The 72,089-nt window shown below is 37.9% G+C and overlaps 2 protein-coding genes across 2 annotated transcripts; one reads left to right on the top strand and one right to left on the bottom strand.

Annotated features, from left to right (window-relative positions):
- Positions 1 to 36,336: 36,336 nt before the first annotated feature.
- LOC137024752 (gastrula zinc finger protein XlCGF57.1-like) lies at positions 36,337 to 44,256 on the top strand. The gene is made up of 3 exons (XM_067392615.1): positions 36,337 to 36,515; positions 36,797 to 36,943; positions 43,061 to 44,256. Exons 2-3 carry the CDS (start codon positions 36,859 to 36,861, stop codon positions 44,068 to 44,070), a joined length of 1,095 nt encoding a protein of 364 aa, XP_067248716.1. The 5' UTR covers positions 36,337 to 36,515; positions 36,797 to 36,858; the 3' UTR covers positions 44,071 to 44,256.
- Positions 44,257 to 51,529: 7,273 nt separating this feature from the next.
- On the bottom strand, positions 51,530 to 67,359 carry LOC137024723 (NLR family CARD domain-containing protein 3-like). Its single transcript, XM_067392574.1, has 6 exons — positions 67,101 to 67,359; positions 62,033 to 63,842; positions 60,557 to 60,730; positions 56,201 to 56,374; positions 52,399 to 52,445; positions 51,530 to 52,053 (listed from the first exon to the last, which is right to left on the bottom strand). Exons 1-6 carry the CDS (start codon positions 67,357 to 67,359, stop codon positions 51,530 to 51,532), a joined length of 2,988 nt encoding a protein of 995 aa, XP_067248675.1.
- Between the last annotated feature and the right edge of the window lie 4,730 nt (positions 67,360 to 72,089).

Genomic DNA, 72,089 nt, shown 5'->3' with positions numbered 1-72,089 from the left:
CATTTTAATGCAGTATCAGAAAGACTGAATTGTGTAAGCTTTGATAACAGAACTGCATGATTTACAGTATCAAAGGCTTTTTTGAAATCCAAAAATACTGCTGCAACCACTCCTCTCTTGTCTAATGCTGATTTAATTCTTTCTATGAGATAGCAACAAGCTGCCTCTGTCGAGTAGTTACTCCTGAACCCAAATTGCATTGGGTGCAGGAGTTTTTCACTGTTGAGATGTACCACAAGTTGTTCGGCCACTGCCTTCTCAATTACCTTCGAGGCAGCTGGCAGAATGCTTATCGACCGATAGTTGCTAATCTCTTTCTTCTCTCCACCTTTATGTATAGGTATTACTATCGCTGTTTTAAAGGCTGAGGGAAACACGCTGTCCAATAAGGATTGATTAATGATGCAAGTAATTGGATACGTGAGACAGTCCTTGTGCTGTTTTAAAAAGACTGTGTTAAGTCCCCAGTTATCCTTTGCCTTTGAATTAGACAGAGAGGAGATGATTTGATGTACTTTCAGTTCATTGATGGAATCAAATTTAAGACCTTGTTGATTATCGGCTAAGTTTTCAAGAACATCACTGACATTAAATTTTCGGCGCAGTTCTAAACATGAGTCAATAAAATAACAGTTAAAACTATTTGCTACGTCTACATTATCTTTTAGGATTTCTCCATTTATTGTTAACTCTATCTTTTCATTTTGATATTGATCTTTACCCATTAATTTATCAATTGTTTTCCACAACTTTTGAGTATTCCCATATGCTTGTCGAATATGGTCTAAAAAATAATTTGCCTTAGCCTTTCTTATCTGTGATATAACTTTATTTCTTAAGCTTTTGTGTATCAAATGGTCTGTAGTTAATTTTGATTTTATGGCTCTTTTTAATGCTGCATCCCGTTTTTTCATAAGTTCCCATAATTCATCTGTAAGCCACGGTAAACGAATTTTTCCATTCTGCCTCTTTTGTTTAATTTTTGTAAACTTATTAATTGTCTGTGTTATTGAAGTTTTAAAGTTGTCACAAGCTAGCTCTGTGTCTTTTACTAAAGTTAAATGGCTCCAGTTAATCATCTTTATTTCATTTTCCAGTTTCTCTCTATCTTGTTTCGTGATATATGTAAAATATCTTTTTATATCCAACAGCTTTTGATTTTTATATCGTTCTTTGGACAATTTTCTTGAGACTAGCGTTAAATTATGATCAGAGATTCCTGTGATTAGGTTATATATCTTCATTATACGATCGCATTTGTTAACAAAAACTAGGTCTATCAGGGTTTGAGATGATTTTGCAATTCTAGTGGGACCTTTTATTATCTGAGTCATTTGAAATTGAGTCATAATATCTTTTAATTTCTTCCTACATTGTTTGTTTAGCCAATTTATATTAAAATCTCCAAGTAATATACACTCTTTCCAAGTAATATACACTCTTTCCCATTGCAGTGTTACCCTTCATTGTCTGAGATGGTTCTCTGTGTCACATACCCATTCCCATTCTACAATTGATTACCATTTGTTCAGGATTTGATCAACGAAATGGTACATAACGAGCGTTTTGTCTAACTCAAAACTCACGTATTCGACGCCCATTTTCGTTATGATAAACGCACGTCAAAAACGCGCCAAAACGCGCGTCCTCGACGTGTGATTTGCGTTAAGAACGAGCGTTCTTAACGCGCGCTTTGGTATCATCGTTTTGTGTACCTAAACGCACGTTCTCGACGTGTGATTTGCTATTAAAACGAGCGTTCTTGACGTGCGCTTTGGAGTGACAAAAAACGCGCGTTTTTGACGTGCGTTTATCATAACGAAAATGGGCGTCGAATACGTGAGTTTTGAGTCAGACAAAACGCTCGTTATGAACGTGTAAACAGGTAAACCAAACAGACAGTGCAAACGTGTGTTTGAAGTGTCCATCAGGTGAAGAGAACGCGCTCTTTCCTTAGTGTTCTCAAAAGTGCACGTCGAAAGCGTGTGCTCTCTCTTTAGGGCTTTGAGTCTGTTATAGGTTTAGGACAGCATTATCATTAAACTCAACCAAAACAACATGGAATTATCAAGGATAAATTTGGCATATGATTATAATTGTTGAGTTATAATCCAGTATAATTAATATGAAATATGCATATGAACACGTAAAACTATTATTTAAAATAGCCGTGGGGGATGACAGGATAAATATACCTTCGATCAAGGCCAAAACTTTGTAAGTTTGTAAGGAGCCAATAAAATACTACACCACATGTATGATCATCTTGGCTATATATTACGGTGGCGTATTTGTTCCACTCAATTATGTCGTTAAGACATCTTTTTCTCATAATAACGAGATGTTATGTCCTTAAAACGACATATTTTGTAGGCATATATGACGTGAACATATAGGCTACCTTTATCTGATCTATAATAGAGAATTTATCCTAGATCAGTGCCTTTATCACACTTCCGCACTCGAAAAGCATAAGCAAATATAGTGTAAATTACATTTCGATGCCTGTATCGATGGCAATGCCCATAGAATAATGAACACAATATTATAGCCTATACAGTTTCTAGCCTAATAAAAGAGTAAAAAATAAAAATTATCATTGGTGTTTCAGTCGCATTTTATTATAGGCCTATTCAAAAATAATATAGCTAAAATACCGGTAAACAGGCCTGACACTACGGATACAACAATAATGCTATATTGTCATTGACCTATTTATCAAAATAAAACTGATAAATGAAAGTGGAGACAATAGCCTACCTCCAAAAATATCTACATTACTTTTCCAACATTTGTGTCATTATTCTTAAAAGGTTTATTGGCCTCGATGAGTCTGAGACTCCCGGTCAGAGATTGTGTCTCAGACGGCATTAAATAATTTGTGAATATTTGTAAATATTCGTGGCTCAAACAGCTGGAAAAATGACTGTGGCTATACTGCAGTTCTGTGGGTGTTTTGTCTAGGCAAGGATATTAGCCTATAGTTAACTAAAAAAAAACTATTCAAAACATTTATGCTAATCGAAATAAATCTGAAATTTAAGAAAATATAGCCTAAATATTAGTTGAAAATTTCAATATAATTTCCTTTCTCCCCCCTGAGGCGATCCTTTCATTAACCGACAAGATTATGTTAAATTAGAATTAAACGAAATTAGAATGAGGAAAAAATCCCAGGGGTTCAGTTTTAGCCTAGGCTATATAGAAGAAACAACAAAACAGGAGGATTCATTGCATCGCATGCAGCGCTTCTGTGAACGGAGAAGAAACGAGATAAAATCTTATAAAAGGAATAAATAGCTTCTTCCTATATAGCTAGGCATACACAAAATATATTAAACCTAAATAATTAACATATTAAGAAAAAAAGTACAAGTACAAAGTTTCGACAAGTAGACCATCTAATATGCTGAGTTTCCATTCATTTTTGAGAAGTTCACGGAAAGGCATTGCTTGTCATTATTTTTCAAGCAATGTTTTATTGTGTGAGTACAAATAATAGTTACAATAATAGTTATACCTACACAGATTGGAATGGTATTACTCTTATGACCATAAATGTCTGAGTATTTTAAGTTGTTTACGCTTTTATAAAAAAAAAAAATCAAGTGAACGCGCCGGCGCCATAGACTATCAGTTTTAGTAGCTAGCCAATAACTTGACCTCGCAGCCTGTTTATTGTCAAAACAAAATACAGTCAACCAAATACAGAAAAAGTTCCACTGCTCATTTTAAATATCTGTGTACAATCAGAGAGTTTAAATAATAAATAGGCTTTAGCATCTAAATACTAGTGCATATGGAAAATATATATTATATTTTTCATTATTGTTCTGTTTTTCTGAATACCATTAAATTGAAAAGATTTGTAGGGGAACTAAAAATACCTAAGTTTTTTTAAATACATTTACATAAAAAGACTGTGCAGGGAGGAGTTTTCTACAGAACCTAAACCTGTTATAACAAGGACTTGTGACATAAGAGTGTAACTACGTGGAGAATCACTGTCTGTTGTCAAAAAAAAAAAAAAAAAAAAAAAAAAAAAACACCCACGCATGACATATCTGATATTATCTGATAAATGTGCAAAATTTTTACAACAGACATAAATCTGGCACCTCTGCCCTGAGGCGATATACCTGCACACCTCTGTGGTCAAAGCAAGCTCTCATTCCCCCTTAAAGCACTGCCTGCTCACGTTAAGCAAGAAACTACAGAAAAATGTGTCGCACTTTGCTGTTGTAATGATGCGGGAGTCATGATAAGATCCATGTGCAAGCTTTTATTAAAGTAGAGTGGTCGTACAGGCAGGGTCAAAACAGGAACAAACAGGAACAGTAAGGAACAGGCAGAATCGTAGTCAGGGTGCAGGCAGTAGATCGAGGCAGGCGGATATCATACACAGAACGCTATACCAGGCAAGGGTCAGGACAGGCAGCAACGGGTCAAGAAACAGGAACAGGCAGCAACGGTAACAGACAGGAATATAAACGCTCGGAGATGATACACTGGGTAATCAAGACTTCGCGGTGAGGTGGTGTGTGTGACAGTCCTTTATAGTCCTGGTAATGAGTGGCAGCTGGGTGTGGTGATTAGTGTGGAGTGATTGTGAAGTGAGTGCACCTATGCGAAACGAATGGCTAGAATAGTTGTCTGCTGGGATGCCAGATTGAATCAATATGGACTTGAGGTGTTTCTGGAACCAGAAACGTGTGATGGGGTGGTTGGAGTCGTCTGTGAAGAGTGGGTCAGATGGGAATTTGGCCTGCAAGCTCCTGAAATGGAGGTAAGCTAAAAGGGATTGGTATGGCTGGATTGGTGATGAGAAGTTGAAAATGTAGATAAAATGGCCTTTCCTTGTTTGATCTGTCTTACTTTGATGAAATAAGAAATGGTGTCATCATCTAGCACTGATAAATCTGAAATTGTCCGTTGGACCTTTGGATTGAAGTTGGATGTGATAGTGAGCTCTGAGCATCTTAGAAACCCGAAGAAAGTTAATATGAACATTGCATCCAGTGTGCGGGCAGTATTGATAGAGTGGTAGCCTCGGCGGAGAATTGTGATACATCTGGTGAGTATGTCTAGTGTTATTGGTTGTCTGGTGTCTGGGCGGGTGGGATGGGTTTTTTGGATGCCTTTAATCAACATAGATGTCTGTGAATTGGCTATTTCTGATGAGGGTGAACCAAAAGTGAGTTTGTGAAAAAAATGAATTCTGTTTAGATAACCCTTGATGGAGCTGGCTTGGAGGTTCTTAATCCTGTTGAGACAGGATATGAATAAAGTGATAGTGAGCAGTGAAAAATCAGGAAATGGCAGGTTGTACGTGGAATGGAAAGACTTAAACATTTCCAAGCGGTTAGGTAGGATTGGAGGGTTCTGGGGGAAACGGCTTGGATAATGGAATTAAGAGAGGCGTCCAGCAGGGGTTTCAATGAGTGGTTTATGGGAACATCAGTTCTGCAAAAAGTGAGGTACTGGGGTTGGGAGTGGGTCTGCCTCTGGTGCCAGCAATCTGAATTTCTGGAAAGCAAAACGGGAGAGAGGGTCAGCTATTAGATTTTTTGACCCAGGAACATGTTTTGCAGTTATGATGAAATGATTACAAGCTGAAATCCAAATGAGGCGTCTTAGGAGAGGCATTAGTGCGGGGGAGTGAGAACGGCCTTTGTTAATGCAATGCACGGTTGCTTCATTGTCACAGTGCACTAAGATGCTGTTAGTGGACCATTCTTTCCCCCACAGAAAGGCTGCTACAACTAGTGGATACAATTCTAACAGTGCTGAGGTCGTTAATGACTGCGGTGAGTCTAATAGCTGGGGGGGCCACGTAGATGCGAACCAACGGCCTTGGTAGAATCCCCCGAAACCGACAGAGGGAGCTGCGTCAGTAAACAGTTGAATATCCATGGGGAGAGAAATGAGAGTGTTATAGAAAAAGGACAGACTGTTCCATTGTTTAAGGAAATTTATCCATAAACTGAGCTCGTTGCAACATGAATTAGTTAGAGAGATTTGGTCCTTTAGCGTGTGAACTGAAGATGCGAGGGTGAGGAGATGTGAGATGAAAGGGCGGCCTTGCTGGGTGATGCGCATTGCAAAGTTTAAGTGGCCAAGCAAAGATAGTAGCTCGCGTTTAGAACAATGTGGATTGTCTAGGAGGGTGGATGCGACCAGAATAATCCTGTCGATTTTTTCCTTGGGTAGTGAGGCTTGGAAATTAACTGTGTCCAAGTTAATGCCCAGAAATTTTATGGATGTGGCTGGACCCATGGTTTTATCCTGGGCAATTGGAATCCCGAGCTCGGAAATAACCTTTTGGACTGTGAGAAGATGAACGGCTGGGATGGAGTCGGGAGGCGAGATGATTAAGAAATCATCTAAAAGGTGAATGACATAAGGAATTGCATAGTTGTTAGAGAGAATCCAGCAAATAGCTTCTGAAAGCATGTCGAAAATCTTAGGGCTGCTTTTGCATCCAAAAGTTAGATGGACGGAAAAATAAAATTTTCCGTGCCAGCGTATGACGAATAAATGCTAGGGATGTGCACATCGATGCTGCAGTATCGATATATCGATACTCAGAACCTACTATTTTGGTATCTATATTTTCTGCAAAGTATCGATACTTAATTATAATAATAATAATAATAATAATTTCTAAGTAAAAATATGCAATTTTTGTTGTTGGTATTTTTGTTTTATTAAGATTGATGTTATTTAATCATTATTTTTATAAGAAGGCTGTTTAAACATTTTTATTTATTTGTTGTTAAAGTTGCTTTTCTAATAAATGAGTTATTAATGGCCAGAATGTGTATGTAATTTGCCTTTAAATTAGCCTTTAAATTAAAATAAAAAAATGCCCTAAAATTAACATTATTTTGAAAAAACACATACACAATTAAACTTATAAGCAGTATCGGTATCGGTATCGGTAAAATTGTAACAAAAAGTATCGGTATCGTATCGCATGAAAAAAATGTGGTATCGCCCATCCCTAATAAATGCCAAGAATCTGGGTGGATGGGCATCACTTTGAAGGCAGAAGTGATGTCGACTTTGGCCAGCCAAGCGCCGCGACCCGCGTCTTTGATCAGGGTTATAGCTTGATCAATGTTGTGGTAATGAAAAGAAAATTCTTCAAGCGGGATAAGGCTGTTTATGCTTGGAAACGGGGAGTTGTACGGTGCCGAGAGATCAATTATTAATCGTTTATTGCTTGAAAATTTCCTGATAGCCACTCCAATTGGGCTGATTCAATAACATTCAAAAGGAGGAATGTTAAACAGGCCGATCATGAAACCTGACTCGATTTCTTTTTTAATTAGAAGGTCGACTGTATCAGGCTCGGCGAGAGCAGACTGGAGATTGTTACAAATAATGTTTTGGGATGGGAGGCTTTCAACACCGGGTTTGAAACCGTGTTCGAGACCAGACAGCAAATAGTCTGTAAAGTTAGTGTCGGGGTGGTGAGACAATTCAGTAGACAAACGAGAAATATTCACAGGAGTCAACAAGTGATTTTTAGAATCTTTATTTAACCCTCTGGAGTCTGAGGCTGATTTGGGGCCTGGAGAAGTTTTGACATGCCCTGACATTTGTGCTTTTTTCAGTTGTTCATAAACATATTAATGGAAAAAGTGTCATTACACTGTATTAAGCACAAACTAGGCTACAATAATATGTGAGGAACATGTATGTACATGTTTGTGTTTTTGAAGGAATAACATTTATGCGTGGTTATTGAAAAAACAAAAAACTTAAGCCACTGAAATAAGGCCAAAAAAGTATAGTAAATCTGTGTTTACAATACTTTAGGGTATTGGAGGTTGTAGACTAGAGTTTTTGCTTCAAAATTATGTAAAAATGATGCTGCCTACTCCTTCAAATAAAACAATATATTGATTTAGTTTTTGTAAGAAACTTTTTGCCAAGAAACACAGTATGCGAGGAGGCGTGAATCACCACTGAAAATGGGCCATTCTCACCTGAGAAGACAAAAGAATTGCATAGTAATGAGCTGAAATGACTTGCATATTAATGAGGCATTTCAGTCAGGTAGGCTGTGAAAAAAACCTTCTGTGATGTCTCAAGCTCATCATGATATATGAAACATACAGAAAAATATTATTACAATATAAAGTAATGGTTTTATATTATACTTCATGTTGTGTTCGGGTCAATTTGACCCGAACACCAATTTTCTTTTTCCCGAAAATACTAGTTAATGTTATCGCTTTGGACTGAAACTTAGTGACTTTGTTCCCAAAGGGTATAACTAAATCTCAATATTTTTTTGGACATTTTCTTAATTTTTTGTGGGGGTTTTGTTACCTTGTTACACTCGTGGTGTTCCCGGTCAAAAATGACCGGCCCATAAAAAATAGCTTATAAATCACTCATTATACCATATTTTCACCCAATCTTGGATTCAATCTTTTTGTCAACTTGTTCTCTTTCAATTAGGACTGGTTTTATATTTCTGTTTGCATCTGATTAATCGTGGGCCTCATTTATCTGAGAGTAGGCATCTCATTTTTTGAGTAAATTTTTTAAAATTTTTGAACAATTTTGGAAATATTAAATAAAATCTGAAGAAAATTGGTATTGTTGATCACACTAGTCTACTCTAATGTTTCACCAGGAATTTTGTTTTGAAACTTTTGTTTTGTAAAAAATATGGAACATAGTCACACTTGTGGTGTTCCCGGTCAAAAATGACCGGCCTATAAAAAATAGCTTATAAATCACTCATTATACCATATTTTCACCCAATCTTGGATTCAATCTTTTTGTCAACTTGTTCTCTTTCAATTAGGACTGGTTTTATATTTCTGTTTGCATCTGATTAATCATGGGCCTCATTTATCTGAGAGTAGGCATCTCATTTTTTGAGTAAAAAACAAATAATTTGTGGGTAAATTTGGAAATATTAAAAAAAAATATGAAAAAAATGGCTACTGTTGATCACACTAGTCTACTCTAATGTTTCACCAGGAATTTTGTTTTGAAACTTTTGTTTTGTAAAAAATATGGCACATAGTCACACTTGTGGTGTTCCCGGTCAAAAATGACCGGCCTATAAAAAATAGCTTATAAATCACTCATTATAACATATTTTCACCCAATCTTGGATTCAATCTTTTTATCAGCTTGTTCTCTTTCAATTAGGACTGGTTTTATATTTCTGTTTGCATCTGATTAATCATGGGCCTCATTTATCTGAGAGTAGGCATGGTCAAAAATGGTCACAATGGCCGACCATTGAAAGTGAATGGGAGAGACTGAAAATAACAGAACAATTTAGTTTTCAGGAGCATGTTCATTATTTTCATGTACATATATGAGCATATGTGCTTGCAAACATCGAGCCCTTGGACCTGTGCATGTATCGATACATTTATACACACGCTACCCAGACACACACACGTTAAAACATACAAACTTTTTTGAGTATTACACACATTCTTTTCCACAGAGAGAAATTTGATCCTACCCTAACCTGCATCTAATATACATTTATCCATCTGACATTACCACACACACACACACACACACACACACACACACACACACACACACACACACACACACACACAAACACAAACTGGCCGTGACTGCAGTGACCCGGCTTCAAAAGAAGAAGGATTTGCTTTATAATTAAAATTTCCTGATAATTCACTCACCCCATGTCTTTCTTTCTTCAGTTGAAAGGAAAATAAGGTTGAGGAAAACTTTGCAGGATTTTTCTCCATATTGTGGACTTCACTGGAGTACAACGGGTAACTTCTTCATGAGTTTGACAACACATGTGCTGCAAAAGTTCACAACGCAACCAAATACAAAAACACGCTGCAAAAGTTCACAACGCAACCAAATACAGAAATGCGCTGCAAAAATTCACAACGCAACCAAATACAAAAACATGCTGCATAAGTTCACAACGCAACCAAATACAGAAATGCGCTGCAAAAATTCACAACGCAACCAAATACAAAAACATGCTGCATAAGTTCACAACGCAACCAAACACAGAAACGCGCTGCAAAAGTTCACAACGCAACCAAATACAAAAACATGCTGCAAAAGTTCACAACGCAACCAAACACAGAAATGCGCTGCAAAAATTCACAACGCAACCAAATACAAAAACATGCTGCATAAGTTCACAACGCAACCAAATACAGAAACGCGCTGCAAAAGTTCACAACGCAACCAAATGCAGAAACGCGCTGCAAAAGTTCACAACGCAACCAAACACAGAAACGCGCTGCAAAAGTTCACAACGCAACCAAATACAAAAACGCGCTGCAAAAATTCACAACGCAACCAAATACAAAAACGCGCTGCAAAAGTTCACAACGCAACCAAATACAAAAACGAGCTGCAAAAGTTTACATGCACAGGTCCAAGGGCTCGATGTTTGCAAGCACATATGCTCATATGTGTACATGAAAATAATGAACATGCTCCTGAAAACTAAATTGTTCTGTTATTTTCAATCTCTCCCATTCACTTTCAATGGTCGGCCATTGTGACCATTTTGACCATGCCTACTCTCAGATAAATGAGGCCCACGATTAATCAGATGCAAACAGGATATAAAACCAGTCCTAATTGAAAGAGAACAAGTTGACAAAAAGATTGAATCCAAGATTGGGTGAAAATATGGTATAATGAGTGATTTATAAGCTATTTTTTATAGGCCGGTCATTTTTGACCGGGAACACCACAAGAGTGACTATGTGCCATATTTTTTACAAAACAAAAGTTTCAAAACAAAATTCCTGGTGAAACATTAGAGTAGACTAGTGTGATCAACAGTAGCCATTTTTTTCATATTATAATATTAATATTTCCAAATTTACTCATAAATTATTTGTTTTTTACTCAAAAAATGAGATGCCTACTCTCAGATAAATGAGGCCCATGATTAATCAGATGCAAACAGAAATATAAAACCAGTCCTAATTGAAAGAGAACAAGTTGACAAAAAGATTGAATCCAAGATTGGGTGAAAATATGGTATAATGAGTGATTTATAAGCTATTTTTTATAGGCCGGTCATTTTTGACCGGGAACACCACAAGTGTGACTATGTGCCATATTTTTTTACAAAACAAAAGTTTCAAAACAAAATTCCTGGTGAAACATTAGAGTAGACTAGTGTGATCAACAATACCAATTTTCTTCAGATTTTATTTAATATTTCCAAAATTATTCAAAAATTAAAAAAAAATTACTAAAAAAATGAAATGCCTACTCTCAAATAAATGAGGCCTATGATTATTCAGATCCAAATCAAAATATAAAACCAGTCCTAATTGAAAGAGAACTTGTTGACAAAAAGATTGAATCCAAGATTGGGTGAAAATATGGTATAATGAGTGATTTATATGCTTTTTTTTATGGGCCGGTCATTTTTGACCGGGAACATCACATGTGTTATAGGGTTTTGAACACAACCTGAGGGTTAAAATATAATGTATTTCTGTGATGCAAAGAGTCTGAATATAGGCTTTTAGTTTAAAAGCATGCACATTTGGAGAAATATTGGATTCTCATATGCTTATGTCAATTTTCTATACAGAGGAGTTATATTTATTTAATATTCACTGTCCTTACTATGAGCGCTGGTGTTTTCAATTCATCCTTGAAGTCGGAGGGCGCTCTGTGCTTTTTTAGTCCACAAATTCATCTAAAAGAAGAAGAGGCTATTCCATGAATGGAGTTTCCAATTCATACAGCAGCAGGAGGGCGCTAAAGAAACAAAAACTCATCTAAAATTCATCTATAGAAGAAAAGAAAACAGGAACTAACTGCATGTCTTCTAGAGCTTGCTAACCATGACTTTTACATCCAGATAAACACTTTTCAAGACAGTAAATACACGATTGAGACTATGAATGCATGTATTGCCTCTGAATTTGCGTCTGAATAACGCTCCCTCCGTGGGCGTGGCCGCATTAGCGGATAATGAGCTGAATCACAGACTTCTGACATGGCTCTCTTTTCATACAGATTACATAAACATAGAAGGTTTGTTTTCGATTTGACTTACATGATTTTAGACATAGGTTTAATTTTTCTGTGATTAGTATTCACTAAGTTACAGTTCATTTTCTGAGAACTATCAGATTGGACTTCGTTCAGAGGGAGAGGAGAGATCACGCATCATGTTAGTTTTCTTTATTTTACAAAAAGCACAACATTGTGTTTTTACTCTGAATGTACACAAATAAAAGAAGATATTCTATAGTTTCAATTGATATATTACTTATGTCTCTATGACAAAAAATGACAGAGTATTTTAAGTCTGTTTTGCTGCAATGTGAAAAAAAACCTGCAAAACGCGCCGGCGCGTTTTCAGACCTCAGAGTGTTAATTGGAGTCAGAGAGCAGTCTTTGCGTGAGATGAGAAATGTCATGCGTCTTGTTTGGTGTCTGCTTGTTCTCCTGTTTCTTGTTCTTTGTTGCAGGATGAGTCGGTGAAAATGTCTAACGTGCCCGAGGAGCACCTCGACCTGGGTTACGATTGCGATTGGAAATCTTGAACCCTTCGAGACCCTGGTCCCACATTGCACCTGATTTCGTCACAGCCCTCCCACCATCCCAGGGCAATACAGTCATTTTGACTGTAGTGGACCGGTTCTTGAAGGTGGCTAATTTTATTCCCTTGCCCAAATTACCCTCTGCCAAGGAGACAGCGGTTACTGTCATTGAACACGTCTTTTGCATTCATGGCCTCCCGATGGATGTGGTTTCTGACAGGGGACCCCAATTTGTATCCAAATTTTAGAGAAAGTTGGGTGCGAGTGTCAGTCTGTCTTCTGGTTTTCATCCACAGAGTAATGGTCAAACTGAGCAGGCCAACCAGGACCTTGCCCAGTGGTAGTCCGCCTCAAACTTCCTCTGGCGTACAGGAGAATTCACCCCGCCTTTCATGTCTCTAAAATAAAGCTTGTTTTTCATTCTAACATTAATCCGCCTGCCCCGGTCGATGATTACAATCGACAGGTAAGTGCTCGTAGGAGGAGGGGTACTGTCACGGTTCATGGGTTCACTGACGCATTCTCGATCTGTCTATGTGTGTGTGTGTGTGTGTCTGTGTTGTGGTGCTGTCAGTGTCAGTTAGTCATTAGCGTTGCTAGGGTGATTAACTACGCTGATCAGTTGATTTTGCTGTAATCTACCAGCACAAATGGAAAAAATGTTTGCATGAGATCGCATTACAGCGGAGAATTCAAATGTCACAAAAGTGCTGTTCATTCACCTCTGCCTGCTCTAGCTGCGTTCAAACACACGAGCCGTAGGCTGTTACCCTCAGCACAGCAGCACATGAGTGTTGTTTGTATTTTGCCCACAATGTGGTCAGAACTGGAGTTTAAATACGAACACATGAAAAATACGACTGTTAAGATATAGACACGGAGCGTGCATATGATCGGTCCCAGCGGAGCTCTGCGATGAGTCTAACTCCCTCGGGTCGGCGGTCACGCCGGCGTGATCACCACGTTTTTTTTCTAACCAGTGTGAAAGAGACTCAAAATACTCTGTCAATGTTGCACATACAATTAAGAGTTATACACCATTTTAATCTGTGGAATATTTTCATTTGTGTACACTCAGAGTAAAAACAAAATGTTGTGCTTTTTGTAAAATAAAGAAAACTAACATGATGCGTGATCTCTCGTCTCCCTCTGAATGAAGTCCAATCTGATAGTTCTCAGAAAATGAACTGTAACTTAGTGAATACTAATGACAAAAAAATTAGACTTATGTCTAAAAAAACGTTGAAATGTCAGATTTTAAATCGTGTAAGTCAAATCGAGTACAAACATTCTGTGTTTATGTAATCTGTATGAAAAGAGAGCCATGTCAGAAGTCCGTGATTCAGCTCATTATCCGCTAATGCAGCCACACCCACGGAGCCAGCGCTATTCAGACGCAAATTCAGTCAATACATGCAGACATCGTCTCAATCATGTATTTATTGTCTTGAAGAGTGTTTTGAATAGCCATAGTTAGCGATCTCTGGCCTCTGTTTAGTTATTTCCTGGATTGCCTATTCTTCTTTATCATTGGCATTTGTGGACTAAAAGTGAGTCAAGTATGAATTGAAAACACAGTATCCAGCGCTCATAGTAATGACAATAAATCCTGAATAAATATTACTGTATAGAAAATTGACAATCCATCAATATTTCTCCAAATGTGCATGCTTTTAAGTTAAAAGCCTATATGAAATGCCATAGAGGTAACATAACTGTTCAGACACTTTGCATCACAGAAATACATTATATTTTAAAGAATATAATAGAATACCATTGTTTTAAATTGTAATAATATTTCACAGTATTGCTGTTTTTTCTGTATGTTTGATATACACCACATGATCACAGAGGGTTTTTTCACAGCCTACCTGTCTGAAAGTGTTCATTATTTATGCAGGTCATTAGAGCTCTTTATGCGATTCTTTTGTCTTCTCAGGTGAGAATCACCCATTATTCATGATGATTCTACAACCTCAAATACCCAGAAGTCTTGTGAACAAAGATTTTTATATATATTTTTTGGCTTTATTTCAGTGACTTAAGTTTTTGGTTTTTTCAATTACCACGCATAAACGTTATTCCTTCAAAAATACAAACATGTTCCTCACATATTATTGTAGCCTAGTTTGTGCTGAATACAGTGTAATGACACTTTTTCCATTAATATGTTTATGAACAACTGAAAAAAGCACAAATGTCAGGGCATGTCAAAACTTCTCCAGGCCCCAAATCAGCCTCAGACTCCAGGGGGTTTATGTTTGTTGCAGGAGAATGTGTGAAATTAAAACTTTAAACACGGATACTTTATTCTGTATGAGCTGATCCACTTGGCTAGTGTTGTTAACCAGCACGGTGTAGTTATGCACACATATTTCATCAAGTCTTCTTCAAATGAATTATATGTGCAAACTGGACACTGATACAGTGGTGTAGATTATTCTAATAGACAAAAGACTTTGAGACTGCAGTGCTCATAAACATAATCAAAGTAGCCTATTATTAAATATTCTTTTGCATTTCTCCCTTCTGCTTGGGAGTTTTGATGATGTTTTATTAACAAAGTTTGGGAGAAGCATGTTCTGATAATTAACCTAATTAGAACAGGTGGCGATCATTCAGTTAATCAACTCAACCAATGTCAAAAGGTATAAATTCAGCAGGCTGACTTCTGTTCATCTGAGAGTTTATCAGCATCCCTCCTCCACCCCATCTCCTCACTTCTAGTTCTATCTACTTTTACCACACCAGGGGGAGTACTCTGGGTTCGGGCCACAATTCCGAGCTCGGAGCCCTCTTCCCGGACAGCACGCCAAATATGCATAACTCTTACTGTACTTAATTATATGGATATGTGAACTCGTGAATTGTCATTTTCTCCGTGCTCATATATTAATATTCTTTACTCTGCATAATGAGTGTGTTCTATGTCTGTGCTTCATTGGCTCTTTAATTGTGCTTTCAGTATCTCTGTTGTTTGACATCACAATTATTTCAACAATGTGAAACAGTTTGTGTTTGTAGTGACAATATTCAGTTACACATTTAGACAATGATTTATTTCACAGTTCTTCATACAGATGTGGCCGTTACCATCACAGGGAAAGGGATCCCACGACCTGCTGTAGTGAAGTTCTCTGACACATGAAGTAGAATACCAGCAGGGGGCAGTTGTGTTTCATAAATTATATTGTTTATGTACAGCTCAAATAGAAATAAAATATTAATGATTCCGTTATGAATGTTTTTACATGTTTGTCATGGGCGTTTGAACATTACTGTAGAGCTTAAATTGTGACTGTTAAATTCATAGGATTATTTAAATTTTAGTCTGGTGAACACTACTAAGAACAAAAAAACAGTGTTACAATAACTTGTTTAGTGAATGTATCCCTTCACATTTTAGCAACCTTAATTAACACATTGTGGAATTATTCTGTGAGTTTAACATTATGGCCTACATGTTATCCTTTATTAAACTTTTTATCAGTAGTATTTTACATAGCCATTGTTATTATTACACATTTGACCTAGGGATGTGACGGTGAGGAAATATTTCTACCTGTTAATCGACATGTGACAATGTAGTACTTCTGAAAATAAGTATAATAAAGATGAATAAAGAAAAATAAAACAAGAGCGCTGCAGTGACGGCGTAATTATTCTGAATGAATAATAAAAGCATATGCATATTAAGCTCAGTACATTACAGTATCAACGCGACACTTTTTTTAAAATCAGGGTATATAATATAATATTCAACAGCGCTCATCGTTTACTCAACCAGTATGACTCTAGTGCTCGATCAGAAGTTCAGCTGGAGTATTAATGTAATGAAGAGACTCTAACATCTCACTGTCAGTGTCACCATTACCTGTATGTCTTCATGGACTCTTATTTTGAATTCCTTTTGCCTTGTTGTTTCTGGTTTACAGTTCCTGTGTTTCTATTGCTCTTGTTAATTCCCAAAGCAACCCTTGTTTATAACCATGACAACTCATCACCATCAGTCTCTTGTTATCTAGTTTATTTAAACCCTCAGTCATGTTCATTGTCTTGTGTTAATGTTTCCTGCTGGTGTTTATTGAATATAAGTGTTCATCGTCTTTCTGCGTCGAGCCTCTTACCTTGGATTTATGATTTATCAGTCACTGATTCATCATGAGCGCAAAGCATTATGGGTAGAATCTCTCTACAGTCTGATTCATCAACACAGTTTCACTGATGATTTATAATAAAGCCTAAACCCAGGATAGAGCGGTTGAGTGAATGTGGTCTGGACTGTGTGGATGAGGATCATTGTGTCTCCAGAGACGCTGTAGAAGGACAGAGTTCCTGCACTGTGATCCACATACACTCCTATTCTCCTGCTGCTGATGATGAACTCTACAGGGAGTTCAGTCTGTATCTTATTGTGTCTGAATGAGTAACTGGAGGAAGAGCAGTACAAACTCCAGGACTGATCATTATATCCAAACAAACACTCATCACCCCATCCCTTCCTGCTGATGCTCTTATATGACACTGATATATACACACCATCATCACCACTCCACTCAATCTCCCAGTAACAGCGTCCACACACTCTCTCTACACAACACCTGCTCATAATAATCAAATCTGTCTGGATGATCAGGATATAACTGATCTGTGTTAGTGTGTATAATCTCTGTGTTCTCCTCAGACAGATGGAGGAGTTTATTCACTGTGTTCAGATCCAGATTGAGTTGATGGGAATCTGATGGAGATAAAACATCAGAATCATTAATCAGATCTTTTTTTAATTATTTTTTTTTTTTACTAATTTGTATTACAGAAACAAATCTGAAATTGATTTAGGATTCTTATCCATTCTTACAAAATCTTATTTTATCTGAAGTTCTGAAATCTTGAGTTCAGTACTCAACTCTGTTACCAAGCAACCAACAAACATGCGAGAGAGAGAGAGTGTGTATGTGAGTGTGAGTGTGTGTGTGTTAAACCTAACCATCACAGGAAACTGTGCACACATTTACTTTCTCACAAAAACTTCTGTATGATTTATAAGCCTTTTGAAAAAGGGGGGACATGAGTAATGTCCTCATATTTCACCTCTTTTTGTAATACCCATGTCATTATACACATTTGTGTCCTGATATGTCACAAAAACAAGTACACACACACACACACACACAATCACACTTTAGTAGAAAGTGTTTCTCATCCTCACAGTGTCTACAGATCCTCTGCTCTCTCACTGTCCATGTTTGTCTATGTCTTCCTCTCTCTATTTCTAGATCATGGTCACTTAATCTAGATTTGGAAAGGATTTGTCTTTCTTTAAAGTCTGCATGAACCAGAAGTTGCAAACAACTTTTCTCCAGTGTTGTGACGTATTTCCAAGTGAAACGGAATATTGAATAGAGGGCAGAGTTTTACTTTAATGTGATTCTGCTGAGGTTTCATTGGTGAGGAGGGTTTTATATTGGACTGAATCAGGATCAGACTGATGGAGGTGATGCCAGAACTGAACACATCTCTTCTGGATCTCAATGTTCAGTGGGTACAAACCTAATTCAGCCCTGCAGGCATTGTTGAATGTGCTTCTGTGAACCCCTAAAATGTTTTTTGACCTCTTTGTGGTGTAGAGTGAGGTCAGGAACGGTAGAACGCTCCAGCACTGATGCCAGATCTTTTATGTAGATGTTAAAGAGTCTGACTGCATCCCTGCCTCACTCCACATCCCTGCCAGAAAAATGCTGTTCTGTGTTTATTGATTTTCACTGCACATTTACTGTTGGTGTTCAGGGATTGTATAGTATCAAAAGTTTTCCCACCAATGCCAATTTTGTAGGAGTTTGTACAGTAAACCGTCATGCCAAATTGAATCGAATGCTTTTTAAAATCTACAAAACATACAAATCATTTTCTTTGTCCTTGATGTTTTTGTCAATTAGAGTGTGAAGAGAATAGATGTGGTTGGATGTGTGTTGTTTTGGTAAAAATCCAGTTTGTGCTTTATTTAAAATGCTGTGTGTGACAATCCAGCTGTTTATGATGCTGCGGAACAGTTTTCCTAACGCACTGCCCACACAGATGCCACGATAATGATTGGGGTCAAATCTATCACCTTTTTTAAAGGTCCCGTTCTTCGTGATCCCATGTTTCAAACTTTAGTTAGTGTGTAATGTTGTTGTTAGAGTATAAATAAAATCAGTAAAATTTTAAAGCTCAAAGTTCAATGCCAAGCGAGATATTTTATTTAACAGAAGTTGCCTACATCGAACGGCCGGTTTGTACTACATCCCTCTACTTCCTTCTTTAATGACGTCACTAAAACAGTTTTTTGACTAACCTCCGCCCACAGGAATACACAAGAGTTGCGTTTGTAGAGTGTGTTTGTTGCCATGTCGTCGAAACGCTGTTATTTTCATCCCGCAGTCCAATCACCGGGTCTGATTCCGGCTCAAATTGATAGGGTAAAATTAAAGACATGTTTACAATAACACTGAGCGCGTGCATCTCCACGGTATGGTAAGAGGCGTGACCTTTCCGGGCACGGTGCGCTCAGAGCTGCTGTCGAATCACAACACAGGAACCGCTGGTACAATCAGAACTCGTTACATATTTCTGAAGCTGCTTCAAAACTGTGCATGAATGTATGTATTTGTTGACATGGTTTTAAAGTTATTGTTATCCAATTTGTTGTCCTTAAAACGTCTTAAAATGCACATTTGTACACCAAGGAAATCAAAATTTTGGGGGGAAGACCCACCCACATTTTTTTGCTTCCGACACCCATAATTTATTAGTTTTTGATAGAAACGTAGAAGAAGCCAGCTGCTGTCTTCTTCTACACACTGCTCTTCTTTTATGCACTGCAGGCTATGCTCTTTGTTACTTAATTATGTTGTGGATCATGTGTAGGCTAATTTTATTGTCGTACTTAAAAAGTTTCAGATTGATCCTCGTTTTTATTTATTTTTTCTATTTCGGAGCTTATTCTCTTTAATGTTGTGGATCGTTTGTAACTTCATTGCATTTTAATTCAATGTACTGTCGTTCCAATTTCCATAACCGTTGTGTTATTATGATGATGATGATGCTAGCTCCACGGTCATTTAATAGGCCTAGCCAATTGCTGCAATGTTTCTTTTACGCGGCTGAAAATAACCGTGCTTTCTGTTACTGAGCCTGTGTCTGTCACTAGTCCTCTTAAAAGTGGAAGCTTGTGCGTAGCTTTGTTGCATTATATTGAAACTTTGTTGATGTTGTTATTGTCATGCGTGTTCTGGTTATTTGCGCATGATTAAACATGAGTCTTTATATGGCGATAAAACAAAGCTTTGTTGCGTTTTTTTTTTTTTTAGTGGGGTTTGGGGGTACGCCAACCCGGTTGGGACATAGAAGGGGGTGCGCAGGAAAAAAAGTTTGGGAACCGCTGGTCTAGAGGCAGTGCCATCAGCCTGGTCTGCACCCCTTTCAGCCAAACTGTACTCAGGGTATCCGTGGGTCCTTAAAAAGTCTTAAATATATTTTTCCTAATAAAAGTCCTTAAAAAGTCTTAAAGAGATTCAGATTCGATAAGTCTTAAATATTTTTCGTTGCATTACCGCAAAAATTTCTATAGTCTGACAGACCCAGACACTGACTGATCATTGTACAGAAGATTTTTTTTCTTGCGGTAGTTATTGCGTTGCATCATCAGAGAGAATTGAGGTAGCAGCCAGGTAGCCGTAATAGGTAAGTGCAAATTTAATGATAAATGGCTTGAGAAAGATGAATTCTCCTGGTGTTTGAGGCCAGCGCTGGTAAATGTCTAAGTCTAAATGAGACATAAGTCTCATTTTTGTGTCATTAGTATTCACTAAGTTACAGTTCATTCAACTATCAGATTGGACTTCCTTCAGAGAGTGTACACAAATAAAAGATATTCCACAGATTAAAATGGTGTATAACTCTTAATTATATGTGCAACATTGACAGAGTATTTTGAGTCTCTTTCACACTGGTAAGATAAAAACCGAGGTGGTATCGACGGCGATACCTCCTACTCCAGAGCGTTAAAGGGATAGTTCACCCAAAAATGAAAATGTGATGTTTATCTGTTTATCTGTGAATGGGAACTTCTACTATAAGAGTAAATTAAACTTGCTTAGACAAATCCAAATTAAACCCTGCAGCTCGTGATGACACATTGATGTCCTAAGACACAAAACGATCAGTTTGTGCGAGAAACCGAACAGTATTTATATAATTTTTTACCTCTAATACACCACTATGTCTAACTGCGTTCAATATGCTGCTCAGCTAGATTATTTTGGTTAATCTTCCTCATGATCTCCACCATGATCTTCACAGCTTCTTCTGGTCCAAAACATGCTACCATCTTATCCACTGTGTCTAACCTATCTGTATTCTCCATATCAGAATTTGATATACACCCATGTTTTTTTAAGTGCCACTGAAACTTCTTCAGTTCAGCTTTATTCAGTTCATTCAGTGATTTCTCAAGAAGTTCTTTAACAGACGCCATCGCCCTTCAGAGATTCACAGCTGCAGGAAAAAAAGAAAAAGATCTGAAGTAGTTTCACTCTTAACATGCTAACAATGAGAACCCCAGCAACCATCCCAGAATGCCCTAGCAACAAATTAGCAACCATTTAGCAACACCCTAGCAAGTTAGCTGCTGCTCCCCACCTCCTTTTCCAGAAGTGTTTCCTCGGATACTCTGCCAAACACCTAATAAAACAATAGCTTGTATTCTTTGGAACTTAAACCTGTTACACCAAAACTTTTTTCACAAAACTAATAGAAACAGATTTCAAAAGGACTCATGACACAAGAGTGAAACTGTGGAAAATCACTGTGTTGTCAAAAGACCCACAAACAACATATCTAAATTTACAGGATATAGATTTCCATGAAATAGTTTCAAGTCCCAGAATTAACGCTGCAGATAAATTATTTGTTATTAAAGCCTCTATGTTCACAAACCACTGTCAATTTCAACATGAAAGCAAGCATTACTGTATGTGTGATTTGGCATGGCAGTCAAAACAAATAATAATTAACAACTGCCTTACCTAATGCAGCAAAATCCTGCTTTTTGACTAGGCCTGGTTGCAGAATCAAAACGGCTGCTTCTGAAATTAGTGAGGGTATTTCTCATCCTTTTCTATATGATAGAAGGAACTGTAGGTGTCCTGGTCGGGCCCGCACTGCATGGTCACTAAAGTTAATCATTGGCATGCTTTTTCAAGTCTTGCCGATTTAAACATTCAAGCGAAAGAGAACTCGCATGTGCTGTGTGATAAGTTTGTGTACACACCCGAAATGCTCACAGCTGCGGGTTTCGGACAGCTTGCAAATAATATAATTATTTATCTTTTATCTCTCCTTGTGCCTAAACAGACAAGTTCACATAAATGTATCCCCAAATGCCCGCCTTTTCTTACAGAGCAGAAACATGCACAGGGATGTTTATAGGGGTGGCAATTAGGCATGTGACGGTATCAAATTTTCATGTTGCGATTAAGTGCTTTAGCTTTTATCACGGTATACGGTATTATCACGGTATTGAAATAAGTTGCAAAAAAACGTTTTGTCATAGAATAACAGGTTTAAGAACTCTTTTTTTCTTATAACAAAAATAACTCTGAATGTTTAAATACAATAATACAATACACAACAAAAATATAAAGTCAAATTTTCAAACAGATTAAAATGCAAAAGAATTAGGCTATAAAGAACAACAGGAAACACGTCACAATATGGTCTCATTATTTTATGCATTAACTAAGATTGAGCAACAGCTACATTTGTTACAGAAAGTATTATTTTTTTGTTAATGTTAGTTAAGAAATATAACTGCTCATTGTTAGTTTTGTCTCAGCTTCATTAAATAAGTTCTTTTGATTTTAGTAGTGTTATTAAACAGTGACTGTCATTAGTTAAATCTATACTATACCTCTTGTACTCTTTCTAAATAATCTCTGAGCTGGCTAAATAAAAAATGAGACTTTATACTCTTCCCTTAGTACTGAGATTGTTCATTCAATTGCTAATTAAGAGGACTGGGATGAGGCACACCTTAGGAGCCATAATCTAACACATAACTAATATATAAATTTAATGCAAGCATAATATTTCAATCAGAATTTTATGATATTTAAGACCACTTTCACACGAAGCCAGAGCTTTCCCTATCCAAACTTGTCTCCTTGTCTCAAGGAATATCTGTGACACATGAAACCACTGAAACCGACTCAAAACGATGTAGTATACATGCCAGACCAGTATGTGGCACTGTAATTCTTACACTAAAAATGGAGAACAAGACTTGGAGCTGATCTTTAATTTGCTTTCACACCAGTATCTCTGTTGTTTGACATCACAATTATTTCAATAATTTGAAACTGTCTGTAGTGACAATATTCGGTTACACACTTTTATTTACATTTATTTCACAGTACTTCATACAGATTAAGAATGCGCATCACAGGGAAAGGGATCCCACGACCTGCCATAGTGAAGTTCTCTGACACATGAAGTAGATTACCAGCAGGGGGCAGTTGTTTTATTCTCAGTTATAGCATGTATTTAGGATTGGTCCACTTTTAAATAACATTTCCTGATAATTTACTCACCCTCATGTCATCCAAGATATTCATGTGTTTCTTTCTTCTGTTGAAAAGAAATTAAGGTTTTTGATGAAAACATTCCAGGTTTTTTCTCCTTATAGTGAACTTCAATGGAGCCCAATGTTTTAAAGGGGTGGTTAAATGCGATTTCACTTTTTTAACTTTAGTTAGTGTGTAATGTTGCTGCTTGAGCATAAACAGTATCTGCAAAGTTACAGTGCTGAAAGTTCAATGCAGACGGAGATATTGTCTTTTAAAGTTATGGCAGCTTACTGCCTACAAAAACAACCAGTTTTGGACTACAAGGGGTTAGTGACATCATAAACCCTCAAAACATGCCCCTGGGAACACGCAACAAAGTGGGCGAGGCCATGTCACGGCATGTGGAAGCGAAGAGTTGTGTACACCGGACGCGAGCGGCGCGTCAAAAGAGAAACGAACCCATTATAATCTGTGTTATTTTCTACACTGGATGCGGCGCTGAAGACAGCTACCAGAATCTACACGAGTTCAATGCTGGATGGCTATTACTGAATGCACAAAGGCTTTTACTGAAAGATGAAGCAGTTCCCACTTTAAAAGCAGAAGCTGCGGTTTATTGGCTTCAAACTGTAAGAACTGCTTCAAACAGTGACAGAATATCTAAACACTTTGACACAAATACAAAATGAAATACCATTCATAAACGTCCTTTAAAAGCCGTGATTGCGATTGACCCTCTTCATCTAGGTCTAATTCGGGCTCAATTTGATACAGCAATATAGACGCCATTATTTACATTTTGACTGAAGCAAAGGATGGTAAGGGGCGTGGCGTTTCCGGACGCTTCAGCGAATCATGATACACTGGGCCAGCTACCAACCTGCTAACCAATCTGAGCACACTGTGTATTTTGGAGGGAGCGGCTTCATAGAAGCAGGAAGTCAAACGAGCCGTTCATATGACAGTGGAAACAGAGGTGTAGAATAAAGCTAATATATATGAAAAATACAGCGTTTTCAAAAAAACGAAGCATTAAGAAATGTTAAACTGTGCCCCAAGAACACAATAAAGCGTAGAAAAAAAACACTGAACCACCCCTTTAATGTTTCCTGCTGGTGTTTATTAAATATAAGTGTTCATCGACTTTCTGCGTCGAGCCTCTTATCTTGGATCATCTAGTCAAGTCTATGATTTATCAGTCACTGATTTATCATAATCTCAAAGCATTATGGGTATAGAATCTCTCATCATTCTGTTCTTATTCATCAACACAGTTTCACTGATGATTTATAATCAACCCAAAACCCAGGATAGAGCGGTTGAGTGAATGTGGTCTGGACTGTGTGGATGAGGATCATTGTGTCTCCAGAGACGCTGTAGAAGGACAGAGTTCCTGCACTGTGATCCACATACACTCCTATTCTACTGCTGATGATGGGCTTTACATGAAGATCAGTTTGTTTGTTATTGTGACTGAATGAGTAACTGGATGAAGAGCAGAACAAACTCCAGGACTGATCATTATATCCAAACACACGCTCAATACCCCATCCCTTCCTGCTGATGCTCTTATATGACACTGATATATACACACCAAACACATCACTCAATCTCCCAGTAACAGCATCCACACACACTCTCTCCACACAACACCTGCTCCCAATGATCAAATCTGTCTGGACGATAAGGATACGGCTGGACTGTGTCAGTGTAAGTAATCACTCTGTTCCCCTCAGACAGATGGAGATGTTCATGTGCTGTGTTCAGATCCAGAGTGAACTGATGGGAATCTGATGAGGATAAAACACATCAGGATCAGGAATTATTAATCAGATTTTTTTAATGAACACTGTAAAAATAATTTTATAGAAACTTTTAGTCTTAAGTTCAGATCTGACTAGTTAATTTAGGATTTCTATTACAAAAACAAATCTGTAATTGATTTAGGATTCTTATCATATCTTACAAAATCTCATTTTATCTGTAGTTCGGAAATCTTGAGTTCGGTACTCCACTCTCTGGTCTGTTACCAAGCAACCAACAAACATGTGAGAGCGTGTGTGTGTGTTTGTGTACGTACTGCTTACAGTTTTTCTCAATTGCTAAACCAATAAAAACCCATTGGCTGAACAAAGTTCTCAGTTGCCTGAGGAGGAGGAGGAGTCAAGTCAGGTCACCTTTATTTATATAGCGCTTTTTACAATGCAGATTGTGTCAAAGCAGCTTTACATTGATAATTGGTCAATGCAGGCAGATCAAAAGCACTGTTGAATAAATGTCAAGAATACTGTTGAATATCAAATGTCAAGTCAAATTAAATTAAATTAGGGCTCCACGATTAATCGTATTTTATCATGATAACGATATCTGCTTCTCTCGATTGATTTTAAATAATCGTCACGATATTGGCCCGCTCTATGAAAATGAACATAATTTGGAAATATTGGAAGTAATATTAGGAATTTCGCTGTTTTATCTTTTAAAGTTCCTAAAGGTTTTACCAGTTTTCATAATGTTGATCAGCTAGAAATGATTTTTCTTTGCTTTACGAATTTGCCGGGCAATTTGAATCTGGTTTGTCTTATTGCAAACGAATTGTGTTGCTTTAAAATCTAATGTGAATACATATTACAAAGCGCTCACCAAAACCATGTTTTGTATTGATTTACCATCTAACGAAGTTATCATAGTTGGTTAAATTTAAGTCTTTGTGTCACCTACAGGCCTTTTGGGTGAAGTGTAGGTTTGTAAAGAACTTGCAAAATAGCCATAGTTACATTACTCTTTTGATAGAATAAACATGATTAATAATCGTGATTATAATTTTGAGGAAACTGTGGCACTGGCTGTCGTGTCGATGATGTCTTCACAATGGATGATCTAGTCGGCTGCGTTGTGGTCGTGTCAAGGCACCAGTCCTCTCTCTCATCTGGAAACGGCCCCGAATCCGGTTGACTACAGTAAACCTCGGGATAAACAGAAAGACTAATATTAGCGTAGATGCCATTCTTTTTCTGATGTAACGAGTACATCTGGTGTTATAGGAAGTGTTCCCGGTTCCGGCTGAACTAATTTATGCAGCCTAATAATCCTTTAACGGATTTGAAAATATAAATAGATAATGTGTTATGTGTATGCCAGGTTAAAGAGATGTGTTTTTAGTCTAGATTTAAACTGTCAGAGTGTGTCTGCATCCTGAACAATGCTAGGAAGATTGTTCCAGAGTTTAGGTGCCAAATAGGAGAAGGATCTACCGCCTGCAGTTGATTTTGATGTTCTAGGTATTATCAGCTGGCCTGAATTCTGAGATCGCAATAAACGTGAAGGACTATAATGCATTAAGAGCTCGCTTAGGTACTGGGGAGCTAAACCATTTAGTGCTTTGTAAGTAATTAACAAGATTTTAAAATCTATACGATGTTTAACAGGAAGCCAATGCAGTAATGATAGAACTGGGCTAATATGGTCATACTTCCTAGTTCTAGTAAGAACTCTAGCTGCTGCATTTTGTACGAGCTGTAGTTTATTTATCAAGCGGGAGGAACAACCACCCAGTAGAGCGTTACAGTAATCTAACCTTGAGGTCTGAACGCATGAACTAACTGTTCTGCATTTTTCATTGAGAGCATATGTCATAGTTTAGATATATTTTTAAGATGGAAGAAAGCGGTTTTACAGATGCTAGTAACATGGCCTTCAAATGAAAGATTGGTATCAAAGAGCACACCCAGGTTCCTAGCTGACGACGAAGACTTAACAGAGCAGCCATCAAGTGTTAGACAATATTCTAGGTTATTACGTGAAGAAGCTTTTGGTCCAAAAATTAGAATCTCTGTTTTTTCTGAATTTAGTAGTAGGAAATTACTGGTCATCCAGTTTTTTATATCAGCTATGCATTCTGTTAATTTTGTGAATTGGTAAGTTTCATCAGGGCATGAAGAAATATAGAGCTGAGTATCATCAGCGTAACAGGAGGGGAAGAAAGAGAAGGAGGAAGAAAAAAAATGCGCAACTGACACTGAGAGCTTTGAGTGACTAAATATCAGTTCAACCTGATTGAAAATATTTATGTTATCTGTGCTATATTTCATCTGCAAATACCAATCAAGGTATTGCAGTAATCTTTATAAAGATCCGATTGGCCATTAACTATTAAATGCATCATAATGCATTAATAAGAGAAGTTCTCCACATGAAAGACCTGCGACTGCAGATCAACGTGGTACTGCATTTCTCTCCAATATAGTAGGAAATTAGCTAAATGAAATGTGGAGGATGCAAGATGATTGACAGGCCAGTTTACGGTGACAGGATGTGACAAAGACGCAGTTGTATGACATGATAGTATTTCCTAAAGCTTCTCTACTCTTTTGCTACACACTCAAAAATAAGTACTTTTTGTTCACAGAAAGAGTACATACTTTACGTAGCAAGTACTTAGTAGAAGTAGGCGAATTGGGAAGCAGCAAATTACTCACTTATTAACACAATCGCTTGCCACCACCTACTGGCGGTTTAGTTTAATTTTTAAAAGGTAAAGAGAAACAGGTAATGAGCGGTAAGTGGGTAAAGTGCTGGATGACATACACCTGTGTCTCGTTGCAGTAATAGGCATGGGGAGACCGGATAAAGCCAGCTGGAAACAGGAAGCTGGGAGAGAAAGAAGCTGAAGATTTGTGTGGACATCTGTGGGAAGCTCTGAAGAGCTGGCAAGCGTTGCTGTGCAGAGAAATTGACTTTGATTTAATAGTGCTGTTAGTGTGACTTTGTTTGTGAAGAAAATACCATTAAACACATGGGTCTTAGCAAGCCGACCATGTCTCCTTCCTTATATATTATTTGAACGTTGTTACAGTGGTGCTGAAACCCGGGAAGGAAGGAGAACGCTGCCACCATCATGCAGACCCCATCAGGATCGGCGTTTGTGGACATCATCCAATTGCTCACGGGACTCCAACAGGAACAACATCAGGCGATACTGGACATGAGGGCCAATCAAGATCGGAGATTCCACGCCCTCGTTCAGACGCAGCAGGAGGATTGCAAGCTGTTCCGGAGCTTGGGACAGCTCCAAGCCCGGCCACTGCCACTCACATGGCCCTAAACAAGATGGGACCACACGACGATCTTGAGGCGTTCCTAGAATTGTTTGAGAGGACCGCGAGGCATGTGAGTGGCCACAGACCAACTGGCCAGCTGCAGTCCAGAACCTCTTGGTGTATGAAGATCTCAAGCGAGCCATACTCCAGAGGGTCGGCCTGAGCCCAGAGCAGCAGCGACAGCGCTTCTGGTCCTTGGATCTGGGAGAAAGTGGTCGACCCTTTGTAATGGCGCAGCAGCTCCGGGAAACATGCCGCAAATGGTGGTGCTGGAGCAGTTCATTGTGCGCCTGAAAACTGCACAGTGGGTCCAGTGCCACCGACCGTCGTCGCTGGATCTGGCCATCCAACTGGTGGAGGACCAGATGGTGGCGTGCCTCGGTGAACCCCTACCATCTACCTCTCTCTCTCCCCCAAACCCAGTGGTTTCTTCCTCTCTCCCTCTCTAAACCTGTCCCTTTACCCAGGTCCCGAACCAACCTGACTCCTCGAGCCCCACCCCGCTGGAGGGGGTGTCAGCCGCAGGAGCCTCATGCTTGCCAGAGGGCGGGGCAGTCCAGCCCAGGCACCACCTCAGCTTCAGTTTCCCCACACTCCCCACATCAGTTTCTTGACCCACTTCCTGCCACTAGGGTGGTGGGGAGGTCCAGGCGCTGCGGGGATCTGGGACACTTTGCGGACAGGTGTCCTGTCATGGAGGTGTCCATCCTGCAGGCCACCCCCGATAAAGCCGGGTTATACCAAATACCTGTGAGTATTAAGGGGGGTACTTATCAGGCTTTGGTGGATTCAGGTTGTAACCAGACCTCATTTCATTAAAGCCTGATACAACCGGGGAATTAGATAAGAGCCACGTGGTTAAGGTGAGGTGTGTGCATGGGGATGTTGTAGAGTATCTTTTAAGGTCTGTGACCGTACAATTTAGGGGACAAAAACAGCGTTGAGGTGGCAATTAGTCTGCACCTCAGACATCTGCTAATTTTGGGAATGAATTGGCCAGCTTTTAATCAGTTATTTTGGTGTTTATCAGCGGATGTCTCTTGGGAAAAAATAAAGCAGGGACGAGGGGTGAGCGTGCAGGTAGGGGAAGCTGATCCGGGACCAGTGGGACCTGACTCAGGGGAACCGAGTGTGCTTTGGAGGCTGGACCTCTCTAGTCGCGATGATTTTCCCCTGGAGCAGTCTCAGGATGAGTCGCTGAAAAATGCATTTGAACAGGTCCGCTCTATCAACGGGCAGCTTCTCCAACCAGCTCGATCACCTTCCTATCCTTATTTTGCCATTATAAAAGACCTGTTGTATTGAGTGACCCAAGACACTCAGACAAAACAGGATACAACCCAATTGATAGTACCAAAAAGCAAATGGAAATGCATTTCCAGGCGGCTCACTGTAATCCCATGGCTGGGCATTTAGGACAGGCAGCGTTTATGTCACAAACCTTACAAGAACTGTATGAATTATTGGGCATTAAAGCGATTCACACCAGCGTCTATCACCCACAAACAGATGATCTGGTCGAACATTTTAATCGCACTTAGAAAACCATGATTCGTAAGTTCATTCAAGAAGACGCTAAAAATTGGGATAAATGGCTGGAACACCTCTTGTTCACTGTGCGCGAGGTCCCGCAAACCTCCACGGGGTTTTCCCCCTTTGAGCTTCTTTACGGACATCAGCCCCATGGGGTGTTGGTCATTCTGAAGGAAACTTGGGAACCAAGCTGCTGAAATTTGCACCGGGAGAGAAAGTACTTGTATTACTCCCAATGTCCAGTTCTAAATGACTTGCAAAGTGGCAAGGACCCTTTGAGGTCACACGGCAAGTAGGAGATCTCAATTATAAAGTGGTTCGAACGGACAGGTGTGGGGCGCGTCAGATTTATCACCTCAACCTCCTTAAAAAATGGAGCAAGGAGGAGCCGGTGATGTTTTCTCTCCCCTTATTGTTGCAGACTGACACGTCGGACAGGGGGCTTGGGGCAGTCCCAGGAGATAGAGGGTGAGGAACGACCGATGCTGTACATTAGCCGGAAGCTCTCTAAGAAAGAGGCTAAGTACAGCACCATAGAGAAGGATTGTCTGGTGATCACTCAAGTTTACCCTCTGTTCGGACCACGCACCCCTGCAGTGGCTCCACCGCATGAAGGATACCAATTTGTGGATCACCTGTTAGTATCTGGCATTACAGCCCTTTAAATTCAAGGTGGTCCACAGGCTGGGGGCGCAGATGGCTGTGGCTGACTTTCTCTCCAGAAATGGGGAAGAGGGGCTGTAGGCCGAATGCCTCCCCGGCCTGAGTCGGGCGGTGGGGGTATGTGGCAAGGGGGGCGTGGCTCAGCAAAGTCTGCAGCGGTAGAGAAAAACAGGTAACGTGCAGTGAGTAAGTAGGTGTCAAGTGCTGGATGACATACACCTGTGTCTCGTTGCAGTAATTGGTAAAAAGTCAGCTGGAAACAGGAAGCTGGGAGAGAGAGAAGCTGAAGACTCGTGTGGACGTCTGTGGGAAGCTCTGGAGCTGGCAAGTGTTGCTGTGCAAAGAAACTGACTTTGATTTAATAGCGCTGTTAGCGTGACTTTTTGTTTGGGAGGAAAATACCATTAAACACACAAGTCTCAACAAGCCGACCGTTTCCTTCCTTCTATATACTTTGAACATTGTTACAATGAATATTCTAATTGGCATATGATGTCATCTAATGACATTTAGCGACTTATATACACTATATTGGAATAAAGTATTTGGACACCCCTCCAAATCATTGAATTCAGGTGTTCCAATCTCTTCTATGGTCATAGGTGTATAAAATCAAGCACCTAGGACAGCTTCTACAAACATTTGTGAAAGAATGGGTCGCTCTCAGGATCTCAGTGAATTCAAGCATGGTACCGTGATAGGTTGCCACCTGTGCAATAAGTCCATTCATGAAATTTCCTCACTACTAAATATTCCACGGTCAACTGTTAGTGATATCATAACAAAGTGAAAGCAATTGGGAACAACAGCAACTCAGCCATGAAGTGATAGGCCACGTAAAGTCACAGAGCGGGGTCAGCACATGCTGAGGCACACAGTGCACAGAAGTCGCCAACTTTCTGCAGAGTCAATAGCTGCAGACCTCCAAACTTCATGTGGCCTTCAGCTCAAGAACAGTGCATCCAGAGCTTCATGGAATGTGTTTCCATGGCCGAGCAGCTGCATCCAAGCCTTACATAACCAAGTGCAATGCAAAGTGTCAAATGCAGTGGTGTAAAGCACACTGGCCACTCGCCACTGGACTCTAGAGCGGTGGAGACGTGTTCTCTGGAGTGACCAATCACGTTTCTCTGTCTGGCAATCTGATGGACGAGTCTGGGTTTGGTGGTTGCCAAGAGAACGGTACTTGCCTGACTGGATTGTGCCAAGTGTAAAGTTTGGTGTCCCCTATTAATTTGGTGGGATTATGGTGTGGGGTTGTTTTTCAGGGGTTGGGCTTGGCCCCTTAGTTCCAGTGAAAGGAACTCTTAATGCTTCAGCATACCAAGACATTTTAGAAAATTTCATGCTTCATAAGAATTAGAGTGGAGAACTGTGAGCCAGGCCTTCCCGCCAATACCACTGCCTGACCTTACAAATGCGCTTCTAGAAGAATGGTCAAAAATTCCCATAAACACACTCCTAAACCTTGTGAAAAGCTTTCTCAGAAGAGTCGAAGCTGTTAGAGCTGCAAAGGATGTCATTAAAGTTCATGTGCACGTAAAGGCAGGCATCCCAAAACTTGATAAATTATTAAAATTCTTTAAATTAATATTAAAAAGGCATTAAAAAGCACTAAATTAAGTTGATGATAGCCGTAGGAACCCTAAATTTCCAAATTCGAACACTGACCATACAACTTAATAATAATGTATATCTTTCTATGAGTATATGTATTGTTGTAGTTCTGACTGTACATTGACCTTGTTTGTTTAATAGTAACAAAAAGTTTCTGTACAGCCCTAACTACAGCCTAGTGTATTATTCTGTCATGTATATTTCTATGTTGAGATCAGAAATCATTCAGTTGATTTGTGATATTCTCTGCCTTTTCCATTACAGGTGTAATAATCAAAATATAGAGGGGGAAAAATATAAATATATAGTTCTTTTATTGTATTTTACTTGCCAAAATGTTTGATGTAAACCATTTGTTATTATATTTTGATTTATATTTTGTAAAGACGAGTCCTTTCTTCAAGTTTGAGTGACAAACTGATTGTCTGTGATTGTCCAATCAGGATTCAGTCTGGTGGAAGAAGGCTGAACAGAGAAGCATGAGGGGAAGAAGAAGAAAGCAGAGAATTGTGCGGATCGAGTCTCACACGTAGGGACAAATGATATCAGAAAATAAACAGATTACCGTTGTTTAGCATGGTTAAATTGACTCTGACTGTTCCCATCTAAAAAAGAAACTGTAACACTAATAAAACTCTGGCTAGTGACGTCACTGCCATTATATGTATGAGGTGCCTCGCATGATTCAAGTTAGTCGTTGCGCTTTCTCCAATGGTAAGAGAGACAGACCCTCTTATTTCTCTATAATAAGACAATCTTTGAATTTCCTTTCTGATCTTCAGCATGAACTGCGATATCCTGCTACTGTTCCTATGTCTTTAACATTGTCATTGCAACATGGAAGTGCTCAACTATGAGGCGCCAGTCTGGACAAAAGGAAAGCGAATGCTGCGAGAGGGAGCGACAGTGTTTGAGAGAGACCGGCGGCGTTTCTCAAGAAGTGTTGTCAAAAATATTAGTATTGATATTGAAATATCTTAAATGATTCCAATACTACTTTCTGCAGTATCAATACACAGATACGGAGCTCCTCTCCAACAGCGAGTTGATATGCAGCCGCCTCCTCTCATTCAGTCGTCTCATTCACTCCGGTTAAATAGTGTTGGTGTGACCGGGTCTGAATTTCAGTGCGGGAATTAGGGCTAAACGAAGAATGAAAAAGAACTTCGTTTGAAGTATATCAGTGCCCGGTTGCATAAAGCACCTTAAGTTTTTCCCTTAAGTATGACACTTAAGGCGTGATTTCCCCTTAACTAAGGGAATGACTTAAGGGTGTTGCATATAATCTCTTAAACTGTTCTCTTAGGTAAGGGAAACCGTTAAGTGTTTAACGACAGCATCCCAGGTTTTGCCGTTAAAAAATTCTACTGTTGCCATGGACACGTTATTTGTTAATACGTATCGTGGTAAGTTTTCACAGAAAACAACATAATATGGATAAGGAAAACAAAAAAGAAAACCAAATATGAAAGAGACGAGAAACTCAAATTGATTGTTTACTCAAAATTGAGATTTCTGCCGTCATTCACTCACCCTGACGCCCTCATGTCGTTCCAAACCCATAAGACTTTCATTCATCTTTGGACAACAAATAAAGATATTTTTAATATTCTCTCATCATTTATGTCCATTTATTGAAAGACATCCATATGATTACGGCTGTGTCGGAAGCTCAAATGTGCGCGCAAGAACCAATGAGGGTTGTTTTTGCGTGTGATGCACGCACGTTTGCGCTTCCGTTTACCATATAAGATATGTTATAAGATGTTATATTTCATCAATGTTTATGTGAATAAACCGCTAAAGTACAATTTGTCTATCATATAAAGCGCCGATCGTGGCACGTTATACGACTTGGATTGAACCTGCTCACTCTGTGTAACACTTAAGGTGAAGTTTTACGAACCTTACGATATACTTAGGGAAATGAAGGTTAAGGGGCTTTATGCAACACTTACGCATTACTTAAGTGAAAAATATATACTTAAGGGAAATTCTTAAGGGTTTATGACGTTTCGCCTAAAGAAACCCTTAAGTAACACTTAACGGTTATTTTCTGCAACACCCTTAAGTTTAAGGGAAACATAAGGGCGATCTTAAGGGAAAATTACACTTAAGGTGCTTTATGCAACCGGGCACAGGGCCTTAAGTGCTTGCATAGGGACTGACTTAGCTCTAGTGTAGAGTTATACCACCCACACAGCTCTTTCAAGATGAAGAACAACTTCTGAACAATGTCAATTTGACCAAATTCAGGTAATCCTACAAAATCGACAAATAATGCCTTGCAAACTTTCATTTTCAAACCATGAGCTCCTAAATTGTATGCAGAAACAACAAATTGTCAAATGTACACTTTAGTAATTTTTCCTAGCTGTGGTAAGCAAATTCCATTTTCTTTCAAGGATTTGAGGTCTTTTAGGAGTGGTTCTAACGCTACGTATAGCCATATGTTTTAACATCATCAGTTTTACATAGTAGGGCCAAGTATATGGAGGACCATAATGAATTGGACCCAGGAGGTAGTCTTAACTCCTGTCCTGAGAAGAAGCTATTTTGCATCAAATGAAGACCATCTTTAAAAACTGATACAGACCTTTCGCCTCAGTTTCTTGTGTTTTCAGATTCTAGAAATATAACGCCTTCTGTTTTATTTTATTTTTAGAGGAAAAATAAACATTAATAATTGTCTCATTAATTTGCATCCGGTTTAAGGGTGATTTAACCCTTTAATTAACATTTTGACTAAATGATCAATTTTAGATTTTTCTAATTCCTCTAGGCAAAAATAGAACCATGCCACAAGTTGGTGCAAATGGAAACCAGTTATTTTCTTGTGTGTAGAAGTCAATTCTTGATTGTCCTGAGAAGACCAATGGGGGAATGCTGTTCTGCACTGGTAATAAATGCCAGCATTTCCTGAAAGGTTATTGTTGATTGTTTTTCTGTAAAATTAAGAAAAGAGGATGTAAAAAATGTGTTAAGAGGAAACAACCACAAAATTGTACATATTGCACATATGCATGTCATAACTATACAACAGTTGAATCAGTTAGTTGTATTGAATCTGATTTACCCTGTCAAACTAACTGGCAATATTGTGTCTAAAATTATATTTTATTGATATTTTATTGAAGCTTATTGAACTGCTGTATAAAAGGCAATATCACACAACCTTGCAGTTATTCTGAATATCAGAACAGCTGTGGCATTTTGTGCCTACAGCAGAATTAAAGCCTTGCTAATATTCAGAATAACAGCACGACAGTGAAATTGCACAACAGCATAATAATAAAATGACAACAGTAAAAATTAACCCAGTCTAATTACCCTGAATTGCATTCAGCAGGAGCTCCCAGTAGAAAAAAAGTGTCTTTCTCCATTTATCCGAGGTTGCTTCCCTCTTCACTCCAGCAAATTGTGAACAGGGCTCTGGATTCATCTCTGGTTAGTTTGTTCTGCTCATTTGTAAACGAGGGAAGGAAGAACTTACAGTTTTGTTCAACAAGTTGCCATAGGAGTTCATCACATCCTTAAATTGAGCGATCATGTCTGCTGTAATAAAATAAATGGTTTCTAAGAAATGTCTGTCACAGTCTGTTCTGTTCAGTTTCAGTTACCATAGTGTATATTATATATAATTATTAATTAAAAAAACAATATGTACTCACAATCCATATAATTTAAATATGAGCGTGTAAAAATTTTAAAAATCCTTTGACTAATTTTAATACACAGCTACACCAAATAAATATCTGGACATGAAGCACTGATTTAAGTTTAAAATTATAGAATCATCTGTTAATCTTAAATCTTATGCTAAAAAAAAAAAAGTCAAGCAAAAAGAGGAACACTGCCATAATATCACAGTAATATTAATGTTGCAGTACTCTGAGGTCATATTTAAAGCCATATTCACTAATAATGAATTGATAATTGAAACACAATTGTGGTGTGACACAAGACGTATAAAAGAAGCGCCATTTCAGTTACCCGATGAGTGGATAATAGCATCCGGCGGGGGTTTGATGGATTCACTGGTATATTTTACTGATATTAGAGAGGATTATTAGAAAAACTCACAGTCTTTAATAGTTTCCCAGTATTTTCAGTACAACATGTATTTCACCAATTCATTAAACTCTGAATTTCTCGTTTGTTATTTGTATTTATATTGTGATTGTAGACAGCAGTGTGTCAACAGGACTTTTATTTTGGTCTGGTGGTGTGACGTCATAAGTCCGCTCCTGCATCTGTTGTGATTCTGCTGAAGAGGGTTTGTGTTTTAAGTGTTTAAACAGATAGAAATTTAAGCTTTAGAATTTAAGAGATGCAGAATTAATTATTTATTATGCAACATTGCATTGCTTTATCTAACATTTATTAACGTTGCGTGAGGAAAGTAAGGAAACGTTAATGAAAACACACGAGTAACATTAAAGGTGAGTCTCATTTCGCTCCCTATATCGTGAATCAGTTGATCATAAACACGAAATAAAGAAACGGAGCTTTTGGAAACTCCGAGTCAATTGAATCAATTGCTCAGAAAATGATTCACTGATTCTTTTTCTGTCTCGATTTCTGTGATCACTAAATACCTAAAGTATAATTTGTGTACCAGTGCACTCAATAACTGAACTAGATCTGATTGAGACAAACTCAGAGACTTAGATTGCATTTATTTATTTTTTTTATTTCTGTTTATTTTTATAATCTTACACAGGACAAACACACAGAAAAACTCCTGGTGAAGCGACGTGAGATCCACGTGACACTATTATAAAGATGGAGTTTATTAAAGAGGAGATTGAAGACGTGAAGATTGAAGAAACATTCAGAGTGAAACCTGAAGAAACTGAGGAACAAACAGGTTGGTTTCATTCTCAAAGCTGAACTCAGTCATTTGATCCTCATTAAAATGTCCAACTCTACAGAAATGAATGATATTTTTGAAGATTGTCTTAAGAGTGTCCTAATTAAAGCACTGTATTTGACATGGAGCGGGTCGCCTCATGGACAGACATCCTTAAAAGTGCTGTATTAACATAAGATACCTGAACATAAACAGGTCTGTGCTGTGATTTTCATAACAAACCAAAAATATTTGAGGTCATCTTATGATAGCATCAAAATTCTTTAAAGGAACACTCCACTTTTTTTGAAAATAGGCTCATTTTCCAACTCCTCTAGAGTTAAAAACAGTTGAGTTTTACCGTTTTTGAATCCATTCAGCCGATCTCCGGGTCTGGCGGTACCACTTTTAGCATAGCTTAGCATAGTTCATTGAATCTGATTAGACCGTTAGCATCTTGCTTAAAAATGACCAAAGAGTTTCGATATTTCCCATATTTAACACTTGACTCTTCTGTAGTTAAAATGAGCCTATTTTCAAAAAAAGTGGAGTGTTCCTTTAACAGTTGTTTTGCACCATTACTTTGGCATGGTGTCTGTCAAATGGAGTAAAATCGAATGCACAATATGGTTTTTTGGCCTTATCAGATCACGACACACTGGGATTGAATTTGTTTGCGCTGCATGTTTCAAAGCGAAGCACACTCTTTGCTCTCGCGATCAGTTCATCATCCGGTGTTTTCTGCGTCTCAGTGAATGAATGCAGTGAACTCCATTGGTGCATCCCAAATTTTACAACATTTTCTAGTATAGTGTGATTACTGTGTTCACACTGAAAATTACAAACAGAAAAGGTGCACTTTAAATACCTGGATGATGCATGAACTGAAATCAAAGTGTGGAAATGTTGGACACTTAAAGGGATAGTTGACTAAAAAAATTATCATTGTTTACCATCATAGGTTATATGACTATCTTCTTTCAGATGAACACAGTCGGCTAAGCCTTGTCTGTAAATCCAGGCCTAAATGTTTTAAAAATTGGGCTAAAATGTTGTAACACGCACTGCCAAACAAGCATTCTTTTTTCAATGAATTTACAACATCAACATGAAACTAAAGAAATGAGACCTACACTTTCCCTGCCTCTCCCCACAGGCTCTCAAATAAAACCATTTTAGGATTATAATTAGATTTTACACACTTAAAACATCATATCACATTTCGAATGTCGCATTATTTAACAAGTTATCAAATTTTTCTTCAATATCATACAGCCCTAGTGTAAGAGTGCTGGTGCATTGTTTGGGACACTACTCATCTTTACCTATGCTGTGAGTTTAGTGTGCATTTGGGAATGTAGAGGACACCAGCTATGCATTATTTCCACATTTGCATAATTTCCAAAATTTTTTGGGAAGGTGATTACAGTTTTTCACTAGATTTGTAATGGGACACAAATTTAAACCTGTTTTCACAGAAACAAATTTTTCGCCATAATGAAAGCTCAAATGCAGTTTCCGTAAAAATAACAGCTATATGGCCATTCCTATCATAGGAAGAAATAATTAAACTATATTGCCAAAAGTTTTGGGACGCCTGTCTTTATGTACACATGAACTTTAATGACATCCCATTCTTAATCCGTAGGTTTAATATGGAGTTGGCCCAAGCTTTGCAACTATAACTGATTAAACTCTTCTGGGAAGGCTTTCCACAAGGTTTTGGAGCATGTTTATGGGAATTTTTGACCATTCTTCTATAAGCTCATTAGTGAGGTCAGGCAGTGATGTTGGCGAGAAGGCCTGGCTCACAGTCTCTGCTCTAATTCATCCCAAAGGTGTTCTATCGGGTTGAGGTCAGGACTCTGTGCAGGCCAGTCAAGTTCCTCCACAAAAGAAACCCACTAAGGAGATTGACAAGAGTAGTTGTTTGCAAAATAGACCATGTTATTTATTCCAAAACTCCTGAGAGAGTTGTTTGATATAATATGTAATATGTACCACACGTTTAACACTCTGGGGTCGGCGGTCAAGCCGGCGTGATCGCCGCGTTTTTTTAGTGAAAGAGACTCAAAATACTCTGTTAATGTTGTACATACAATTAAGAGTTATACACCATTTTAATCTGTGGAATATTTTCATTTGTGTACACTCAGAGTAAAAACAAAATGTTGTGCTTTTTGTAAAATAAAGAAAACTAACATGATGCGTGATCTCTCGTCTCCCTCTGAACGAAGTCCAATCTGATAGTTCTCAGAAAATGAACTGTAACTTAGTGAATACTAATCACAAAAAATTATACTTATGTCTGAAAAAAAATTGAAATGTCAGGTTTTAAATCGTGTAAGTCAAATCGAAAACAAACATTCTGTGTTTATGTAATCTGTATGAAAAGAGAGTCATGTCAGAAGTCTGTGATTCAGCTCATTATCCGCTAATGCGGCCACGCCCACGGAGTCAGCGCTATTCAGACGCAAATTCACAGGCAATACATGCATTCATCATCTCAATCGTGTATTTATTTTCTTTGTGTTTGTGTCTTACAGTGTTTTGAATAGCCATAGTTAGCGATCTCTAGCCTCTGTTAGTTCGGTTAGTTCCTGGATCGCCTATTCTTCTTTAGTGCTCAGGCATTTGTGGACAAAAGGGGCAGAGCGCCCTCCTGCTGCAAGTATGAATTGAAAACAAAGCATCCAGCACTCATAGTAATGACAATAAATCCTGAATATTACTCATCTGTATAGAAAATTGACAAACATATGAGAATCCATCAATATTTCTCCAAATGTGCATGCTTAAAAGCAGGCTAAAAGCCTATATGAAATGCCATAGAGGTAACATAATTGTTCAGACACTTTGCATCTCAGAAATACATTATATTTTAAAAAATATAATAGAATACCATTATTTTAAATTGTAATAATATTTCAGTGTTGCTGTTTTTTCTGTATGTTTGATATACACCATGAGCTTGAGACATGATCAATGTCTCACAGGTTTTTTCACAGCCTACCTGACTGAAAGAGCTCATTATTATGCAAGTCATTTCAGGTCATTATTATGTGATTCTTTTGTCTTCTCAGGTGAGAATCACCCATTATTCGTGATTATTTACACCTCCACGCATACTGTTTCTTGACCAAATATGTTTTAGAAAATGTTTTATATGAACAAGCAGGCAGCATAATTTTTACCTCATTTTGAAGCAAAAACTCTAGTCTACAACCTCAAATACCCAGAAGTCTTGTGAACACAGATTTAATATACTTTTTTTGATTTCAGTGATTTAAGTTTTTTGTTTTTTCAATAACCACGCATAAACGTTATTCCTTCAAAAACACAAACATGTACATACATGTTCCTCACATATTATTGTAGCCTCGTTTGTGCTGAATACAGTGTATTGACACTTTTTCCATTAATATGTTTATGAACAACTGAAAAAAGCACAAATGTCAGGGCATGCCAAAACTTCTCCAGGCCCCAAATCAGCCTCAGACCCCTGAGGGTTAAAAACAAAAAATGACAGCGCTGACAGCATAAAGAAAGCATCTGATCATAGCGATGTGGATACGTTTGCACCAGCTCTGTTCAGCATTTCAGTGAAGGTGCGGTTGTTTAAATAGCACTTTATACTTTAGACTGCTTTAAAGCAAGCATCTTTACAGTATTAAATATAAATATCAGTCATGAAATGGATTATGCACTGGTTGTTAAATAGTTTAGAAATTAAAAACTGCTATACTGTGAACCCATACACATAAAGAATCCTGCAGTCACTTTACTGTTTTCTCTTAGATTGCACAAAATAGTGATATAAATGAAAAAATACTGTATTGATTAAAATAAAGTTGTAAGATTTTATGCATATGGTGGTGTGTTCTTTATGGCCGTTTTTATATCGTATCACCAGATTCTTGGCAATAAACAGCCCTAGTCATGTTGGAACAGGAAGGGGCCATCCCCAAACTGTTCCCACAAAGTTGGGAGCATGAAATTGTCCAAAATGTCTTGGTATGCTGAAGCATTAAGAGTTCCTTTCACTGGAACTAAGGATTCAAGCCCAACCCCTGAAAAACAACCCCACACCATAACCCCTCTCCACCAAACTTTACACTTGGCACAATGCAGTCAGGCAAGTACTGTTCTCCTGGAAACCACCAAACCCAGACTCGTCCATCAGATTGCCAGACAGAGAAGAGTGATTGGTCACTCCAGAGAACACGTCTCCACTGCTCTAGAGTCCAATGACTGCATGCTTTACATAGGGCTGCACGATTAATCGCATGCTATTCTCACGCGCATTTCGTCAGTAAAGCCGGTTCCCTGATTACCGCTAAATCGCCATCACCTGCTTTCAAATGAAGCGGCATTTAATAGACAGAGCCGTAGATCACTGAAAAGCCACGCAATATCGCGTTCATATCGCAGATGAATCGCCTGCGATAATGAACGCGATATTGCGTGGCTTGTCTGTGAACTACGGCTCTGTCTTTTAAAAGGCGCTCCGTTTAAAAACAGGTGACTGCGATTTAGCGGTAATCAGGGAACCGGCTTTACTGACGAAATGCGCGTGAGAATAGCATGCGATTAATCGTGCAGCCCTAGCTTTACACCACTGCATCTGACACTTTGCATTGCACTTGTTGATGTAAGGCTTGGATGCAGCTGCTCGGCCATGGAAACCCATACCATTATCTCTCTACGCACTGTTCTTGAGCTAATATGAAGGTCACATGAAACTCTGTAGCTATTGAGTTATTGAGGCACTGTGTGCCTCAGCATGCGCTGACCCCGCTCTGTGATTTTATGTGGGCTGCCACTTCATGGCTGAGTTGCTGTTGTTATCAATTGCTTCCACTTTGTTATGATACCACTAACAGTTTACTGGAATATTTAGTAGTGAGGAAATTTCACAAATGGACTTATTGCACAGGTGGCAACCTATCACGGTAACATGCTTGAATTGACTGAGCTCCTGAGAGCGACCCATTCTTTCACAAATGTTTGTAGAAGCAGTCTGCATGGCTAGGTGCTTGATTTTATACACCTGTGGCCATGGAAGTGATTGGAACACCTGAATTCAATGATTTGGAGGAGTGTCCCAATACTTTTGCCAATAGTGTATATGAAGAAAATCCAGCAAAATGTTCTGGCATGTTTACCAACCCTTAGTTTCCCAAAACACTCAGGGTGTTAAGCCCAAAGTGTACTGTCAGCGATACACTACCCCCCCACGAAAAAATTCATAATCAAACTACTAAGCCATCACTGACAGAAATAACAAAATAGGTATCATTTTAAGCTAAGCTTTTTAAATGCATCCAACAGTTTTGTTCAACTCTTAATGAGAGCTGAATTATCCCGTTAAACTGGAGTGTACCGCCCTTGGCTGCCACCTAGCTAAATTTTTCAAAACTAATGTCCTGATCACCACAAAAAAGGTTTCATTTGAAAGCTTAGAGTATAAACTTTACAAAGAATGTAGCCAATTTGATAAACTCCTAAGTAGTGCTGAGTTATTTGCTTAAAAAAAAATGAAACATGGTCCAATTGTGGAAATTTGCACATCGTTTGCAGCAGATTCTCACGATTAAAGAGTCCAACATCAACATAATCCCTTGCGTCGATCACAAGATATTCCTCGTGAAGGAACAATTTTAAAATTTGATGTAATTTTTTAGCATTTTCTCAGCGCGAGAATGTCCACATTTATTTAATTTTTATTTTAAAATTAAAGTTTTCTTTCAAACAATACCAACCTTTTGACTCTAGCTATAATTTTGCTCTTTAATTTTTTGTATATCGCTCAGAAAAAAACAACTCTGAAAATGTCTTTAGGGCTTAAGGGGTAAATAAATATAAACCGGGACTGTCATATTACATAACATAATAATGAAAACACTATTGTATTAAAACATTTTGAATTCTTAGGTTAGCTGTCGTTTTTCAGCGTGCTGTTACACAAAGACCGCGTCCACGACAGTTACACATCCTGACTAGCAGTCAAGTTCCCTTGTGCATCATTTTATGCTGAAATAAGTTATATGCTTGTTGGATAAATATCAAAACATTTTTGATGTCTGCTGCTTTGTGGCACAAAACTGGAATTTCTTTTCTCTTTTTTCACCTTAGACTTGATGGCGTTGAAAGAGGAGAGTCAAGATCTAAATGAAATGGAAGAGAAAGATCTATATAAGACAGATTGTGATGTCATAGCTGAAGAAAAATCTTTTAATTGCTCACAGACTAAAAAAAGATCTCAAAAGACAAGTAATGAAAGTTATTTCGCCTGCCAACAGTGTGGAAAGAGTTTCAGTCAAAAAGGACATCTAAACTGTCACATGAGAATTCACACAGGAGAGAAGCCTTACACATGTCAACAGTGTGGAAAGAGCTTCAGCCATCATGTCAACCTTAAAGTCCACATGAGAACTCACACTGGAGAGAAGCCTTACACCTGCCAACTTTGTGGAAAGGGTTTCGGTCATAAAGAAATTCTTAACAGGCACATGAATGTTCACACTGGAGAGAAGCCTTTCACATGTCAACAGTGTGGAAAGAGCTTCAGTGTACAAGCAAACCTTAAAGTCCACATGAATGTTCACACTGGAGTGAAGCTTTACGTCTGCCAACAGTGTGGAAAGAGCTTCAGTACACAAGCAAACCTTAAAGTCCACATGAGAGTTCACACTGGAGAGAAGCCCTTCACATGTCAACAGTGTGGAAAATGTTTCACTCAAAAAGGACACCTGAACAATCACATGAGAGTTCATTCTGGGAAAACGTCTTACATATGCCTTCAGTGTGGAATGAGTTTCACTCAAAAAAGAAGCCTTGATGGGCACATGAGAATCCACACTGCAGAGAAGCCGTTCACATGTCAACAGTGTGGAAAAAGTTTCACTCACAAAGGAAACCTTAATAAGCACACGAAGATTCACACTGGAGAGAAGCCTTACACCTGCCAACAGTGTGGAAAGAGCTTCAGTGAACAAACACACCTTACAGGCCACATGAGAGTTCACACTGGAGAGAAGCCGTTCGCATGTCAACAGTGTGGAAAGAGTTTCAGTCATCAAGGAAACCTTAAAGTCCACATGAGAATTCACTGGAGAGAAGAGCTACAGTTGACAACGGTGTAGATGGAGTTTTAAACAACACAGCAATCTGATTTATGGCCATTGACACAACCGGCTTAAAGTCGGACATGGCAAAATCTGTAAAACAAAATACAACATGGTCATCCATGCCTTTAAGTTGCATGAGTGTTAAGGCCCTCATATACTTCAAACGAAATCGAAGAACGAGCTGATGTGACGTCATTTCGAACAAAATGGTGACAAAAAGAAATTCGATTTTTGTTCTTTTTGGAAGTTCGAAACAGCTTGGCAAAATGAACTTTCAGGAAAAGTTCGCTCTAGCTTTGTATGATACTGTAATGGTGCTTGATTTTAAGCAATCTATTAAATAAAGCTGCTATACAAATAAATGTGCCTGGAGTGCTAATTTGCAGAGATCATGCTAGCATGATGCTTTTATGATTTCTATAAAAAATGCTTGCTATTTTCTCATTTTTGTCGTGTTTATTTTGTTACTGAGTGTAGAGCACGTATTTACATATTCATCTAACCGTCACTCTCAGCAGTGTGGGGGGCGTCAGATGTTCGATTACAGTATATCGCTGGTCGCACATTTCAAACTTTGTTTACCTCTATACGAAGAACGAAAAAGAACTTAATTTGAAGTATAATGGGGCCTTTTGAGCCAGCACAAACATGTTTGATATTTCCGACTCTTGATCTGACTGCCTCTGATGTGATACCCACGATAGCCAATTAGTGCGAGTAAGCTTCACCAACCAGATGTTGTGTGGTTCCTAGCTGAAACTTGGCAGCCACAAACATGCCACAAAAATGGAGTATTGAGAAAAAAGTTCACCCATATTCTTTTTTTGTCCTTTGGTTTTCTTCCCATAAAACAAAACTTGTGGCATGAGAACCAGATGACATAGCCATTTTTACTCCATGAGAGATTTTTTTCATGGGGGAATAATTACCTGGAGTGTTACACATATGATGTACAGTTAGACTAAGCATGCATTAATTTGAACAGCTATCGCCTACCCCTTACCCTCGTCTCTTGAAACAGAGTGGCAAGGTGTAAGGAAGAAAATATTCCCCCAAGAAATGGGACACCCCTACTACACACCTTCATACCTAGTTTTTTATTAGTGTCCTGTAACATTTAACCAGTATGAACACGAATGAAGTGCGCATATCAACAGAAATCAGGCCCAAGCCGTTTAACAGATACTCACTCCCAACATTGTTTTCTGCTGTATTTTGGACGGCACTAGGTTTCGGTTTGAAACGTATGAGCCTTCGAGTTTCCCAAGACTGGTGAAGCCGCTTTTCCATCTGGCCAAGCTGTTTGTTTAACCGTTGCATCTCATGCCGAGTCGGCCGGTACAGATATGGGTTCATTTTCTACTGTTTGTATTACATTGCAAAGAGCTAACGGAGCTCTTTGCAAAGAAATACAAACAAGTCAGTTGTTGCCTTGGTAACGCAAGAGTTTACAGACAATACAAGATGTAAATAGTGACTGAACTATGAAGGATTACAGATATTTCTTTTAACTGTATTATTCAGTTGTGTTCACATCATTCAAATGACGGAGAAACTGGCAGCCAGGTAACACAAGTGATCAATCCTGAGTGGAAATATCACTACCATGATCTCTACCATGATAAAGCAAACAAACATAACACTCCACTCTAAATGTTAATTAGGGTTTGGCAATTTTTATTTTTTATTTTTTAGATAAATCGTTTTTTAAAATGTGGTTGCCATGAATCAATCCTCTTATTTACCTTGCGTGATGTTATAGCAGGCACTGTTTCATTCATTCATTGCTTAACATGGTGGATGCCTTTCGTTGTGAAAGAAGTTCTGGACAGTTGAAGGAACTGACGGTGTCCTGGCCGGGCCTGCAATGCATTGTCATTGTTTATCATTGGCATGCATTTTCAAGCCTTGACGATTTAAACTTCCGCATGAACCGGAAGTTGCAAACGACTTTTCTCCAGTGTTGTGACGTATTTCCAAGTGAAACAGAATATTGAATCGAGGGCAGAGTTTTACTTTAGCGCTCCTCCTCCCCATCTCTCGCTCATAGCAGACAAACGTTTGGAGGGGAGTGATTTATGCATTTTCAACCCACTGACGTTATCAGAGAAGGAACGCCATTCCAGACCGTAAGTAACATTTCAGATTTTGATTAAAGATTACCGCGACAAACAATTTTTTGTTCTGTGTTTTAACTTGCACGGATTGATTGTTCACCACAAGACTAGTAATATGCACTAACAAAGTAAATGGGGTCGATTTTGATTTCATCTGTACTTTGAGCATTCAAGGGGAAGAGAACTTGCACATGCTCTGTGAGAAGTTTGTGTGCACACCCGAAACGCTCACAACTGCGCATTTCAGACAGTGTGCAAATAATATAATTATTTATCTTTCACCTCTCCTTGTGCTTAAACAGACAAATTCACACACATTTATCCCAAAATGCCCGCCTTTTCTTACAGAGCGGAAACATGCACAGGGATGTTTATATGGGTGGCAATAGAGGTGCTTAAATCAGTGACGGTGGGCATTCCGGACAGGCCCGTTGCAGCCCAGGCCTCCTTTAAATTTTTAAAACCAGTACGGTGCCTGTAGAAGGAGCACTGTTCTTTCTTCACTGTTCTTTCGCCATGCTTCTTAAGGTGATCTACAGAGAGAAAGAGAGAGGCGTTTAATGGCACATTGCATGCCAAAGCCTGAGAGGCAAGAGGAGTGGAAAACCTACCCAGAATCCTGGCAAGTCCTGGCCTGTTTAAGGGCCACCTCATGAACCACCATCTTGCACCTCACAAAGCATATCATATTGTGGGTCTCCCTTCTCATGGAGACCATGGCAGTATAGGAGAGTAAGCAAGCAGGCAGTGGGGTCTCGCATAGGACAAAACTGAGCCACATTCTTTTAAATAATTTTGAATGTTTGGCTCAGAAATTTTGGAAATCTGCATTTAGCCAAGCCCTCATTTTGGAGGTGCAATTTAAAAATGTCAAGCTAGCCAGTGGACATGTACGCAATTAAGTTCTTAATGCAAAATATTTTGGAGGCCACATTGTTATGAGCTTCGGTGAGGGGTAAGAAGCAACAAGTGCCATACTCACTTAATCCCACCACGTGATCCAGGAAAGGGTGCAGTGTGTCAATGGAGCGGGAGGGCCCAGCGGCCGGCCCATATGTATCACATTCCTATACCATGAGCTATATAATCTCTCTCTCATTGGTTAAATCTATACTGCATCTACTCTTTCTCTTTCTATATAATCTCTGACCCTGCTAAATAAAAAATGAGACCTCTTCTGAAATTATTTGTATTATTCAGAAGCACAATGCAGGTCAGACAGACGTGGTAGATGTGAGGGTAAATGATGAGAGGAATTTCATTATTGGGACAACTGATCTTTAATTGTGCTTTCACACCAGTATCTCTGTTGTTTGACATCACAATTATTTAAATAATTTGAAACTGTGTCTGCAGTGACAATATTCGGTTACACATTTAGACATTTATTTCACAGTGCTTCTTACAGATTAAGAATGTGCAACATAGGGAGAGGGATCTGCCATAGTGAAGTTCTCTGACACATGAAGTAGATTACCAGCATAGGGCAGTCGTTTTATTCTCAGACAGTCCTTCCAGAAAAATGTGAATTTTTTTTGTGATTGTTGCGGGCAAAAATCCTTGATTATGTGGCACGTTTTCTTAAAAAATGCGATAGAATATGCGGGACATTTTTGCAATTTTATGCGTTGAAATTGCGGGAACTTGCAAAAACTGTGGTTTGATGAAAAAGAGAAAAAAAAGGTGATTTCCCCAACACAGAATATTTAAGTTCTCATTCTGTTTTATTTCAGACCATAATTAACACATGGCTCAAACTTCCATCTGTGGTCCAACACGCAGTTGCACGCAGTGCAAAATAATTTGCCCCCACTTTCATGTAACACACTGGGAAACTGCTTTGCGCTGTCTTTTGTGCTTATTTTAGTTGGCAAATGAGAATGATTTGCGTGCTTCATCATGGTATCACTGATTTCACAGCAGGGTTTGCAGATGATGTTCACGTCGCGTAATTACGTCACTTCATAAGGTTCCCATGGCAATAGGGGGAAATAATGGCGCTTTACTTGTGTGAAGTAAATGCAACATTTTTCAACTTTCTGCTAAGATATATGTGACTTTTTTGCAACGAAAATACAGGGATTATGAAATCATGCTAGCCCCGCATATTTTACTTGCTGAAATCGGCAAATTATGGGGCGAAAGTGCGGCGTATTTGAAAAAATGTGACCCCCGCATAAATATGCAGACTTTGGCTGATTATGCGTTAAATCAGGCGATCGCATAATCACGCTTTTCTGGAGGGACTGGTTATAGCATGTACTTAAAGGATTAGTCCATTTTTAAATAACATTTCCTGATAATTTACTCACCCCCATGTCATCCAAAATTAAGGTTTTAGATGGAAACATTCCTGGATTATTCTCCTTATAGTGGACTTCAATGGAGCCCAAACGGTTGAAGGTCAAAATTACAGTTTCAGTGCAGCTTCAAAGGGCTTTAAACGATACCAGACGAGAAATAAGTGTCTTTTTGAGCGAAAGAATGTCATTTTCAAAAAAAAAAATGTAATTGCTTTATATAAACAAATGATCGCCTTCTATATGCTTCCTCGTTCAATATTGCATTACACAGTTTGTATTTACATAAAAGTGTTTTGTACATCTTGTTATGCAGTTACCTGAAAAGAAGTACAATACAGATGAATAAAGAAATATTAAAGAAGAGCACTGCAGTGATGACATATTAACTCTAAATGAAGCGCATCACATGTGCGCCACCTACTGAAGCGTGCAATGACGTCATGACGCAGGTATGCCAAATGAAAATAATTCAATAAATGCACATAACACTTTTGTTGAACGTACGGCACAAATAGTAAATTAAACACTATTTAGGAATATTAGAAAAACAACATTTATTTAATTTAATTTATAATGGATTCAAAGAAAATGTACCTCATAAACATAATTCAATAGATCAGAACTTGTATCAGTATATCATTACTTTTATTCAATTTCAGTATATCACAACAACACCGGCGGGGGATTTTAAATTGCTAATTCAAAAAAAAGTACGTAAAATTTTATGAAAGTAAAATGTTCACGCAATGGACAAGCACTGTTATGAGTGCCTGTCAATACATTTTAATGATGGGTAATATTATATTTAATGAAAAACACAACAACACAAACGCGCTTAAATAGGCGCTTTTACATTTCTCTTGAAACCAAATCCAAATTAGTCAAAGGTGAGGCAAAATGGGCAAAGTGAAATAAAATATAAATTTTTCCTAGCAAGTTTTTAGAATTTTTGTTTAAATATTATTTAGTCTGTTTGAATTTTAATGATTTAATTATAATTTAATTAATTGCTTGTCATCAACTTACAAACCCCCTGCAGTAAAGGATTAACATGTTTTACAGAATATTGAGTGGTTTCTAAACCAATATTGAGAAAAATAATATTTGTTCCATAGTTATTATTAATTTTTTTTTATTAGTAAAACCATATCCACAAAAAGCCATGTTTTAGGGTTTATTTGCACAGAAACTATAGTAATATAAATCTGCAAACAAAAAAAAACAAAAAAAATGTTTGCATAAAATCCTTTTATCATAGTTAAAGGATGTTTAGTTCAGGAATAACCACAATGCTTAAGGAAAATTCCAGCTAACATTATAAACCGGACCAAATGCAAACCTAACTGGACGTTCACAATGTCACCTGTTTGTTTTGATCTGTCTCATCTGTTAGTTTCCTTGACTGTTTTTCTGGGTTTCTCTTGTTCTTCACCTTGTTTCCGTCACTTATCCTTAAACTTATCCTTAAAAGAGAAGACTTTTCTTTTTATTTAGCAGGGTAAATAATATTCAACAGTGCTCATCGTTTACTCAACCAGTACGACTCTAGCGCTCGACCTGAAGTTCAGCTGTAGTTTTAATGTAATGAAGAGACTCTGTAACATCTCATTGTTACTGTTTTGATGTCTTCATGGACTCTTATTTTTGAATTCTTTTTGCCTTGTTGTTTCTGGTTTTCAGTTCCTGTGTTTCCATTGCTCTAATTAATTCCCATAGCAATCCTTGTTTGTGACCATGACAACTCATCACCATCAGTCTCTTGTTATCTAGTGTATTTAAACCAGGGGTCTCAAACTCAAATTGTCAGGGGGCCGTTTCTGTGATTGACACCTTATAGGAGGGCCATATTAACATTCAAGTGTAAGAAAGCGCAACATTTCAGAAAATTTACTTTCCTTTGCATTATTTCTCATTTACTTCGAATTTCATTAGGCCTACTAAAATATTTTTATACCTATACTATAAATATTTTATTTACCATACTTAATGTAAACAGCAGTGTCTCTCTCATTGTTACAGAGTGTAATATAATTATATAATACTATTACTGATATAGTACTACTAATATAATACTATTAATTGCAATAGTCTGGTGCAACTTCTCACATCCAACAAGGTGCATGGAATAAAAAAAGTTAGTAATTTAGGAACAAAACTAGCAACACTTGTGGCGTGGAGGGGTCAGAAATAAACAAAAAACTGGAGCTATATATATCAACTTTATTTTGCCAAAAAATAAAAATCTCTCATTGTTACATACATTATTAGTTTTTAACATTTAGTGGAAGTATTTTCCCTTACTTTATGTTAGCTTAAATAACATTAAAATCTTGCACTGAACAACATTGTACAGAACAAATACAATCCCTGAATACATTTGTACACTCTTCTGTTTCTTGACAGACACCTGCAGCGCTTGTGCTCACACAGCTGAGACACATTTGTCCAAGATGCCGTTTGAGCATCGGTAATGTTTAATGGCTGCATCGGACGCGTTTCGGTGGTTTAAATAGGCGCTCATGACTTAAAGTTGAGTGCTTTTACTGTAATTTAGGCAAGCGCGCTCATAATAGAAGCGATTGAGAGCGCGGCTCATGGTTGCATAGCAATGACAGACGCCACTGGAGCGAAAGCGCATTGGAAAGAAGGAGAATGCGGCGCAGCCGCTCATGTGACGCGATATGTGAATGCCCCTTAGAACGGCGACTTTTTCTTTGCATATCAGACAGGTAGCAACTAGAGAATAATAATAATAATTTAGCGGGCCGGATTATGTTTTATTTTTGAGATCAGTTGTGGGCCGGATGGAGGGGGAGGGCGGGCCGTAAATGGCCCGCGGGCCGGCAGTTTGAGACCACTGATTTAAACCCTCAGTCATGTTCGTTGTCGTGTGTTAATGTTTGCAGCTGGTGTTTATTAAATAAGTGTTCATCGTCTTTCTGAATCAAGCCTCTTATCTTGGATCATCTAGTCAAGCCAGTGAGTGACTGTTACTGATTTATCATGAGCTCAAAGCATTATGGGTAGAATCTCTCTAGAATCTGTTCTGATTCATCAACACAGTTTCACTGATGAATTAGAATTATCAACACTAAACCCAGGATAGAGTGGTTGAGTGAATGTGGTCTGGACTTTGTGGATGAGGCTCATTGTGTCTCCAGAGACGCTGTAGAAGGACAGAGTTCCTGCACTGTGATCCACATACACTCCTATTCTACTGCTGATGGACTTTACAGGGAGATTAGTCCATATCTTATTGTGTCTGAATGAGTAACTGGAGAAATAGCAGATCAAACTCCAGGACTGATCATTATATCCAAACAAACACTCATTACCCCGTCCCTTCCTGCTGATGCTCTTATATGACACTGAGATATTCACACCACCTCTCCACTCAATCTCCCAGTAACAGCGTCCACACACACTCTCTCTACACAACACCTGAGGCCACTCATCAAATCTGTCTGGATGATCAGGATACGGCTGATCTGTGCCACCAAGAGTAATCATTCTGTTGCTCTCAGACAGACGGAGGTCTTCATTCACTGTGTTCAGATCCAGAGTGAACTGATGATAATCTGATGGAGATAAAACACATCACAATCAGGAATTATGAATCTGATCTTTTATTGTACACTGTAAAACTGATTTTATAGAAACTTTCTATCTTCAGTCTTCAGTTCAGATCTGACCAGTTAACTTAAGATTTTTTTTATTACAGATTTGTATTACAGAAAAAAATCAGATTCTTATCCAATCTTATAAAATATCAATTTATCTGTAGTTCGGAAATCTTGAGTTCGGTACTCAACTCTCAGGTCTGTTACCAAGCAACCAACAAAGTGTGTGTGAGAGAGAGAGAGAGTTTGTTTGTGAGTGAGTTTGGAAGTGAGTGAGTGAGAGGTGTGTGTGTGTGTACATACATTTGCGTACTCCTGCTGTAATCCTGATCTCTCCTCCATGATCCACACTACAAAATGCACACAGTGTCACAGTTAATCAGTAAACACACACACGCTCTTTCTCTTTCACTCACTTTCTCTCTCTCTCACACTCACACTCACACTCACACACTCACACTCACACTCAATTTCAATTGAGCTTTATTAGCATGACTGAATCACAATGTTGCCAAAGCATTAACATATTATATATAAATAATAAAATAACAAACAAAACATATACAGTGGGTACGGAAAGTATTCAGACCCCCTTAAATTTTTCACTCTTATTGCAGCCATTAAGTTCATTTTTTTCCTCATTAATGTACACACAGCACCCCATATTGACAGAAAAACACAGAATTGTTGACATTTTTGCAGATTTATTAAAAAAGAAAAACTGAAATATCACATGGTCCTAAGTATTCAGACCCTTTGCTCAGTATTTAGTAGAAGCACCCTTTTGATCTAATACAGCCATGAGTCTTTTTGGGAAAGATGCAACAAGTTTTTCACACCTGGATTTGGGGATCCTCTGCCATTCCTCTTTGCAGATCCTCTCCAGTTCTGTCAAGTTGGATGGTAAACGTTGGTGGACAGCCATTTTTAGGTCTCTCCAGAGATGCTCAATTGGGTTTAAGTCAGGGCTCTGGCTGGGCCATTCAAGAACAGTCACAGAGTTGTTGTGAAGCCACTCCTTCGTTATTTTAGCTGTGTGCTTAGGGTCATTGTCTTGTTGGAAGGTAAACCTTCGGCCCAGTCTGAGGTCCTGAGCACTCTGGAGAAGGTTTTTGTCCAGGATATCCCTGTACTTGGCCGCATTCATCTTTCCCTCGATTGCAACCAGTCTTCCTGTCCCTGCAGCTGAAAAACACCCCCCACAGCATGATGCTGCCACCACCATGCTTCACTGTTGGGACTGTATTGGACAGGTGATGAGCAGTGCCTGGTTTTCTCCACACATACCGCTTAGAATTAAGGCCAAAAAGTTCTATCTTGGTCTCATCAGACCAGAGAATCTTATTTCTCACCATCTTGGCAAACTCCATGCGGGCTTTCATGTTTCTTGCACTGAGGAGAGGCTTCCGTCGGGCCACTCTGCCATAAAGCCCCGACTGGTGGAGGGCTGCAGTGATGGTTAACTTTCTACAACTTTCTCCCATCTCCCGACTGCATCTCTGGAGCTCAGCCACAGTGATCTTTGGGTTCTTTCTTACCTCTCTCACCAAGGCTCTTCTCCCCCGATAGCTCAGTTTGGCCGGACGGCCAGCTCTAAGAAGTGTTCTGGTCGTCCCAAACGTCTTCCATTTAAGGATTATGGAGGCCACTGTGCTCTTAGGAACCTTAATTGCAGCAGAAATTTTTTTGTAACCGTGGCCAGATATGTGCCTTGTCACAATTCTGTCTCTGAGCTCTTCAGGCAGTTCCTTTTGACCTCATGATTCTCATTTGCTCTGACATGCACTTTGAGCTATAAGGTATTATATAGAAAGGTGTGTGGCTTTCCTAATCAAGTCCGAATCAGTATAATCAAACACATCTGGCTCATATGAAGGTGTAGAACCATCTCAAGGATGATCAGAAGAAATGGACAGCACCTGAGTTAAATATATCAGTGTCACAGCAAAGGGTCTGAATACTTAGGACCATGTGATATTTCAGTTTTTCTTTTTTAATAAATCTGCAAAAATGTCAACAATTCTGTGTTTTTCTGTCAATATGGGGTGCTGTGTGTACATAAATGAGGGAAAAAATGAACTTAAATAATTTTAGCAAATGGCTGCAATATAACAAAGAGTGAAAAATTTAAGGGGGTCTGAATACTTTCCGTACCCACTGTATGTATACATGTCATATGTAGCACAGTAAATAAATCCATCTCAGTAAATGACTAAATAAAGCAAGTCTCTAGAGAGTTATTCGTCTTTAATGTTGTGAATGGCTAACACATATTTTGCAGCTAGTGTAGCTGTGTTATCATCTTCACCAAGAATGAAGGGCATTTTCTCAGTATCTTTAAGCAGGTTTGGATTTTACAATTCTCTTTACAGTGTGCAAAGGCCTTAGTAACATTAAGTAAGGTTAATAAAAGTATTGTTCATTGTTAATATCAACATTTACATTTTTACATATTAAAGTTGTCTCTTACGTTAGTTGTAATGCACTATGAATAAACATGAATGAGCAATGTATAATTAATATATTAGTATTTTTTATATTTAAAAATTACAACTAATTTAGACATTTTTTAATTCAAAGAACCAATGTAAGAAAGAATTAAAACTGAACACAATCTTGCTGCTCAAACTGTATAAAACAATTTTTAATATTTTTTTTTCTCTCCGTTATTATTTTACACTTACTTGTACTTTTACTTTAAATACTTATGTATGTTTATAAAAAATTTTTTTTCGTACTTAAGTACAAAAAACATCACATACTTTAAAACTTTTACTCAAGTAACATTCTAAACAGTGACTTTAACCTCTACCAACATCATTTTCTGGTAATATATCTATACTTTTGCTCAAGTATGGTTTTCGAGTACTTTATACACCTCTCAGTAAAAAGAGAACGTAATCAGGCTCTGTCTTTAAGTCCAAGTCAAGTCTCGGGTTAGTAGTTTATGAGTCCAGATCAAGTCGCAAGTCGTTTATTTTTGCGACTTGCGTTTCCATCTCTGATGATTATGAATGGTAAGTTGTTGTTTTTTAATTCTAATTGCAATATAGTGTAGTGTCTGTGAATATTAAAATGCAAAAAGTCTTTTTGAATACGAATCCCGCATGTTCTGTATGTCACTGTGTGAAATGAATGACACAGACGAGTCTTAGCCTACATTAGTAAACATGTCTTATTGGCTTTTCCCAAAATATTGCTATACTGTGATGAGTGAAATTAACTGAAATACATAATACTGAAATAAAATATGTTAGCAATGTATTAAACTGTACATTAACATTTATAGACTTTATAATATAACTAATTATACCTCACAGAGGTAATATGAATGTTTTGGCCTGTTTTGGACAAATTATGAAGAGTTTACTATAGAAGAGTTTACTATAAAATAGCCACTATGTGAAGGGCCACATCAATGAAGCTTTTGTTCACAATGAATTATGAAAAGTCAGCTTTGCATCACAGCAATAAATTCTATTTTAATTAAATTATAATTCTATTTTAAAGTATATTAACATTATTCACATTATTTTAAATTGTAATAGCTGTTTTTTCTATATTTTTGATCAAATAAATGCAGGTTTTGAGCATGAAACATCTTTCAAAAGCATTAGAAATAGTAATGTGTCCAATCTTTTCACTAGTATTGTATATAATTTAAAATATAATAGGCCTATACAAAATTTTCTTCACATGATGTGCATGCATGAGATCACAAAAAATCATGTTTTCTGTTAAAATTGGACATTATATTAAAGTTAATACAATAGTTTATATGATCCTGTTATCGGCATGTGCCTTTGATTCTCATTCATATCGTTAACTATATTCTAAATAAATTACTTTGTCCTGATGGTCTTTCTCCCTCAAATAACCAACTGAAAGGCTCATTATGTGGGTCTTTGTCTCCTTAGGCGTGAATCACAGCATTATTCAAGATTAGTCACGTCTCCACACATACTGTCTTTCTAAACAAAATATCTTACAAAAATTTAAATCAATATATTTTCTTTGAAGCAAAAATTCTACTTTTATATAAAAATTCAATTTCAAATTCAGGTTTTTTAAGTTGTTTAATCAAAACTCTTCCTGTTCTACATACTTTAGTTTATCCAGTCTGTAGTTTGGATCCTTCAGCTTGCCGTTGAGCAGCTGAACTCCTGAATCTCCTGGGTGATTGTAGCTCAGATCCAGCTCTTTGAGATGTGATGAGTTTGAACTCAGTGCTGAAGACAGATAACCACAGCCTTCCTCTGTCACCATACAGCTAGATAATCTACAAAGACACACAGCAACAGTCCACATTACATTAGTTTGGCAATCAGATTAGTTACTATCACACACTGACCTGTGCATTTTGTATTTGTAACTGTTACTTTCTTTAGATTCAGTCACAAAAGTAAAAAAATGTCTGTGGGAGTGTACCACAGTAAAAGTATTCAATTACTTTTATAATTGTTAATAAATTCTTTGTTTCCCTATAATGTCTTCAAATATTAAATAACTTTAAATTTAAAATAACTAAAGCTTATATTTTAACATAACAGCTTATATTTGTGACACAGCTTATATTTTAACAGAAAACCTCAGCGAGCTAATGACAATAAAACACCAGTGACAACATCAGTGACTTAATTGTTGAGAAGATTTATAAACAATTCTTATTACAAAATTGGGAAAATGTTTGTCACAAGTTGGAGTGGCCCAAACTCACTTGCAGGAGTGCATGTGGAGTAGCATTTACTGCAATAGACTCAAACTCCGCTTCTGGAGGGCCACTGCCCTGCTGAGTTTAGCTCCACCCTAATTAAGCATATCTGATCTAGCTAATCAAAGTCATCAGGATTACTACAAACTTCCAGGTAGGTGTTTTGGAGCTGGCTGGATCTAAACTTCTTTGTACGCTGTTAACTTGGTTACCTGGATTTGATTGATGAAGATTTGGCATGATCTTTGATCTTTGACATGGTTTTTTGACACTCATCCTGGACTTGCTGCCATAGCAACAGGTCCTTAAGCTTAAACCTGCTCATGAGCAGGCTTATTTCATGTTAACAGGATTTGATTGCCTCTTTTTAAGCGGAACTGATACTTAAGATCTGTCCCAGCCACTGCTAATTTATTTCAAAAATACTCTACTTATCCAGGGACAATAATTTAAAATGATAATTTACAAATTAATTTGAAAATAATATTATAATGTTGTGTAGTCTATAGACAGCCAGTTTTACTCATTGAAAGATTTATTTGTGATGGAATAATAACTTTACAGTTGTATTATGAGTTTTACACGCATGCTATACAGTTATTCTGAGCTGTGCATTAATTTGAATGGTGACACGATTATGGGAGTGGCTTGATGCAGCGCAGGAGATGCAGATAACTTGATCTTGACTTTAATTAATTTTTAATTAACTTTAATTAATGCTGTTACGTAACAAATCTACTTTAAAGATAAAATCTGCCCTTTTCAAGGAACTTGAGAATCTCAGACAACTTAATCCTGATATTTTAATCCAATCCACAAATTTGTTTGAAGAACCAAATTAGCCAGAAAACAGTTATCACGATTAAAATATCTAGCATCTGTCAAATCATCTCAGATGTATTAAGCGAGGTACGTAGAACGTGCCTCAGGACAGACTGAGTTTTAGACCACTGATTTGTTGTGAACTGAGCCACCCTCACACAAAGGATCATGAGTTGCTTCACAACCTTTACAATTTGGTATTCATATTAAGCCATATCCTGTTCTCTTAAAGGTGATACAGAGGATCTTTTTGTCGACTGAGAAACCAAAGACTGTTAGTGAGTTTTTGAAATGAGTGCATGCGTAAGAACAACCCCCCTCCTTCACAGCTCATTTCGAGGGAACGCCTCCCAAAACTCGTGCACGAGTATTGGAACACAAGTGTTTGTTTACCACCGGCATTCGCTGTGTCGTGTTAGTGGATTCATTATGTCGGACTCACCGCAGGTAACTCATAATCTGCAGTTGTTACTCCTGACAAAAACATTGCATGCGGCGCCTGTGGAAAGTTACTGCCCTCTGGCAGTGATTGACAAGCCAGAGGGCCAATCGTTTAAGCGATGATTTTATTCCTTTCAGTGCACCTAATAAATAGTCTTTTATCAGTTAGTAAAGACAGTTTCAAGTAATATTGCAAAAATGTATAAAACAAAACATCTTATGTAGCACCTTTAACCATACATTGTTAGAATTCATAAAAAAAAAGGTGCCCGGCCAACTGACAACTAATACCATTTTATTTAATTGCCTTTTGGTGTGTGGTGTAAATTTTGATCCTGATCTGGCTGAAATGCTTGGGTGTCCTGCACACAGCCACTAGATGGCACTGCTAGCTTGTTCAGTGCTGTCAGAAGCAAACCATGCAAGAAATTGAAGCATTTTACAGTTTTAGTGGTTGTTTAAAGCCATTATGCAATTTCAATACAGTCCATTCCCACATTTTTTCCACATAAGGTAACACTTTAGTATGGGGAACAATTCTCACTTTTAACTAGTTGCTTATTAGCTTCCATATTGGCTGTTTATTAGTATTATAAAGCACATATTAATGCCTGACCTGAATGACCTTATTTTACAACATCCCTAAAATCCTACCTGATAGATACCTAAACTTAAATGCTATAACTACCTTACGATCTATTTATAAGCAGTATACTAAGAGTTTGAGGCAAAAGTTAATGGTAAATATGTTTTACATACCAAAGTGTTACCCTACAAAATATTTACCTACATCACCATACATGTCATTTTCTTTTGCAAAATTATTTTTTAATTTTACAGTTTGTAAGGTTCTGACATCCAAACGTATGTAACACTAAGTAATGTAAAATTAAGTAAGCCTAAAACAAATTATGTTAAGAAATTATTGTATGTATATTCTACTTTCTCTTATCTGCATTTCACCTCTGCTCTAGCTTGTTTCCTTCTAATAATTCTGACATTATATAGGCTCTGTGATAAACTGTTTGTTATGTTCCTAGATTCGTCCATGCTGATAGCCTGCACTCCTGTCAAAGAAAACATTATCACCTCACATTTTAAAATCATTAACCCCAAGTTGTTTCAGTGAGACCGTCTGTGAAAAGTCTTTAGGGTAAATAATCAGCAAAATGAGTCAACAACTTTACGCATTTAAGTTATTTTTCACATAAATCTGGTCAGCTCACTCACTGCTCATACACTCTAAAAACTCTCTAAATCTCCAATACAATATCAGAGGGTAAAAATGTCATTAGAGTTCTTAGAGTTATGTCTATGCTCTTGTTACCAGATGTAATCCTTAACGTTTGGTGCTGAGATTCTTCAGGACAAGGCCTTGATGCCATGAAGATGGTGAGTTTCCCCAATAGCTGCCACAGATCAATAATTTCCCAGATCAAGAGACTGAAAACAACAGGCTTCAATCTGGATTAATCTATTTTGATAGGTTTAATGTTACATTATTAGCCTAGAAAATATGCTCATTTTACTAGAAACCTCATAGACCGGAAAGGTAAATCATACTTCCGGTTATGAGTCGGGCGCAACTTGCGCTAAGGAAAAATGTGGATATACTACTACAACTAATAATAATAATAATAATAATAATAATAATAATAATAATATTAAAATGTAAAGTTATTAACAAGATCTTTTAAAAACATAATTAATTTATTATAAAATGAGTGGAAATAGTTGTAATGTGTTATGTGTCTTTTCTTTTTCATTGCAGCACATCACTGACAGGCCATCATATTTATCCAAATGAGGTTTGTAAATGCATGAATTCTTTATATTTTACATTAATCATTAATTTGTGTCACCAGATGCGATACTTTGTTCAAAATTTTGGATTTTGAACTGTACTATTTTTATTGCTGTATCTCAGGTATCCCCAGTTGAAGGCATGAAGACATCAGATCTTGGCCTGGACAGATGTACCAACAGTACACCACAATGACCTCTGCTTTTGCATGGATGGCTAATTACTACCATGTTCTGTGAGGGTATTACTATAGCAAAACTGAGCACTTGTGACACTGGGATTTGTAGTTGTAAAGAATAGTCACACATCAGTACACTTAGAGAAGCATCGTTTTAGCATAAGGTAAGCAAACCATCTGCATTGATTTTCCGTTAGTTTTGAAAGGTGTGTCTGACGTTGGTCTTTGATGCCGTGAGAAACATCGATTGTAGGTTGATACTATATGTCAGTGTGCTATCTGGGTGTAGCCTGAAAAGTTCAGCCTAAATAAATAAAGGTCCTAGAAAGCCCATGCAGAGCAGTCAGGATTTACAGCTTTGCAGGTGCCAACGTTTCTGCGACATTTTCCCAATTAGCAAACACTCCCTGAGCAACGTCTTGGCAATGGAACTTTGTGAATTGGGTCAACATCGGCCCGATGTATGTGTGTTATCTGGGTAGTTAATTATTTTAAAACCATTTACCTCAATATCTCCAGCTGACAGTTTGGACTCTTCAGTCCATCAGAAAGAAGCTTCACTCCAGAATCCTGTAGGTCATTGTTACTCAGGTCCAGCTCTCTCAGGAAGGAGTTTGAGGATTGTAAAACTAAAGACAAATGTTCACAGGACTGAGCAGTAAGATTACAGCACTGTAGCCTGTGTAGAGAAAAAAACAAACAGCAACAGTAATATTTTTTATGAAGCGTTTGTAATCAGGAAAATCCTTTGACTGTAGTGATGTAAGCAAAGCTAAAACAATTTTCTCTTTATAAAACATTAAACCTGTAGATATATCATCACACACATAACATTTAGTCATTTTTCTGAACAGTCTAGGCCAGGGGTACTCAACAGGCGGCCCGCGGGCCGCATCCGGCCCATCAGCATTAAATTTGTGGCCCGCATGCATCATGCTACATATAAATGTATTTTTCTTATAATTTGTGTTCAAAATTAGCATTAATATTATGTTTTTTACACGTACACTAGGGTAGGCGTACAGTGCGCGTGACGCTGTAATCATCAGCAGAGAACGTGTATAGTGTACGCGCGCAGCAGTTTTTCTAACTGCAAAGAACAATATAAACTGTAGGCACTTTGCACGCGCGCATTGAATAGTTTTTGCACTAATTTAGTTTGTCCACAAGGTGTCAGCACTGAAACGGGCTGTTGTTTCAGTCTGAAAAGAAACGGAGAAGACAGAACAAGAGTAACAACAAACACAATAGCCGACCGTGTTGAAGAGCGCTCGTTTGAGGGGATTAAAAGATACCAGCAACTCTGGTTATAGTTAGATAATTCATGAGATTGTGATTGAACATTAAAAAAAAAAGAAAAAAAAAAGATTTTTGGATTCTGACCAAATTAATAATAATAATACAAATAATAAAACATTTATTCTCTGAGTTTAAATAGGTGCTATAAAAAGTGTTAAAAAGGTGCAACTGAATATAAGACTATAAAAAAGTGCAATGTTTTCGTCTTACGGACAAACTCATCAGCCAGTGAACAACAGCCAGACCTTAAATTTCTTGTGAAAACAGTGCAGACATTTCAAATGAACAAGGATTTTTTTTCATCAGTTCTTGTTTTCTTTATGCATTTGTACATTAAGAATACAGCAAGACAAGCTATTAATCCTTTTTTAAATGCCATTTATCATGTTCAGTGACACTTTAAAAAGGACACCATACTATTAAGACTTAGCTAGATAATAAACTGCACTTTTAGTAAATAAACAGTAAAACTACAAATATTGTCTTAAGTAGGCCTAAATAAAAGTCTTACGATCCAAGTTATAATTTGTGGCCCTTCGCGTTTCATTTGATTAAAATGCGGCCCTCTTGGCCTCTGAACTTGAGTACCCCTGGTCTAGGCCAACAAGTCAACAATGTAAAATGAAGGCCCAATTACGAAAGACCAAATGTGTATATAAATTAATGTAAAGAAGACTCTTACAGTGCTCTTCTGGTGTTTTTGATCACTGGCATCAGTCTCATTAGTGCTTCATCAGATCTTCTGTATTTCTGCAGTTCAAACTTCTCTTGAGTCTCTTCTGAAATCAAAAGCACAAATACAAGACCAGACCACTGAGCAGAGGAGAGATTCTGTGCTGAAAGATTTCCTGAGCTCAGATTCTTCTGGATTTCCTCCACAAAGTTATCATTCAGCTCACTTAGACAATAGAAGAGATTGATGGTTCTCTCTACTGATTTCTCCTTCTGTATCTTCTTTTTGATATAGTCAGCAGTGTCTTTGATGTTCTCTGTTTTGAGTTCCAGTTCTGGCAGTAGTTCCATCAGGTCATTCTGATTGGACTCCAGTGAGAGACCCAGAAGGAACCGGAGGAAAAGATCCAGGTGTCCGTTCTCACTTTGTAAAGCCTTCTTGACTGCAGCCTTATGAAGCTGAAACAGTGGCTTTTTGGACAATTTCCATGTGAGTTTTTCTCTCCAAGATAGAGGAAATACGTCAGCTTTCTCATCTTTTCCCATCAAAAACACATAAAGAGCAGCAAGGAATTCCTGTACACTGAGATGTACGAAGCTGTAAACGTTTCTTGCCTTTTCCTCCTGAAACATTCGAGTGCATAACCCAGAGAACACAGACCCTTCACTGACATCTAGTCCACATTTCTCAAGATCTTTTTTGTAGAAAATCAGGTTTCCTTTCTCCAGCTGTTGAAAGGCCAGTTTCCCAAGCTTCAGAATAATCTGATCAAAAGACCTTGCATTGGCTTTAGGTTCAGGGTCATCACAGTATTTTTCTTCCATCTGTTGCTGCTGAGAAATTAAGAAGCTTGTGTACATCCCTGTGAGAGATGTGGGAGTTTTGTCATTGCTCTCTTGAGCCAGGAGAGGCTGAAGTACACTGAGAGAGATCCAGCAGAAGACAGGGATATGGCACATAATGTACAGACTCCTAGATTTCTTTATATGACTGATGATTTTTTCAGAAACCTCAGTATTGCTGTTATTTTTGAAGTATTGCTCTTTCTGCTCATTGTTAAATCCTCGCACCTCTGTCACTTGATCAATGTAGTTTCGGGGTATCAGACTGGATGCTGCTGGTCTGGATGTAATCCAGATGAGAGCAGAGGGAACCAGATGTGTCTTGATAAGGTTTATTATTATCTTACTTACTGTTGTTTTTTCATTTGCATTTGTAAATATGTCATCTTCTTTAAAGCTCAAAGGAAAGCGACATTCATCCAGCCCATCAAAGATGAACATAACTTTACCGTCACCTTCAGGAAGAGAGGGCAATTCTTCAGGACACCTAAAGAAGTATTTGTTAAGCAGTCCCATGAGACTGTACTCTTCTTTAATCAAATTCAATCTACGGAATGGAAGTGGAAATATGAAGACTATATCCTGATTTCCTGTTCCTTCAGCCCAGTCAAAGATGAATTTATTGACAGAGACAGTTTTTCCCACTCCTGCAATCCCCAATGTCAGCACTTTTCTGTTTCGTCGACCCATGTCACACTGGACATTAAACATGTCATTAAACTTGATTGGCTTCTCCTTGGTAGTCAATCGGTTGTGATTTGATTCAATCTGTATCACCTCATGGCCATTCACTCTTCCTCCAGTCTCATTCTCCACCACATATAAATCAGTGTAGATATCGTTCAGGTATTGCTGATGACCCGTCTGTGAATTACCAACCAACATCTGCTCATAGTCCTGTTTTAATTTGTTCTTCAAATAGAGGCTGGTCTTTGTGTAATCATGGAGAGTAGCTTGAATGTCATCTGCAGTTGAGCCTTTAAAAAATGGGAAAAAAGACTAAGTGATCGTGTTTTTCATAAGTTCATGCTTCTACTACATTCAAATTAATCACACACTTACTGCAATATTGTTTATATGCTGTTGATGAATATGACGATTATGCAATTACTCTATTTTGTTTAAAGTTGTTTTTGCTTTGTAGTAGTTTTATGTAACCCAATTAGTGATGATGCATTAAAATGTATTGAAATGATGGAATGTAGAAAAGAAAACTATGTATAAGAATGATATTAATTGCTATTATGTATGCATGTATACTTAAAGCTGCAGTCCGCAACTTTTTTTGGTTAAAAATTATCCAAAATAAACTTTTGAACAAGTACATAACCAGTCAGTGTTATGTACTTGTTAACTATCTAATTATCTTGTCTGGATTCACAACAATAAGCTTGTAATAATGTTTTATAATAAGAGCAACATGGCGGATTTCCGCGGGAAATTCAAGCATGCAGCAGTTCGTCTGTGCGTCATTACGTCACGTCCGTAAACAAAGGAAGGAGTTCCGTCGAGTCAGTTACATCACGCGAGGATGCTGCCGGTAGCGGCACATTTATAGCCTTTTCTCAGCAGTTGAAATAATTAAACTTATCATTTTGATGGCGGATTGTAATCCAGAAAGGTCCAAATGACAACCATCAGTGACAACTGGAGATTCACCCATAGACAAATAGCAAAAGACTTTGGACTGTGGAGTGGATACAGAAATTTAAATCTACAGGTAAAACTAATACACACTAAATACACAGTCACGCAATGCTGATGTTGTTAACATTAACAATTTGAGAACAATATAACAGTAATAATAATTTGCACGGTTTGACGTGATCAGAGCAAAGCGATCGTTAGATTTAATCATCATTGGCAGCGTGATTTATTGTAGGCCTAATGCTTTTTGACTCAGTTGGTCAGAACAAAAGTGGCAGACATGTTACTTGTTCAGATGATATTTTCCAGTGAAAATTGTTATATTGGTCATACTTTCAAGTAGAATCTGTGATTCTGTGAAGTTCAGTATCCACACCGGTGCGGTGACTGACAGCAAACATTAGATTCATCTGCGCTGACGAGCTGTGCCGAGGCACAACGCACGTACAGATAACTGTTCTGCATATGACTGCAATTGCATGTTTCAAACAGAGATGGCGACAAAGAGGAAAAATTGCGGACAGCAGCTTTAACCATGTTAAAGTAGTTTATATATGACTGCTTTACTGACAGTATATGTTTATGTTAAAAGGAAATATTAAGCTTCAGTGTATAGTACAAAATTTAAAGTAACGTTGAGTAGAGAACATTTATGTATTAGATACAAGGAAATTGTAATGTTGTAGATAAGGTATATTTTACAGACGAAATGGAGATGGACACAGAGGAGGAGAGCTAACAGGAGAAAACACTACGTCAGAAACACCTTAAAAGGATCTTGGAAGACTTGGCAGCTCTCCAACTGATGACAGTAGAAGAAAATTTAACATCGGCAGTGAACTGTTTGAGTATAAAAGACTGATGAGAAGACTGGCCAGGCAGATACTGATTGAGCAGTGTCTCTCAACGCGAGAAACCCAGCTGATTACACCTTTGATTGAAACTTGGCTTTGTTTTGTTAACTTTGTTAATAAACCTTTGTTTGCCTTTACTTTTGTTAAATTGTAATTAAAATTGTTATTACATTAATTGCAAATAACTGTCTACTGATATTTTTATTACTAAACCTTTGAGCACGAACAGACCACAGAGAAGTCTTCTGAACAAATTGTAAGTACTGTTTGAATGCTTATGAATTAGGTCAGATTTGACTTACTCAACCTAACCTAAGAATAATAAATAATAAGGTTAAAGGTGTTAAGGTAAAAGTTATACACCATTAAACAATGCACATCTTACACTGATTATGCTGAGGTTGATAACATATGGTGATGGAACTGCCTTGACTAATGCAGACTTGAATGCAATTGGCTTCAATATTAAAATTTCATAATAACGTTCTTTTTCTATTTCCTTCCAGATCATTTATTGGTTTGTCACTATTAAACTTGGATCAACTTAAGGCTATGCTGACCAAAATTAATAAAATCTTTTTGATCAAACCATTGACCCTCTAGCACACCACACAAGGCATGAGACTTTATGAGGGTTAGGGTTATTGCAATGGCCCTTTGTATGTGGAAGTTGCAGGTGTAACAGATGTAGGCTAGTGAGAGCTGTGTGCCCAGTTGAAAAAAAGTACATTTCTATAATATACTTAAAGTGCTCTATTTTCACACACTAATTTTGTACTGAATATACTAAAAATTATTCTTTAGTACTACTTAAGATCATCTTAAGAACATCTAAATGCACTCAACTGTGCTATTTTGAGACAGCATGAAATATGAATTAAAATCTGTTTTAATATACTATCTCTGTATTTAAAAAATATATTTAGTTACCACTTGTAGTACACTATGAGTTCAAATGTACTATAAGTAGTATCTAAATACATTTTTTAAATACAGAGACAGTATATTAAAAGCACATTTAAGTTCATATTTAATGCTGTCTCAAAATAGCACAATTGAGTACACTTAGATGTTCTTAAGATGATCTTAAGTAGTACTAAAGAAGAATTTTTTGTATATTAAGTACAAAATTAGTGCACAAAAATAGAGCACTTTAAGTATATTAAAGAAATGTACTTTTTTTTCACCTGGGTGTGTAAACCTCACTCCCTTGATCTGAAGAGGCGCTCTAGCGACTGACACTAGAGACCAAAGTCTTTAGCCTCCTTGTTAGAGCTCCCGCTTCCCATGTAGATGGACCCGGGTTTGAGTCCCACTTAGAGCAGGTGGTTTGATCTGGAGGGGCTACACTTGTAGAAGTTTTAATTCAGGGTGTAAGACCCTTGTGAACCATTTGTAAAATCATGGCTAGACACTCTGTTCTATTAAATGTACATGTATAAGATCTGTCACTGTTCTGTCTTTGTAATTGTTGCTTGTTTATATATTTTTTCTTGTTCCCATGCACAGGCAGTGATTGTTATTTACCCCGTATCTCTTTTGAATGAGCTCCAACAGTGGCAGACGTCTTTATATTGACTTCAGCCTGACCTGTATGTGAGAGAGAGAGGGGATCACTCACTGGGAAACATAAATCACAAAAACACATCAGCAGAGCGAAGAGCAAAGATTAAGTCAAACCATCACACTAGTAAACAACCAATCACATTACAATCACTGTGAATTAAACATTACCTTGCTTCTGTTTGTTCTCCAGCTGCTCAGCCAGATTATTCTGGTTCATCTTTCTCAGGATCTCCACTGTGATCTTCATAGCTTCTTCTGGTCCAAAACATGCCACCAACTTATCCACTGTGTCTAAGATGTCTGCATTCTCCATGACAGAATTTGATATATGCTTATGATCTTTCTTTAAGTGCCACTGAAACTCCTTCAGTTCATCTTTCACCAGATTCTCCAGTGAATTCTTGAGCAGATCTTTAACAGACGCCATCACCCTTCACCACTTCACAGCTGCAGGACAAAAAGAAAAAGATCAGAAGTATTTTCACTCTTAACACGTGGACCTAAGTACTCAAATGTTATTTGGATTATGAAATGAAGCTGTGATCAGATCAGGACTCTCATCCAAACTCATCTGTTAAAGGGGTCCTAAAATACTCCTTTTGCTTGGCATCTATCTGAAACATGCTAGCAATGAGAACCCTAGCAACCACCCAGAATTCCCTAGCAACACCTTAGCAACCATTTAGCAACACCCTAGCAAATTAGCTGCTGCTCCCCTCCCCCTTTTCCAGAAGTGATTTCTCGGATACTCTGCCAACAACTAATAAAACATCAGCTTGTTTTCTTTGGAATTTAAACCTGTTATACCAACACTTTTTTGCAAAACTAATAGAACCGGTTTTCAAAAGGACTCATGACACAAGAGTGAAACTATGTGGAGAATCTCTGTCTGTCGTCAAAAGACCCACAAACAACGTATCTAAAATGATAGGATTTCCATGAAATAGTTTCAAGTCCCAGAATTAATGCTCCAGATAAATGATTTGTTATTAAAGCATCTACGTTCACAAATCACTGTCAATTTTAACATGAAAGCAAGTATTACTGTATGTGTGATTTGGCAAAACAAATAATAAATAACAACTGCCTTACCTAATGCAGCAAAATCCTGCTTTTTGACTAGGCCCGGTTGCAGAATAAAAATGGCTGCTTCTGAAATTAGTGAGGGTATTTCTCTTTTTTTTCTCTATATGATGATTACTGTGTCAGTCATCACAATTTTGAGAGTGAATCCTGCATTTATATGTGGATGGGACTATGTATTGAAGTATGCATGTTGCCGCTTGTAGAGAATGTAAAACAAGTTTTATCCAAATTTGGAATATTAATTATTATATATTGCCTAAACAGTGCACAATCGTTACCTTTATAATCACTAAAAAGCTGTCACTCATTCATTGAATGCAATCTCACAAAGTTCTGTTATATTGTTCAGTGAAGATAACCACAAAATGAATCTCTTATTTACATGAAGTCTACACTTTGTTAGAGAAGATTTTCAAGCTTGCAGAACTCAGCACTGGACAACTCGAGTGGTGAGTGGATTCTAACTTAAACACCTGTGATTGGCCGTTGTGTTCAAGAAATCAGCAAACATGCCTGTGATTGGCTACATTGCTCACCGATGCGTTGGAAATTGAATGATTTGGCGTTCTCCAGAGCACAAACACAGATAAACTGGGTCATTTGCCAACTCTTTTTCTCTAATAATATGATATTATTATGAAGCAAACAGATCCCAGAACACAGTTATGAATGACTTTTCCCTCTAAAAGCAATCAGAAGCAGCAGCAGGCAGTGGTTCGTTTGAGCGAGAAAATTACACGAGACTATCAAGTCTGTCTCGCTCGGTCCATAGGGGGGCACAGGGATGCCACACCCCCCTGGCCTCCCTCTGGTGCCTGACCTGAGTACAATTCTATATTTTTATATGAAGAATATTCTTATACGTATATTCTTATATTCTGAAGAATATTCTTATACGAAGGAGAAAACAATGGAAAAACTACTGCTTCACAACATCGTGCTGTGACATTAAAAACCTTGAAATGGAGAAATGTTCTTATCTCTAAATTGTGAAGACAAACATCCCTTCAAACCACACGATTATAAGATTAAACAACAAAAGCAAGCATTGCAAGAGCAAGGAAATGAGTAAAATAAGTAATATAAAATCTAAAAACAAAATGACAAATGAATAATGGTAATTTTAATATAATTAAATGATCAAATTAATAAATTATATGAATGTAATCAGTCTTAGTAACCTGCTCTGAGCAGGACTCAAACCGTGGTCTCTGGCATGGGAGGCGGGCGCTCTAACAAGGAGGCTAAAGACTACAGTCTCTAGGATCAGTTGCTAGAGCACCTCTTGAGATCAGGGGAGTGAGGTTTACACAGGTCTTACTGACCTACGACAGTTACACCATTTTTATCAACCCTATAAAATACAAATTACAAAATTCTATTTTATCTTTTTGAAATATTTTGTATTTGAAATACATGCATCATAAATGCTGCCCATCCCTGAGCATAGATATATTTTCACTCGCTGAACAATCTGAGTGAGCTCTTTAGAGTTTCGCTCCCCATCAAGTGATTTACTATTTCAGTTCAGCTCAATGCGCAGCATACCTGTAACTGATGTAATGCAAACTCTAGTGTGAAGCCGCATGACTCTCCGTCACTTTACTGAGAGCACTGTGTTTCTCACACACAAGCAAAGAGAGAGAGAGAGAGAGAGGCCATCTCAATTTGAAGAATCCTTGGAAGGCAGCCTTCGTTACTCGTCCTTCATTCGGCCTGTTTTGAAGGATGAGTCTGGGAGACCGCAGACGATTGTCATTTACTGTAATACATTAATAAAACCCCAGTTAATATAAAGATTTGTAATACAAAGTACTTTTCCAAAATTAAATTTTTATTCCTGATGTGGCTGCAGGGATGGGGATGGAAACATTTCTGACGCAGTCATGCACACTTACTAGACCTGACATCTCATTCTAGCGTTTAACTGCTGAAGAGAACACTAGCCTACAAGCCTCAGAAGGACTGGACAAGGAAGGACGCAGTCTCAGTAGGATGCAGCCTTCTGTTTGAGAAACACACTAAAGGCTGGTTCACACTGTGCAATTTTGGACAAGATTTGGTTGTCTGAGACAAATTTTGCAAATCCTAAAAGATTCCTTTAATCCTAGGTTAAAATCTAGTTTTTGATCGCTAGTTTGACATGTTCACAGACAGTCGATTATTGACTGCTGCGATCAAATTTGACCTCTGAGCCAAATCTTCTGACACTGCCAGAATTTCGTCGCAGTTCCTGCAGTGTGACTTTTCCCACGACGAACGTCAAATTGTCTTCGTTTTTCAATACAAGCCATGATCAAAATTAACAATAGAGATTTCAGTCCCGAGTGTAATGCAGCTCACAGTCACCGAATGTGTGTGGTTTGATGATCATGCGCATGTCTGTTTTTAACGCATCTTGACTGTCATACAGTCTGACATAAATGATCCCACAGTGTGAGGGTCATGAATGTACTAATACGATTTGCCACAACATTCAGCTGCGTTCCCCTCATTATCGTCTGTATATAAGTTCTTGTGTTTTCAGTGTTCTTTGTCTGTCTGCCTTCTGTTGGAGTTTATCAAAGACTGTTATCTGAATCTTCAGCTTCATGTGTATTCCTACTACCTACCGTGACAATTACAAATGTATTATATTTTTACATTTTTTATTTTTTATTTACAGTTTTTATTTTAAAAATTTGTTCATTTTAAGCTTTAATAATAACAGGATCAGAGTTTTGCCTTGAGAAAAATTAACATGTATGTACTGTACATGATATTTATCCAGATGAATCGATATGAATTGAAATTGCAAAATGCATGTCAAGCACTTATAAAAACAGTAGCCACCAGTCATTTTGCCTTGTAAACATTTGAACATGTTTTTTTTACCAAACTTAATGAAATTCCAAACATCTAGATCAATGTGAATGGATGCATGGCACTTTTAAATCTATATATGTACATATTTTATAAAGTAGTATTTACTAACCATGAATGATGACGATGTGGATGTTTGTTGTTCCTCCACTGAACTTGTGTCTTGAGCAACTCCTTACAGGACTGTGTTTTTATTAAGGAATGTGTTGGGCGAAGTTTTTTCAGAACTTAAACCTGTTAGACCAGAACTTTCTCAGAAAACTAACAGAACCAGTTTTGAAAAACTGTGGAGAATCACTGTCTGTTGTCAAAAGATACACACACAGACATCACTGAAATATATTAATATATACAAAAAGCATCTTGAAAAAGCATGTGAAACTGCACAAGTACCGGCCAAATGCTCTTCACAATTGTTTTTGGTACACTCAGGCTACAGGTTTGTGTTGACGGGGGTTAATTTTTTGAATTTCACACTGATAACCACTGATGCTGATGTAGAGCCCTGCGCGGGACTGATTTCCTTAACCCCCACACGCCCGCTCCCGCTGAATATCTGTAATTCCCAATAACGATGTTTCTTAGCTCTTAAGAGCGCTTTCTACGTGCAAGGTTACGAACGCTCGCTGCAATTCCACGTGCGTTTCCCAAAAACGCCCTTAACATGAACGCGCTCTACGTGCTACTTAAGAGTCGCTGTCCATTCGCGAAGCGCTGCAAATATAACCTTATAAGGAATCGTGTCCTCTGAACGTTTCACCTAATAATCGTCATCTGATGTGGATTAGCAATCAAGACACGTCTATATAAAGCAACTACCTACAGGCTGAGGCACTGATAAAATGGCTGAAAAAAAAAAACAAGAAAAGATACCTTTCAAAAAGATGAAGTAAATGTCCTTCTAGAGGAGGTGGAGCGGAATAAAGAGGTAATTTTCACCAGATTTAAAGGACATCATACAAATAAGGAGAAACAAAACATCCGGGAGGACATTGCTACTAAATTAACAGCAACCAGGGGGGTTAAAAGATCGGGTGCCTGAGCCTGAGCCAGGTCCTTCATGTTCAGAGGAGCTATTTTCACCTGCCATCTCCCAGCACATACCATCTCCTACTCCTCCAAACAACCCTCCCAGGCCTCAGCCTCCATCTTCAGTTGTCCAGACTGCAGCCACAACACCTCAGCAGTTTGATATGTGTACTTGTAGTA

This window comes from Chanodichthys erythropterus, chromosome 8 (genome assembly GCF_024489055.1).
Source record: "Chanodichthys erythropterus isolate Z2021 chromosome 8, ASM2448905v1, whole genome shotgun sequence".
Taxonomy (NCBI): Eukaryota; Metazoa; Chordata; class Actinopteri; order Cypriniformes; family Xenocyprididae; genus Chanodichthys; species Chanodichthys erythropterus.
This window is presented reverse-complemented; position numbering and strand designations above follow the sequence as displayed.

Coding starts and splice junctions, on each gene's coding strand:
- LOC137024752 (XM_067392615.1), top strand. CDS start 36,859: ATGGAGTTTATTAAAGAGGAGATTGAAGACGTGAAGATTGAAGAAACA. Junction 36,944..43,060: donor AGAAACTGAGGAACAAACAG/GTTGGTTTCATT, acceptor TTTTCACCTTAG/ACTTGATGGCGTTGAAAGAG.
- LOC137024723 (XM_067392574.1), bottom strand. CDS start 67,359: ATGGCGTCTGTTAAAGATCTGCTCAAGAATTCACTGGAGAATCTGGTG. Junction 52,446..56,200: donor TACAGACTGGATAAACTAAA/GTATGTAGAACA, acceptor TGCATTTTGTAG/TGTGGATCATGGAGGAGAGA. Junction 52,054..52,398: donor TACAGCAGGAGTACGCAAAT/GTATGTACACAC, acceptor TATCTCCATCAG/ATTATCATCAGTTCACTCTG.